This window comes from Schistocerca nitens, chromosome 3, assembly GCF_023898315.1.
Source record: "Schistocerca nitens isolate TAMUIC-IGC-003100 chromosome 3, iqSchNite1.1, whole genome shotgun sequence".
In the NCBI taxonomy this organism is placed as follows: domain Eukaryota; kingdom Metazoa; phylum Arthropoda; class Insecta; order Orthoptera; family Acrididae; genus Schistocerca; species Schistocerca nitens.
Genome location: NC_064616.1, coordinates 426938136 through 427010224, shown reverse-complemented (window position 1 = coordinate 427010224; position 72089 = coordinate 426938136).

Sequence of the window (72089 nt, the reverse complement as noted above, 5' to 3'; positions counted from 1 at the left end):
AATGTTTACAAATGCGGAGTTGGCAGATGCCCATTTGATGTATGGATTAGCACGGGGCAACAGCCGTGGCCCCGTACGTTTGTATCGAGACAGATTTCCAGAACGAAGGTGTCCCGACAGCAATTGATCGGCGTATTAGGGTCCACGGAACATTCCAGCCTATGACTCGCGACTGGGGAAGACCTAGAACGACGAGGACACCTGCAATGGACGAGGCAATTCTTCGTGCAGTTGACGATAACCCTAATGTCAGCGTCAGAGAAGTTGCTGCTGTACAAGGTAACGTTGACCACGTCACTGTATGGAGAGTGCTACGTGAGAACCAGTTGTTTCCGTACCATCTACAGCGTGTGCAGACACTATCAACAGCTGATTGGCCTCCACGGGTACACTTCTGCGAATGGTTCATCCAACAAAGTGTCAATCCTCATTTCAGTGCAAATGTTATCTTTACGGATGAGGCTTCATTCCAACGTGATCAAATTGTAAATTTTCACAATCAACATGTGTGGGCTGACGAGAATCCGCACGCAATTGTGCAATCATGTCTTCAGCACAGATTTTCTGTGAACGTTTGGGCAGGCATTGTTAGTGATGTCTTGATTGGGACCCATGTTCTTCCACCTACGCTCAATGGAGCACGTTATCATGATTTCATACGGGATACTCTACCTGTGCTGCTAGAACATGTGCCTTTACAAGTACGACATTTTGAACATTTCCTGTAACGAAGTGTTTGAAGTCACGCTGGAACGTTATGTTGCTGTGTGTTTCCATTCCATGATTAATGTGATTTGAAGAGAAGTAATAAAATGAGCTCTAACATGGAAATTAAGCGTTTCCGGACACATGTCCACATAACATATTTTCTTTCTTTGTGTGCTAGGAATGTTTCCTGAAAGTTTGGCCGTACCTTTCTGTAACACCCTGTATGATACACGAAAACAGCTATAACTGCACATCATGTGGCGGCACCGGTCGCCCACTCCAAGCTGCAGTTGCACAATAGATCTTAGCGAATAAATTGAATACTAATGAAATTAATACCTTTCCCGAATGAAATGGTTGGTGTGGCATGATTATCAATGCTACACATCAAAGTGACTACCGGACACTCAAACAAAGATAGCTCTTACGCATTTCAAATTAGCATCTAGAGCTACCACTCAGAGCATCCTTGCCGGCCGGATTGGCCGAGTGGTTCTAGGCGCTACAGTCAGGAACCGCGCCACCGCTGCGGTCGCAGGTTCGAATCCTGCCTCGGCCATGGATGTGTGTGATGTCCTTAGGTTAGTGAGGTTTAAGTAGTTCTAAATTCTAGGGGACTGATGACCTCAGAAGTGAAGTCCCATAGTGCTCAGAGCCATTTGAACCATTTCAGAGCATCCTTATCACCAGCGTTCTAGGGAAGAGTAAAAACTAACCTGCCCCGTCGTTGGAGTCTACATCGCCACCCGAAAAGTCCCAGAGAGCGTAAGAGGTTTCTCCTATAGCAACCTCACAATACATGCTGACTAGTGGCCACTAATGTCTCTCTGACCCAACGTAGCAGTATTCAAAGCTCCACACAAATTTTGTCTAAACAGCTCTTAACATTCAAGAAAAAATTCTGGTAACTTAGGAAACCTGAAGTGCCCGCTACAGACAAACCACACAATCATACTAGCAGACGACAGAGGAGATAGGAAAAATATGACATGAATACATGGTACTGGATTACACAGATAAGTGCAGAACATAGCTATGAATTTGAAACTGGAAAGTACATTCTCCTTTGGCGTTGAAATGAGGCTGAGATATAATGCACTCTCGTCCATCATTCTCTCCAGGCGTAGTCATGCCGAAAATGTGAGTTATTAAGAAGTGTAGTAGAATCGAAGGTTGGTTTCCAGTCTCAATGGAAGGGCTCACATGGAGATGTGTCAGCTCCTATGCACAGCTGTATTTATCAGAAATGCTAATACTCCTGCCCTCTAATTACTCTATGACCCTCCCATTGGTATCTGACTCAGGTGAATACGATTTCACTACAAAATTCATATTTCAGAGTATTAATCAAGCTACTTCTATTTCCTCTTTGTCTGTTATTAGGCTTGAATAGTTGTATTGTATAAAATTAGGCAAGACACCAGTACACTGTCAACTCAGTTTTTCAAAGAGATAAAATATATGAGAAGATCAGTTTATTTGTTCCTTATTACAGCCTTCACAAGGCTTTTTAATAAGAGGAGGTCAGTCAGCTTAATAACATGCATTCAAATTATTATATTCATAACAAGATTGATACATAGAAATAAACACATCACTATAAAACACTCAAGGTAGCCATTGTGAAATATCACATAAAATGGTATCAGAGATTTTGGAAACTAATATTAGTCTACTCTGTTCAAACTTTGTTTCTGTAAGTGTCAAGAAGCACCTTACACACGACCCCAGACGTACCTCTTCATGCCAAATCCGTAGTCTTGCATCGATACATATTCAGGGATAATTATGTCCAGAATCCTCAGGATATCTGGACTTAGTAGATTTCTTGAAAACACATGAACCGAGCAGTCTCAAATCTCCTTTACCAGTAATTTAATGGATGTGTTAGGAGTAGGGGATGATGCTTCAGTGATCAGTATTTGCCACATACTCCCACCTAAATTAACAGTTAACCCTACTGTTCTGCATTTATCTATTATCATAACCTCCCACGTGATTGATGGTGAAGAGCCCATTTGTGGTTAAATACTATTTTGTTATACAGCAGGTATAGTAAGCCATCTACAATATTTTCCAAATAAGTGATTCTCATATGCCATAAATTCAGAATGCATGGTGGTGATTCATATGGGTGGAGACTTAGCTACTGAACATAAACATTATCTTATACACAGGTCCAAGTCATTCATATGCACACTCGACTCACACAGATAATGCACAACATCATTGAATGCAGCTTTAATGTACAGCTGCTACCCATCCAGTCCGTCTAACACACCTGATACTGTATGCCATTTTTCGTGTAAGTTCATAATATCTGAATAGCATAGATAAATGAATGAGCCTCCAGATCCCACCTCGAATGTTGCTTTAACAGACATCTCTAAAATGGCTATCTTCATGTCAAGTTGGAGAACGTCTGGAGGTAGAGTATAAGATGCATTATACTGTGTAGTCATACATCTCTAACATGTCTATCTTAATACCAATTAGTAGTACGCTTGGAGGCAGAGAAAAAGATGTATCATACTGTGTAGTCATCTGGACCATCTGGACATCGATGTGTGGCACTGTACAGCATAGTTCATTCCAATTATCTTGCGTAAACTGTGCTTTAACACCATGTTTGGCATTCTCATTTCCTATTACTATTTCACATTCTATGTTTGATGCTATACCCTCATTTACACATTTCGCCCCACTTGCAACCAAATTATATTTTCTGGCAAACAGTAGCACACCTAACTATGAATAGTTGTGTGGCATGATCATATATATCTGGTATCCCGTATGTTAACTACTGTGCTTTGATGAGTGATGGTGGGCCAGAAGAACGTTTGACTATGACTTGATGAACAGTTGTGTGTCCAACTCAGACACATTCCTTGGATTGGTAGCCCTGCACAAGGCCGCACATACGGAGACAGAGCTCCCGTGAAAGATGCGTTATTTAGGTTGTAATTAATTGTAGTTGAACACTTTTAACTAATTAAATATGTTCTTTAGTGTACTCTTCAAGCTCACCATTAAAGGTTTTTCTCTTATTTGCGTAGTGTTCTAGTGATCGCGAAAAGTTCGTTTGTTTACTTACTGCTGCTTAGGCCAAATTTTTCGAGTGTGCATATTTAGCGTTATACCGCAATTGGAAGTGCATTTGCTGTAGTTTAACTGATTAAATACGTTCATTAGGGTGCCTTTCAAGCTCACCATTAAAGGTTTTTCTTTTATTTGAGTATTGTTCCTGTAATCGCGAAAAGTTCGTTTTATTTATATTTCGCGGCTTTGCCTTACTTTCCTAGTGTGCATACTTAGCATTATACCGCAATCTTAAATGCATTTCGTATAGATTAACTAATTAAATACATTCATTAGTGTGCTCTTCAAGCTTGCCATTAAAGGTTTTTCTTTTATTTCCGTATTCTTCCACTTACCGCAAAAAGTTCGTTTTGGTTACATTCGGCTGTTTAGGCATCATTTTTAATTGTACATATTTAGCATCATACCACAAATTTAAGTGCATTTGGTAATAGTTTACTTACATATTAGTTTCCAAAACATATTTAGTATCCTTTTACATCTGTATTTAATATATTATCGTCATCACTTAGTAAATCTCTTAACTAATATCCAATCGACCATGGATACTAAGTGTATGAGATGCAGTAGGAAAGTTAGTTCAGGGGTTTTGTGCAGCTGTTGTGACAGGTGGTTTCATTGGGGAAATTGTAGCGGCATGGGAATTGGGGAAGCAAACGAGACTCTTCCATTCTCTTGCAGGGTTTGCTCAAGAGATAGGATTATAGCTGAACAGGAGGTGAAAATTAGAGCACTTCAGGCTGATTTGGACAGAGAGAGGGAGGAGCTGAAGAGGTTAAGGGGGGAGGAGGACAAAGAGCGGTGGGAAGTGGTAGCTGGGAACAGGAGCCACAGAAAGAGGACAGTGTCCGACAGTTTCCCAATTGGCACAACCAATAGATTTGCCTTGCTACCACGGTTAAGTAAGGAGGAGGCTCCAGTAGAAGTATATGTAGTTAGGTTGCAACAGAATCTCACTAGGAAACCAACCGTTTCAAAAAAAGTAGAAAGTAAGAGAAAAGTTCTGTTGCTAGGTAGCAGCCATGGAAGAGGTGTGGGCCAGATTTTGCAGGAAAAATTAGGTGACAGGTACCAGGTCACAAACTTTTTCAAGCCAAGTGCAAGTCTTAGCCAGGCGGTAGAGGATATAGGTTCCTTGTCCAAAGGATTCACAAAGCAGGATCATGTGATGATGGTGGAGTGGAAAACAGTATTGATAGGGACCAGGGCTGCAGCATTGAGTGTGACCTGGTGAAAATAGCTTCGGTAACGACCCATACCAATGTTGGGCTGGTGCCTGCTTTCGTGCAGCATGATCAGCCTCAGTTGACCCGCTCTGTCAGGAGGGTAAATATGGAGTGGGATCAGTCGCGTAGGGTGGCCACTCTGTCGGACATTGGATTGGTTCCTGTCGAGGCTATTGATAGGGGGGATTTCACAAGGCATGGCCTACATCTCAATAGGAAAGGGAAGGGTAAACTGGCAGGGTTGTTAGCGAAATCCATAAGGGGGACACTAGTACTCATGGATATACCACTTTTTTAGACTGATATCAGTGTCCAGTCTGAAGTTCAGGCAGGCAGGTGCTAAAGAGGTCCAAAACTCACAACAGGAAAGTAAATAATAATGTTACCATATTTAACCAAAATATTGGTGGATTAAAGAAAAATGTAGATTCTCCCAAAAGTAAAGTAAAAAATAATGTTACCATTTTTCACCAAAATATTCCGGGATTGATGAATAAAGTAGATGAGCTCCTGGTATGTTTAGATGACATTGAATCTGATAATGTAGTAGATATACTATGCCTGTCTGAGCATACATTGTATCTGATATGGAAAAGGTAAATATCAGTGGTTATAAACTATACGCACATATGAGTAGAGATAATAAGTAGGGAGGAGGAGCTGCCATATATGTCAAAAGTTATCACTGTGAAGAAAGCTTGGATACAAAAAACTTTTGTCTAGAGCAACATACTGAAGCAGTTGCCTGTCAACTTAAACTGAAGGAGGGCTCTTTTATAATTGTGACAGTATATAGGTCCCCTTCAGCAAACTTTCATTTATTCCTGGAAAACGTGGTTGCCTTGTTGTGCTATCTGTCAGATAGGGGAAAGCAAATTATTATCTGTGGGGACTTCAATGTTGATTCACAGAAAGATAACACTTCTGCAGACCAATATAGGTTTAAAAACATAAATTCTTGTCCTGTTGAGAATGGGCTTTCGCATCATGATGCTCAGATAGTTACAGTATATGACATAGCTCCATTCAGTAATTCAAAACTACCCTCCAAAGTTTTGGGTTCAATTAATGACTCAACAATTAGAAATTTCAGAGAAAATCTTCAGCAGTTAGACTGTGATGATGTCTACAAGGAACCGGATGCTAATTTAAAATATAACTTATTTCGTGATACTCTTGTAAGAGAATTTGAAAACTATTTCCCCAAGAAAGTAGTTAAATCTAATTATAAGATACGATGCAAAAAACCTTGGCTTACTAAAGGAATAAAAATATCTTGTAACCACAAAGGGGAACTGTATCTAACAACAAGAAAGAGTAATGACCCAGAAATAGCCAAATATTATAAAAACTACTGTGCTACATTAAGAAAGGTTATTAAAAAGCCCAGAAGCATGTGCATCATGTCTGAGATTAATACTTCTGATAACAAAGTCAAAACAATTTGGAATATTATTACAAGGGAGATAGGACAAATAAGAGTACAGGGTGACGGTATCACCATCAAAGCGAATGGAAACTTGATAAACAACAAGCTGGAAGTCGAAAACATTTTGAATAATCATTTTTTAAATGTTGTAGAGAAAATAGGATCTAAATGTTCATTAGAAGAAGCAAGGCAGTTAATGGAAGAGGTCTTACCCACACCACTTGATACAATTGAAATTCCACCCAACTCTCCTTCTGAAGTTAGGAAGATAATAAACTCTCTCAAGAATAAAAGCTCACATAGAATTGATGGCATCTCGAGCAGAATAATATAAGCTTGTTCCAGAGAAATAAGTGGGATTCTTAGCCACATATGTAATAGCTCTCTGAAGCAGGGCATTTTCCCAGATAGACTGAAGTATGCCATTGTTGAACCACTGCATAAAAAAGGGGATACGACTGATGTCAACAACTACCGCCCAACCTCTCTTCTGACTGCCTTATCCAAAATTCTTGAAAAAGTATTGTATTGTAGAATAGCTTCACACATTGATAAAAATGAAGTTTTAACGAAATGTCAGTTTGGTTTCCAGAAGGGTTTCTCAACGAAAATGCTATATATACTTTCACTAATGAAAGATTAAATGCTCTGAGTAACCGGAAGTCACCCGTTGGGATTTTTTCTGATCTATCAAAGGCTTCTGATTGTGTAAATCATGGAATACTTCTAGATAAGCTCAAGTACTGTGGTATGAATCGGGCAGTACTCAAATGGTTTAAATCATACCTAACTGGAAGAGTGCAGAAAGTTGAAATAAACAGTTCACATAATATCCAAAAAACTGGTGATTTCAAAAACTGGGGCACAATCAAGAACGGGGTGCCGCAAGGTTCAGTCTTGGGTCCTCTGCTGTTCTTAATATATATTAATGACTTGCCATTCTATATTCACGAAGATGCAAAGCTGGTACTTTTTGCCGATGATACAAGTATAGCTATCACACCTGACAGACAAGAATTAACTAGTGAAGTTGGAAATGAAGTTTTTCAGAAAATCATTTAGTGGTTCTCTGCAAATGGTCTCTCATCAAACTTTGACAAAACACAGTATATACAGTTCCACACAGTAAATGGAATGACCCCATTAATAAATATAGACTTCGATCAGAGATCGGTAGCTAAGGTAGAATATTCAAAATTTCTAAGTGTATGCACTGATGAGGGGTTGAACTGGAAAAAACACACTGAGGATCTGCTGAAACGTTTGAGTTCAGCTACTCATGCTATTAGGGTCACTGCAAATTTTGGCGATATACATCTGAGTAAATTAGCTTACCACGCCTATTTTCGTTCTCTGCTTTCGTATGGCATCATATTCTGGGGTAACTCATCATTGAGTAAAAGAGTGTTCATTGCACAAAAGAGTGTAATCAGAATAATTGCTAGAGCTCATCAACGACCATCCTGCAGACACTTATTTAAAGAGCTAGAAATCTTCATTGTAACCTCACAATATATATATATATATATATATATATATATATATATATATATATATATTCACTTATGAAATTTGTTATTAACAATCCGAACGAATTCAAAGCTAATAGCAGTGAACATGGCTACAACACTAGGAGAAAGGATGATCTTCACTACTCAAGGTTAAATCTAACTTTGGCTCAGAAGGAGGTAAATTATGCTGCCACAAAAGTCTTTGGTCACTTACCTAATAGCATCAAAAGTCTGACAGATAGCCATACAGCATTTAAAAGAAAATTAAAAGAATATCTTAATGGCAACTCCTTCTACTCATTAGATGAATTTTTGGATATAGTAAGAGGGTAATTTCCCAACCCAACAAAAATAAATAAATAAAAAATTAAAAATAAAAATATTGAGTGTCATGTAATATTTTGTCTAATGTAATATCTTGTATAAATACCTTTTATTAAACTGACACCTCCCACATCATTACGAAGTGTCGTATCCATGATCTGTGGAACAAGTATTAATCTAATCTAATCTCTATTTGGTAACCTACCTGTCTGCGCACAGCTGTGGCTCTCCAATTGGCATTGCATATGATGGGAGCCTGATTAGTTGCATGTTCTGATTCATTACCAATTGGGTGTTGCGCTATTGAAATGAAGACAATACATACATATTATATGAGAGAGCAAATCTAAGGGAATATAAATGTATGATGGTAACAACTATTATGAGGCTCAGTACTTACATGCACATATTTTCTTCTTACTTTGTCTGGATGTGTTAGATTCCAGAAACATGGAGCCAGGGAGGGGTTGAACAGATAAATTTGGTAGACTGTCTGTGTGCTGCAGTAGCTGTATGAGTGACGATGCATTTGTTGGAAGCCTGATCATGCGCTGCTCTGATACCTCAGTGGAGTGTTCAACTGTTAAAAAAAAGTAATAAGTATTTGAGACAACTCACTCACACCCACTCACCCACCCACACCCATATATATATATATATATATATATATATATATATATATATATATATATATATATATATATATATGGCAACTAAAGAACCTTAGGGCAAGCGACTGCATAATTAGTAATCCACAATCTTGGTAGCCATCTTGTGACGTCATAGGTAGCCATCGTGCCAGCTATCATGTGAAGTCATGTTTTGACCTCATAGACTGGCACAGCTTCTCACAATTTTCTGATATGGGAGCTGGGATGGGAGAGTGAGGCATTCCGCAACAAATGATTTCTTGTAATATTATTCTGATCTGGAAGGCACCAGTGTACATAAGCTTACATAAAGTATGGCAACCTCATGACAATTTTTATCTATTGCTGATACTGCCATTGGTTTATTTTCTACATACATATTGTATAGATTCTGACACTGTTTGCAATAACACTTTCCATTAACAATAAATTGCTCATGTAGTTTTACAGAGGCTCCCACGGTTCTCAATGTTAATTCTGATATTACCAAGCATATGTTATTCCGAATTCCCATGCTATGCTCCTTCAGACATGCATGCATACAGGGAACAGGCACTGCAGCGGCTACAGTAGTCATGAAATACTTGAAATGTATTCACAGTTGCGAATATGGAAACTGCCTGCTGTATAATGGAATGAAAACAGTGAAAATTTGTGTGGTAAGGGACGCAAACCCAAATTTTCCACTCATAGCGAGTGGTCGCCTTACGATTTCGTTATCCGAGCACGACACGTGGGCAGACCCAAACTTCCACATGTCGTGAACCACATGTCAACAACCTGCACTCGTACATTCATTATGTACATTGCTATAGAGGGGAGACATTTTACTTGAAAGTCGCTCGCCTCATGTCGTGAATAAATACGACATTGCAGTGACTGTGTTATTCCAAATTACGATGCAATGTTCCTTTGGACATCCATGCATGTTCCTGTCCAGAACAAACAGTCATTGTCATCATGCTATGATACAGCTGTTAGTTATCCATATTCGCAACTGCGAATACATTTCATCTACTTAAGGTTAATGATTTTGTAATGTTCTTCTTTATGTCAGAGTTTCTTGCAAATCAGTGTCTAGGAGTTAGATCTCCATCCCATAGAGATTCACATGGTCTGCGTGAAGTAGTGTACTCTACCGCCCATCCTCATCCTACTGACTCAGGGGGAGTGTGATTCTGATGTTCTGTAACACAGCTGAAGGTTTAGAAGTTCTTCTTCTTCGAAACACGTTTCTGAATTTTGAGAGGCATGGTTCAGTCTTTATACACTGTAGAAAAGAAAACTGCCACTACGGTGAACACAATACGAGTGACTTGGATGGAAGTCACTGCTGTGCCACCGTTTATCTGCTGCCCTGTCTGCCACAATCTATCATCTTGTCTGCCACAGTATGTCATGGTCTGCCATCTTGTGTGAGTCATAACGCACCACCATTTCTTTCTTCGGCCATGTTGGGTTTTATGACGGCTCATACTCGCTGGATCTACACCTGTCAGTCTGGTCACAGCTTCCATGGGGTTGCGGGCCAGAGGTACTGATGGGGGGCCTGAGTGTCTGCCGCAGATGGCTAACCAGCATTTGACTTCTCATTGTGGATGTGTGCACACGTGCCCTCACAGCTGCCACCATCCATCGGTTCTACTCGTCAGGGCTTGGGTGTGTGCTGTGTGGCACACAGCAGAAGATGACGTTTCTCATATTTTAAATAAACACTTATTTGCTACACTTCCTAGTGGTACAGCAATGTTTCATATTGATTGCCAGACATTTCTTTTCAGTAGACTGTGTACATGTGTTTTTTAAATGTGTAATATTTCGTAATTATTGAATTTAATGATCAGCTATAATTACTAGCTAAAGTGACTAAGTGCAATAACACCTTACTATTATGCTGTCTGTATCCTGAACCTTTCCACTATGGCATTCTTGTGTTTTTTAAACTGTGGTATACCTATTGGCCTAGTATAATTATATCAGCTCTCATTTTCTTCTCCTTTTGTCTGGTTAGCATGTCAGATCATAGGGAAAAACTTGTGGCAGTGGTTTCAACGTAATACATGTTGCTGACGATTCCTTTAATATGTACTCGTAGGTAATGTCATATGTCATGTGAGGTCATGAGTTGTGCTTTTCTCCCCTAGAATTAGCAAAATTTTGGGTCAATTAGAGTAGAAGATCCTCTCGCTAAGGTGTGCAGAACACAAGTGCTGGGAAAGCATACTGAGTATGGGAGGCCTAGAGCAATAATGGCGTAGATTTGACAATCGATTTTAAGCCGCACAGTTGGACTACAGAAGTGTAGGCGGGGAATGGGTCGAGGTAGAAGTGGAGGTGGGAGCAGATGATACGGAATGAGGGTGGGCTGACTTTGAGCTTGTCCCATGGAGATGGAGCAGGGTAACCTTGACCTTGCCCTAGGGACGGGGGAGAGAAGAAAGACCTGTTAATCAAAATAGCTAAGAATATATTCTATTCCACTATTTACATACATGGACAATGCTGGGTAGTCAGCTAGTTTATTAACATTGGTTTTCACAACTACTTAAAAGACAAAAAGTATAGACAATCATTACAGTCAAAGGTGATGTACGATGAAGAAATAGGGAAAAAAGTAATCACTTGTCACCGTTAATGAAAATGTATTGCACCGATCCGTTAACGCTAAAAGCAGAACGTGGAAAAATCTGAAGTAAATAATGTCCCCTTAGATTTTACAAATCCCTTACTGTGGGGAAACTAGCACACGAGATGTACCTACATGTAAATTTCATGGAACTGTAAATCTGTGATTATCTATTGTATACAAACATCATGATGTAACTTCAACTTAGGACAAACAAGATTAATGAATTCAATTTTATAGAGCGATATAGCAAACTGGTTAAGTCACTTCCCTCCTAGTCGCAGATAGTGGAATTCATATGTTGTTTCTCTTATCTATATTTTGGAATTCTGTAATTTCCCACCATCTTCCTGTGATCTAGAGCAACACTGCGGTAGTTCTCTGAGGAGATATCATAACCATGATAGTGCGCCGAGTACAATGAGCTCGACGCAGAAGAAATATTTGACTCTTCATTTAATTCCCTGAATTCAGTGTTTGGAAAAAAAAAACAGTATAGCCGGTTACGGACATATGATCTCGTAATCTTCCTTTGTAGCTAATTTCTGGCCCTGTGTTTCATCAGTGGTTGCAAATCGTCAGCCTGAGTCAGGTTTTGAGTTCAGACATAACTATTAAGAAGCTAATTCGAAATGTATCTGTTCGAAGCACTTGAGTTGTAGCCCTTTTTATCCTAAAAACTAAAATGACATTTAATTTTCCGCGCGCCTACCCAAATACAAAGTTATTACCGCAAGTTGAGCACACAGTGCAAATATCACAGTCATTTCTTTGATCGACGGAGCTAAAACGTGTAACAGAATACGAGCCTTCGTTTTTCTTCATTTCAATATCAGCAGAAGCAGAACCGCACTCAGACAGCAATCGTTCGATTCCTGGGCACGAGGTCGGGGGCCCCGAAATATTTTGCTGTGAGTCCTTGTTAATTTTGAAGGGTTCATTAACAAAAAGTACGGTGGACTCGGTTTTAAACGATTGTTCTATAAAAGTAAGGGCGGTATTGGTTTCTTCCTAATGATGGCGATTTCGAAAAGACATGAAGCCCTTAAACCAGTCTTATGATGCACGAGACATTAGTAGTTTTATATAGACCTGAAAGTGGAATGAAAAGTAAAGTCTCACATAATCAGTGGTTTTATATAGGCACTGCTACACCAAAAATCCCAAAGAAACACTGCAGCTACATATGATGAAATAACGTGTTGTAACATAAACGTGTGGGCGTTTTTCTGTACTGTGCACCATTACTTGAATCCTTTCACATTGTCATGGTTGCCTGACCACAGTCATTCAACTATATTTCATCTCCTAGATTGCCGTTATAGAGAAACACACTTTTATGTTGAATCATTATGTTCCAGGGTTCATCTGGGGAAATATCCTATTAATACGTACAAGGAACCAATCAATTTGTGGCCGGCCGAGTGACCGAGCGGTTCTAGGCGCTTCAGTCTGGATCCGCGCGACCGCTACTGTCGCAGGTTCGAATCCTGCTTCGGGCATGGATGTGTGATGTCCTTAGGTTAGTTAGGTTTAAGTAGTTGTAAGTTCTAGGGGACTGATGACCTCCGATGTTAAGTCCTATAGTGCTCAGAGCCATTTGAACCAGTCAGTTTGTTCTCTTCAAGTATCCTGAGTTCCTGTTAAGGAAGTGATTTGCTTTCTAGTATGGGAGTGGTTTACCAACTCATTGAAGGATATTTTTGCGCTTGTTTATTGTGGAGAATAATGAAATGCAATATGATAAAAATTTTTAAAAAGGGTCATCAATACGCTAAGAGGAGACGATATTGTTTGGAAATATTAACAGAATGTTAATACTAGAAACTACTGCAAGTTTGGCTGTAGCAGTAGTGGGAAATGTGCATTGGAGAGATGCACACGACCCTTGGCAACTTCAGAAACAAAGCCTCGGAGTGACCAGAACACTACATAATCTTAGAGAGTCAGTACATTTTCCGACCACTAAGATCAGAAGTCTAAGAGAATAAAGTCTTATTTTTGTGGGTCGACCATTTGTTCTATGACATCATCCCAAACAACACGTGGAATATGCCGAACCTGATTCAAGAGAGATCACATTTTGAAGCCCCAAACGTCCTTGTGACAGAATCGAACTCTGCTAAACAAACATTTGACCAGTAAAAAAGATATTAAAAAATGTTTTCTTCCCAGTGAGGGATATGAATCTGTTACTGTCAGATACTTGAGGTGTTCATTGTGAAAGAACTGTTTAGAGCATCACACTTGAAAACAGGGTACTTGTTCCTCTTGGGATTCGAAAGTTCTTAGCGACACAGGTACGTATATGGCTTCGCTGTTGGAAGAACTATGTGACAAGATTTCAGATATAGTTTTCTTGAATGATTATGACGCCAATCTTCACTTGAGAAACATCGTAATCAAGCTGCAGTCACATAATCAGTTCTTCACACAAAAGTTTACCAACGTACTGAAATATGTGAGAGACAAATCAGTATGCTTAGTGGATCACAAATGACAATTTCATACCCAGCTGAGTTTTGTTTTATATTATTTTCTCTGTCGTGTATATCACGTGAAGAAATTTAGTTTATTTAGTGTGTATGGTGTAAAAACAGTTATGATTTTAGCATTTCTTTACAGAATAATGTCTTTTTATCATAATAATAAGTTCTTTATATTTTCAATTTTCAAAATACATGTATGTGAAATGGTAAACTAAAAAATTTAAAATCGTTAATGTAGAATGTAAAATAACAATTTAAAGCACAAAACATATAAAAATAAAATAATAAATTGAGTAGTAATGAATGGTTGGATGATTTAAATAAGTTATGTTGAAAGTACTGTGACAGCACACACTACACAGACTGAAATGGTATTTTCCAAAACCGATATTTCAGAAACCAGCTGTGTTACACATGCATGAATGTGGCTTGAAAGCTTCTTTAATTAATGCTGTAACAAAAGTTTTCCTTTTTCTAAATTAAATAATGGTGGTCGGTTATTTTCCAAAGCTTCAAATTATTACAAAAACGGAATACATAGTTTTCAAGATCATTAATTACATATCATTTTTTAAACGAAAAGCATTTCTTTGTTTTGAAGATATTCCTTCTGAACTTAATACCCCCAAACTACTTTTCAGGCTGTGTTAAATTGTCTATAAACAAAAAGTACATATTACACTACTTTTCCACTCTACACATCTGCCAAGGTTCTTCAAAAATCGTTATTTTGGAAGGCATTGTATGTAGATTCACACAAGGTCATTTGCATTTGTCATTGTAGAAAATAAATTGCAACGCCATCTAATGTTCTTCACATTCGCTATCAAGTCCTGATAGGATTCAGTTTGCATCTTACATCATTGACAGGATTCTATCAGAAAAAAATTATTCGAACGATTTGGAACAACAGTATTGAAACAGTATATCACAAAATGCAGGGAGCGATAAACTGCTTCGATCATTCAGCAAGCTTAACTCCCAAGCTGAAAACTTGTTTCATTTGAATATGAAGAGAGAAAAGTTAACATATGAATACCTGGATTGGTTAGCTTAAGTGCAATGATGTGATGCAGAAGACCCTTCAGTTACATTGGCTGTTCACCAATATAGTCGACAGGCAATGGAAATGGAGGAATTACCGGTGTGACAGACGACACTTTCATTAACACAGTAATCTGCTGCTGATAACGTTCCCCTTGTTGTTCCTGACGCCTTTCCATGTGTTACTGTAGAACTACTGGGTGTTGTGTGATGTCCTTAGGTTAGTTAAGTTTAAGTAGTTCTAAGTTCTAGGGGACTGATGACCATAGATGTTAAGTCCCATAGTGCTCAGAGCCATTTGAACCATTTTGTAGAACTACGATTTACTATTATTGTTGTTCTACACATTTCCCCTCCACATGGTCAAAAATGATGGTGCACAGACTGAGTTTGAATAGCCTCATCACCAGAGTTGCAACATGTGTCATTTATTAACAACACATACTGAAACCACAAGTATGAGGGCAATGGACATGCTGGCACAAACTGCCGACATCAGCATCAGCATTCCTGGAATTCTGAGATGATCACATCCAAACAACTACATGAAGGCCATGAAATAATCATGTTAGTGCACTGTGAAGGCCATCGCACCCTTCAGCTTTGCACCACATGCTGCACAGCAACTAAGGCATCATCACCTTCCCCCCACCGCCATGCCCACCAGTGCATGAAGTACCGTCACTGGAAGGGGCTTATTGCAACCGACAACCGACTGCTACTGCTGTGATACTGTACGCCAGGAATTGGAGAGGAATGGATCATTACTTCCTGATAGTATTTGTGCTTTGATTGTTGGGCAACCCGATTCTGAGAAGACTAATACTATTGTGTTACTCTTAAAAGCACATGAGGAGATAAGGTTCCTCTTGACCCATACAAAATCGAGGAATGCCTACAACCGCTGACAGTATCACGTCGCACATATATATTTTCTAAAACTGGCGTAACCTACCAGACATTTAGTGAAAGTAGTGATATTCGACCGCGTGAGGAAGTAAAACTACAGATGTATTCACATCTGATGATGTTATGATGCAAAACCAGTTACGCAAATATTCTCGTATGGGTCGTTTTATGGATGCCAATATCTTTTAGAGTTAGTAGTTGTAGTCATTCCACGATTTTGTTTGGGTCATCGTATTTAACATACTCCAAAGGTAGATTGTTCAGTATTCTATGCCGAATTTCAATGAAATCGGTAATAACACATGACAGTCACCCCATACATTTAACCTAGAATGCAATACAGGCTGTCAATAAGGTTTCTGAGAAAACATCTGGTTTATTAGAGGTAAGGCTCTTAAAGAATTCAAATGTCAAAAAGTATCTCCCAAAAGAGGTAAAAGCATACAATGTAGTACTGCATATTACATACTCACATAGGAAAGCCAACACCGCAAAAGAATGAGTGAAAAACTTAAGCAGTAATAAATACAATAATATAACTAAACCCTTTATATCAGCTACACTTCGTGCAGGCAATGGCACTGAAATTTAGCATAGAGGAATGAACAATATACCTTTGGACTATGTTAAATACAATGACCTAAACAAAATCGTGGAATGACCACAACTACTGATGCTATCAGTTCCCTCAGGGAATACAGGTGAGATGATCGAATTCATATCAATCATTTTAGAATTTTGAGAAAGGTGTATCATCAGGTAATTATGGAAATGTTTGTTCATGAGCTCCACACGCCAGCACGCAAAACATTCCCATGAAGACATGTCATGATACAAAGGCTGATCTCGTAGACACATGAGAATATTCATGATTGAATAAAGACTTCAGATACTATGTAATGTTCGTAGATACACATTCCAAATTTGTGAGAACTGCGTCTGTGAAGGTAAAGATGGTGAAGGAAGTTGCAGACTGGGAAAAAATGGTATTCGGACAACCTTGAAACCGACCATGGAGTAGAATATTCTATAGATATTTCAAAGTGATAATGCAACAGCATTGACTAAATAACTACTCACTGTTCCTAATTTGAAAGCTAGTATTATTAAGCAGTTGTCCAAGATGAACAAAGTTGATGTGAATGCAATTTAGTCTTTGAAGATCATACAAGTGGCTAGACATTCTAACACAAATTATTGACGAGTGTGTTGGGACTACTCATTATACAATTAAGTTGAGACATTTCGACGTCCATGATAAATGGTTTGTAAATACGGTGTACAATCATATTTAAATGGTGGATCCATGACTGCAAAAGTTCAACATAGGTGATTCGATGCGTAGTTCTAAATACAAAACTAAGTTTAAGACGTCCTACATGCTGAACTGATCAACAGAGATATTTACAGTTTCTAAAGTACAGTTCACAAATCCATGGACTTACATCCTAAAAGACATCCATATTGGCGACACTACTGGAAATTTTTACACAGAAGAATTACATAAGAACTCTTAACCAGACGTGTTCCTAGTACAATGTCTCATAAAGCACTGTGGGGACAGAGTGTTAGTGAAATTAGTGAAAATAGTCCTTTTTCTGTCAAAGCACTACAGTTGGGTGAACGCTCACGGCCTGCTATGCTATAGGACATACAAACTACAAACAATGCAGTATTGTAACGTGTGTTAGGTAATGCAGCAGATGTGAGGGTGGTTTTCTCAAGAACCTACTAGTTGAACTTCATATCCCTGGATGCTACTTCTGTGGACCTGGAGCGAAGCTGAAAAAGTGTATAGCTTGAGAAGATAAGGGAATTAATGTACAAGACGATGCATGCAATGAGTAGGATACTACATACTCTGCGAATCAACTTTTAGCAGAACGTCACATTGTGGATCGAATATTGGGTGATAAAGCAAAGAACGTACATAGAAGAAAGGACATTGGTAGAGGACAACATATTTATGCATTCACTGTTGATAAAGCAACATCTGCAAAACTTAACCTCAAACTTAAAATTGGGTGCTGGAATAAACTTGATGCAAATCATGAATGCAACTCGTCATACACTAAAGAGGAAGAAAATAAGAATGAAATGTTTCGAAAACTGCATCCAGTTACCAGCAGCAGCGGCGAAAAGTGCTTTGGAACAGAAAGGAGGAATATTAAAACACCTAGGGTTCTGTCATTTCCTAAGGAATCTAGTGGAATAGTTCCATTTCTAATACTGGCATCGGCTGATCTTTCAGCCGTTGGTTCTGTAACAGGAGGAGCTGTCACCGTAATTCAAGCAGTAAAGAGCGCCAAAAACACAGAGAAACAGCTGCAGGAGTCTAAACGAGTTAATAAGACAATGGAGGTCATCACTATTGGTAAGGGACTATACTTAAAACCACGGAAGAAAGGGCTTCTACTGTTCATGAAAACAACTCATAGTGATACTACCAGACAGATAGCTTACAAACATATCTGCTTAAATTCCTCAGGAAACTTAAAATCCAAAGATATCGCGATGTTTTAAGGTGTGATACGTTGCCAAACTCGATTTGGAAAGGCAGAGAACGCAGATATCTCAGTTTAGATATTGCAGGAGGATATGGGACCCACTGAGCTGTCTATGCCCAAGGAAAGGACCGATTATCATCTAATACTTTGATTCAATGGCAATGTAAGACCATCTCAAGAATTGTGCCATTACCTTACCGACAAGAACCAGGTGTTCTACAATTTTCGACGCTACCGAGACGTTTCACATCTTTGCAGTCGTATATGTCTAATGTTTCACCTGCCGATTGCATAAATGCAAGTAGTATGAACTGCATTGCATCAATTGAAGTATACATGCGATGCCAAAAACTTGAACTTCAAACGAATGTTCATTTACATTGAAAGCAAACTACTTTCCTCCAGTGAATCTAAGCAGGGGAGGGGGGTGGGGTGCGGAGCACTGCATTGATTGCTCTTGAATCATACAATAGCATAAACTGCATTTAAGAAGTTGTGAAGTTGTAATACCTCCTGGCTCATATGATGTTGGTGATTTTAATGCATATATAAAAATTTTTGTAGAAAGGTTTAAGTTGTGTGCATGCATTAATACATTCAAACCCGAAGCAGAAACAATGGAAAAAACAGTGGACCTTACTATGATGGCAGGCCGTGTTGGCCGAGCGGTTCTAGGCGCTGCAGTCTGGAACCGCGCGACCGTCACGGTCGCAGGTTCGAATTCTGCCTCGGGCATGGGTGTGTGTGATGTCCTTAGGTTAGTTAGGTTTAAGTAGTTCTAAGTTCTAGGGGACTGATGACCTCAGAGGTTAAGTCCCATAGTGCTCAGAGCCATTTGAACCATTTTACTATGCTGCTTGTATAAAATCACTACAACATGTCTGAAGGAGTCAAGAGCTGGCAAATAGCATTTATAACATTTATGAGTCGAATTAGCAAGCGAATATAATGCCAGAAAGTACGACTTTTGTTGAGTTGAACATTGCGACAAATTCGTACCTAAAGGATTCTTTCCTACAATAGGTACAGGCCACAAAATTGTTCAGGTACCTAGCAGTCCAAGACACTTACCAGTGACTGTTCAGACACTGAAGCATCCTGATATGAATAGCATAGATCAGAATAGGAATCTAGTCGATTGTTGCAGAGACAAAATTCTAGCAAACCTTCATCTGAAGAAGCTTGGGTATTAGGTATAAACGTAATGCACGTGCTCATCAGACTACCACTTCACGGCAGAAGGAGAATGTGTTGACAAGCAAGAATTTCAAGTTTCTTAAACTGATAGGAATGAAACCTCGCACTGACTTCACTTGATATAATAACTACAGTTCAGTATGATGAACGTATCATTATTGAGGAATATTTTTTTGGATAAAGCTTTCGTTTTATCAATGTTTAATAATAACGAAAAGAAAGGAATCTTATTCCCCATCCAGATGGTTTAACAGTTCCAAGGAAGAGCTTACTGCATTAGAAGGAATATTTACACTTAAGAAGAAGATACATCGAAGCACTCCTGCAGCAGTGGTGACATCATACTTTACATATAATACATTCACCTTCGTGTTTCAAGAAATAATATTTGAACTTAACGCCATCTAAATCGACAGAAACGTTGAGACCACATCGGCTCTCAAAACACAGGTCCCTGTATCAGCTGAAAGCCTTGTAAACAATGGTTGTTTCATATATGGGTAGATTAATAAAGCCTTTGGTGTGTGCAATCTGCTCAATATATTAATGATGTACTTTGAACACAATAAGTGCATCTTTATGAACACTAAAATGTAGCGAATTTAGTTAAAATTGCTACTGATAATAACTTGTACATTCCATGAGAAGCAGAAGAAGAGTCTTAAATGGTGCTACATAAATTGGGGTAAAACATGCCACATGTTTCTCTGTTAGACGAAGAGAATCTAAAACTTTCACATGTACTGAATTCTGGAGCTCAACAGCATTAGCTTTCCAGTCATGGCAGCTGTTTGAAGATCCAGTCTTCCCAAAGTCATCTCACCATGCATAGATAATTAAGATATCTGTCCAGCTAGAGATGCCTCGTTTATTATTCTAGATCTGCAAAAAGGCAGGCACTGGAGTACGAAAAAGGATTTGAGTTTATTTGACAGCAATAAACTAACGACTGCTAGAGTTTACCTAAATTCCCAGTTTTTTTTCATACTATAACTTGAAGCCTGACTGAGACAAAAACGTATATGGACTATTGTATGATATACTGATCATTATAATCACCAACCTACTATTCAGATAAACCTGTCCTAGGAATTAGCGCTAGTCAGACGGATGCATGGCGCACGTAGTATCACTGAGTGTGCTGTCCGTGTCTAGAATGGGAGAGGTGCACTATCTAACTGATTTTCACCGAGGATAAATTTTGATTGCCAATAGGTTTGGCAAGAGCATTTTAGAAACTGCACGACTTGTCAGGTGTTTCAGGATTTCTATGGTGAGTGTCTTCAACACATAGCAAAACCAAGGAGAAACCACATGCAGACGTCGTGGGGTTGGCCGGCCACCCCTCATTACAGATGTCTGATGTCATATGCTGGGCAGACTGGTAAAACAGGACAGGCAGCGAACTGTGGCGGACTTAATGTCAGGCTTTAATTCTGGGCGGAGCACAAGTGTGTCTGAAGACACAGTGCACTCAGTACTCCTAACGATGGTCCTCCACAGCCGAAGACCCATGAATGTGACAATGTTAACACTACTACATCAGCAACTATGACTGAAATGAACACGTCACCATCGGCACTAGACGTCGGCGCAGTGGCACAACGTTGCATGGTGTGGTGAATCACAATACCTTCTTCATCATGCCAATGGGAAGGCGTAGATCCGTCGTCTTCCAGGAGAACAGCTCCTTGGTACCTGTACTTTGGGATGGAGACAAGCTGGAGGTGGCTACATTATGCTCTGGGGCCTTCACATGGACATCCATGTTTCTGCGGTAATCGTGGAAGGCACATTTATGGCGAAGAAGTATCGTACAATGGTTGCAAACTACCTACACCCCTTCATGACAATGTTTCCCAGTGGGAGTAGCATTTTTCAACAAGGTATCTTATCTTAGTGCTCCTCACACTCAATGTATGTTGGCGGTAGTAGAATCATTTGGCAGTCAGCTTCAAATGCCGGTTCTCTAAATTTTTTCGGTAGTGTTCCTTGAAGAGAACCTCGCCTTCCCTCCAAGGATTCCCATTACAGTTCTCCAAACATCTCCATAACACTAACGACTGTTTGGACTTACTGATAAAATCTCTAGCAGCCTGCCTCATCATTCCTTTGATGTCCTCCTTCAATCTGACCTGGTACAGATCCCAGACACTTGAGCAGGACTCAAGAATAGGTCGCACCAGTGTCCTATATGCCGTCTCCTTTACAGGTGAACCACACGTTCCTAAAATTGTTTCAATGAACTGAAGTCGACGATTCGCCTTCCCTACTACAGTCCTCACATGCTTGTTCCATTTCATATCGCTTTGCAATATTACGTCCAGATACATAAACGATATGACTGTGCCATGAAGGACACTACTAACGCTGCATCCAAACATTGCAGGTTTTTTCCTTACTCATTCCCTTTATCTCACATTTTTCCACATTTACAGCTGGCTGCCTTTTTTCACACCAACTCTAAATTTTGTGTAAGTCAACTTGTATCTTCCCACAGCCACTTAACTTTGACACTTTACTGTACACGACAGCATTAACAACAAACAACCACGGACTGTTGTTGACGCCATCCACGAAATCATTTGTTTATCTAGAGAACAGCAGTCCTATCACAGTTCCCAAGGGCACTGCTGACAATGCTGTCGTCTGATGAACACCTACCATCAAGGACAACATACTGGGTACTATTACTTGAAGCCTTTGAGCCACTCTCGTAACTGTGAACTAATTCCATATGTCGTTAACAGCCTGCGTTGGGGCACTGTGCCAAATGCTTTCCAGCATTCTAGAAATACGGAATCTGCCTGTGACCTTCCATCCACAGTTAGCTATTTGTCATATGAGAAAAAGGCAGGAAGAGTTTGGCATTAGTGATGCTTTCTAAAACTTGCTGATTAGTAGACATAAGCTTCTTAGTGTAAACGTGTCTGAGTATTTATAATGATGCCTCGGAAGTGCAACCTTTATTGCAGACACATTTCAGTTTTGCAATGAATTTGGACAATTTGCGTTTCAAGATGTTGCATTCATTGCATTCTCCCAGTCCACAATCGTCGCTTCACCAAAACCATTTAGCTTAGCACGTACAGCAAAGGTCATGAGAACATGTCAAGGTTTCAATAAATTTATCTCCGCCCCCGGTAGCTGAGTGTTCAGCACGACAGAATGTCGATCCTAAGCGCTCGGGTTTGATTCCCGGTTGGATCGGAAAATTTCTCCGCTCAAGGATTGGGTGTTGTGTTGCCCTAATCATCATCATTTCATCCCCATCGACGCGCAAGTTGCCAAAGTGGCGCCAAATCGAAAGACTTGCACCCGGCGAACGGTCTACCCGACGGGAGACTATAGTCACACAACACAATAAATTTATAAAACTGAGCAATTCAAAATCTCACCACACACGGATATCCAGCCCCCAACGAGCTAAAGAGGAACAGATATAGAGAACATGACTTTTCGAATACTTCAGAAAATCTACAACAATCACTGAATTGGTTTACGAATGTATTGTTGTGTTTTAGAAAACTTAATATTTTTTAATTCACTGCAGTTTTCCAACTCCTCACTTACATGCTTACGATAAGTATTTTTAACAAGCATTTCCTACGCTCATCATGGAGAACTGAAGAGAATTTTGGACATATTCTCAAGGGGATTGGAAAGCAACAGTAGTCAACAGTGGCTTGCATCCGTGGGCTCTTGATGACTTCTCTGTATCTCGTAAAATGCCAATAGTCCGGTATGTCAACTAATGTAAACACATGATCTGAAAAGTCAGCTCTTTCTCTAGCCTTCATGACCTGCACCAGAAGACTCGACTGGGTGCAGTGTAGTTTTTCCTGGAGTGGCCTGGTGACACAGAGCACTCCAGTTCCTGAAGCTATCGTCAATACTGTCTTGCCTCCTGTCAGTGACATATGTAGAGCAGCATTTCACACATCATGTCACTACCAGTGGCTTGCACTACTGTTTTCTGTTGTTCTGCCTTGTCACCTGAAGTCTTGTAACTTGTTTGAAGGAACTGTGTATATTTTGACTTCATAGCCTCCCTCCGCCACCTTGTCAAGCCACTGATAGTATTCTGTAGAAAATAAATTAATAATCACAAACCCATGGGGCACCATTCAGTAGATGCTAAAGGAAGTCACTTCATGGAGAAGTATAGAAATTACGCTGCATGCTCGGCCAGGAGCAGTGGTTTGCTCAGCACTGTACAAGGTCCGCAGCTGGTGCGCCTTATGAATTTCGATATGCGTAGGCACTGACAGCTGAGAAAATGTACGAAATCATAGTTTGAACAGATTCGCTTTATGCACGTGTACACGGGCTCATGGGAATGTATGACAGCCTTCGATCACACCAGAATCAGCACAATTTGTGTGTATCAACAGTTGCAGAAACGCTTGACAGAATCTGCGATATGTGTGCAGTAAAAATCTAACGCAAAGTTTGTCAAAAGCAATGCTCAGATGTTTCTCTAAAAATACGCTGCACGTGTACAGTCACAGAATAAGCATGTAATTCGACCTTTGTCAGAAACAGCACCTCGCCTGATGACTTTTGCCTCTTGAAGTACAGCTGAGAACAGTGATACCAACATAAATACACTGCACATGTCCAGTAAAATTATTTCCATGGAAATGCATCGTTTGCTACAAGTGGCATCTTGCCTGACGATTACTGACGAAATAATTTCTCTCGGTACACTTATATGTGAGAGAAGATGCACGTGTTTCCTGACTGGAAACTATAAATAATCAGTGCTTAACAGCTCCTACCCATTTAAGTCTGGTCATCGTCTAGGCATCAGTCAGGAAGTATCAGTCAGTACAGACTGATGGTGATGGAGCAAGTAAGTACTCTGGCTTCAAGTAGGGTATGATGATGATGGTGATGATGGGAGCCAAGTGTCACACCTTCTAGACAATATATTATAAGCTGAGTTAATGCATGACAAGGATATTGTATGTAAGTATCAGTTATTTTGTGTTGTGTATGTGTGTGTGTGTGTGTGTGTGTGTGTGTGTGTGTGTGTGTGTGTATGTGTGTGTCTAATTTTTGTCGATTCTTATTTACTGTGATATTTTTTTAGGTTTGATTGGCATGAGTCCCACAAATATGAGTCAGAGGTATGATGTAACTGGTTCTGGTATGTAACATATCTCTGTACATGTCTGAGTGTTTTTTCTTACTTGTCAGTGTTTTTTCTCGCTGTTTCAGGATACATTGCTTATGGTCTCACATCACAGATCATGGAATCAGAAGCAAGGCATGTGGATATAAGTACGTGTTTCGAGATGGTAACCACACCATTCTGAATATCTGCCAATGATGGTCACATCATGTATACCTCACATACACACACACACACACACACTATTCACAAGTTATATATATGCACACACACTATTCACAATTTATATGCACACACATGTGTGTGTGTGTGTGTGTGTGTGTGTGTGTGTGTGTGTGTGTGTGTGTGTGTGTGTGTATGCCAAGTGCAGTTGTTTCTTCATACATACTTAATGATGTAGATGGATGCCTGCTGTGGTGGCGATGCAGAGTTTCTACAAAAATATCTCTCTTTCATGACTGCTTAATCAACAGAAGGTGCCACCTCTATAACATCCACCAGTAACACCCTCAATTACGCTCACAGATTAACTAAATGACATGACTATGCATGGAAGTGTGCCTTTAATGCAATCACACAAAGGAGAGTTTTTTGGTAAGTATCTGGCTACATACACTTGTGTGAGTCTGTACATGTGTACAATTTCACATGACACAAATAGACCCTGGTGATGAGTGTGTTTCAGAACCACTTGGAAAACTGGAATTGCCGGCATCTCGAATGGTGTCCCGAGGTGGGCTCGCTGCACCTCGACTTCTGTGGGTCAGACCTTTTCTACTAGCATCGGTGTGAACAACAGTGCTCCTGGACCCGTTATTGATACAGCCACTGATCACCCACCTGTGTCCACCATAGCTATCCTACACCTCATGAGTGGGTGTTCCACATTCCCAGCCAATGCGCCCATCTATCCACTAGATGACTTCCAACGTTCTCAGGTGGACTCATCTAAATCACACACCATGGCTCGTCATCAACTCGTCCAGACCCATTTCCCTACCATCCTGTGCCTAGCAGTACCCATCATCAAGGCCATCCTGTTAAAAAATGCTGGCAAACCATGCAACTGCATTGGACTATTCTGTCGTTGTTAGTGCTTTTGGGGACAGGATCTTGGAGTCTTGCAGTCATAACGCTAATGTAAGATATCTAGATACTACTGCCTTTCTTTACACTTGCTGATTATTTTTGGAAAGTTATCTGCCTGAACTAGACAATTACCTATGGTATCCTGCTATTAGGTGATGGGGGTTCTCTGCCTTGAGCTGACACATCCCCTAAACAAGCTAGTAATGGTGAGTATATAGGCATAGTCAAAATCTTGGGAGAAAATGGCGTGATATCGTGTTGTGAGGCAATCTCAGAGTAATTCGATACCCTTCCCAAGGCATTATACTAATCCATTTTCCCAGTACGCAGGAAAGAGGGTCAGGTAAGGCACTTAGCCATGTGCTCCACTTCATGTTTAGACACATGTTTATGTTCCAGTTAACGGAGGGGTGTCCAGTTCCATCCCTCTCCTAGAAGATGTTGCTGCTAAAAATCATGTGTTAATGTCCAAAATCTAAAAGAAGGTGACGAATATTGCTTTCCAGGATCCCTTCTGGTCTGCAATAGAAATGATCTCAAAGATGCATATCGGATAGATATATATGGAACATTTCATGTCTGTGGGGGTCATAACTTCGAAGGCATGTCATTCTCAACAAAAATCCAGCACCTACAAAAGTTTGAGAGGCAGAACTCGAATTATTCAACTCACATTTATGGTCTTCATAGAGGTAAAGAAGCAAGCCACGAGATGGTGAAGAGTACACTGTGCAGAAAGGAAAAACCATAATGTAGTTGGGTACCTCCACTTTTAAAAATTAGCTGGTCATCATCCCAAGAATGTAGATTGGTTGCTACTCGATGAATGTGAGAACATATGCTATGTTTGATCAAAAGAATGTCCCACTTCCTTTCTTCCCGATTGTCAAAACATAATTGTAGAATACAATTCTGTCATGGATTCCTCAACTCTTTCAGTACGAATGAGATTTTAAAAAGACATCTAATTGATGGCATGAGTCAAGAATAGGTATGTGTGGAATTGCTCACAGAGGATTAAAAGTTCTTAGAGTTCAAGAATACTCACCACCATGATCACTGTCCTTCAGTCATATATGTTATCTTTGTATGCTCACTAGTTAGTGCGCCATATTGTGAAGATAATCCTGCAACCCGCCTCACCTTTTCCGCAGAACGACATGTACCATGTAAGGCAGTATATAAAGTTGTAAGCTTATGTAACTCTAATCTCAATAAATTCGAATCAAGTATAATCTTCTGAGATAGTTGCTCTCTGAGCTCGAACAACACATGCAGGAACTTCATGCTCTTTATAATAACATTCTCATGACCAACTCGGCCGGCCGCGGTGGTCTAGCGGTTCTAGGCGCTCAGTCCGGAACCGCGCGACTGCTACGGTCGCAGGTTCGAATCCTGCCTCGGGCATGGATGTGTGTGATGTCCTTAGGTTAGTTAGGTTTAAGTAGTTCTAAGTTCTAGGGGACTGATGACCACAGATGTTAAGTCCCATAGTGCTCAGACCCATTTGACCAAATCGAAGGAGAATGTTGTGTTACCCATTTCTTATTTTAGGGCTCACACTCGGCAAAGATGGAGAAACTCCAAGAAAATGTCATTGTCATCCAGCAGAGAAGTTCGTGGTGAAGCTAACAGTGCATGCAACTTGAATTATCAACTGCCATGAAACATAGTAGTATTCTTCCTTAACTTGAGAAGGTATAATGCTCACTTCCTTGATGATCTCTTGGATGATTTCAACTTGGAGAATTAGAAGGTCAGTGCAACACCTAACAATGTAGAAATTTTCATTTCATTCTCCAAGTGAACAGCGAATAACGCTTCGCTTTCTAATTCACTGTGCTTCGTGCATGCATCTCTTCATAAACTTGCAGGGAGGATGCGTCAGGAGGATATCCATATCACCAATGCTTCATATTCCGATGACACAAATTTTCAACCTGTCAAAGAAGGGGGTCTCTCCTTAGAAATACCTGGATTCAGTGGACCCACTCCATGGGACACATTTCTGGCCATAGCCACATTCACTAATAAACCCGTAAACATTGCCATATGGGTGTGCAGTATGAGCGAGCAGTGAATATTTGGCAAACGTTCAATCATTCTGATTTAGAGGAGTATGCTCTGTTGTGTACGGACACAGAGGTATGCCTGCATGCAGACCTTTTTGAGAAATTCTGTAGTGTATTCATGAACAAATACACTCTCGATTCCGATTTCTATTACTCCATATCAGTGCTTTCGTGAGACACAACATAAAAGAGACATATAAGAACATCAGACAGTTGACTGATATCGGTAAGTTAAATTGTTTGACTTTGCAGTGCGTACTTAGTTATGCTAAGGCAAATAACTCGCGAATTAGTGAGGATAAGTATAGATCATCTGACGATTTCAGTAGCATCCTTTGCTTGGATGTACAAAATCTCTATTGACATGTTATTCAGCAATCTTTTCCATTTGGACGGTTCCAATGGCTGTCCTGAGAGAAAATTTCCAGAGTGGAAAAATATACCAAAGATGAGGCTGCTGATTAAGGTGAGGGGTGTGTTTTGGAGAAAGTCATGCCATAATCCACTCATTTTCATGACAAGCACAGCAACTTGCCACTGCTATTTTTCCGGTGAAATCATCGAAAATAGTAGAAACCATTGCGAAATTCATTTATTTTACCTTTAGTATGGTCAATATGGAGCAAGAGATTACATCTCAAGGCCAAATTTTAAGCAGATAACTATCTTCACTGAAAGAATAATCGCTGTGAAGTTATGAAGCCTGTCTATATCAGTATGTGTATTCAGGACCTCTCCAACCACCATATGAACTAATTAGGTATTCTGTTTGACTGGAAATGCACCTGATAATACTCATCGCAAGATGTAGCAGAACTAGAAGGTTACTGGCCTGATGAAAGATGAGATGAATGGGTCGTAGACTGTGGAGAGTGTTGGGCTTGAAACAAAAATGTATGCAGGTGTCACCCACAGACAGGTGGAGGTGTTTGTGTAGCCTCGCAGGCCCTTACACTTGGAGCACAAGGAGTGCCTGTGTGGCGGTATTGAGAGGCTTCACATCATTCATTGTGCCAAGCAGTCTTTTGGCCATGAGTGCGTGAGGCGCATTCTGCACTGCATCTGGAAGTTGGCCTGCCATATCATGGTGACAAATGCTTCACTACTGATGGTGGGATCAGAACCTTCCCATTCTAACACTCTTCACTTTAGTGACGGTGTGTTGTTTGTGTGTACTTTTTTCCTGCCAGATGTGTGCTGATAGTTCTCTATAGTCCTGCATAGTCAATCTTTTTGAAACTGATCATACAGATAAAATTATACAATGAACTTTATATAAAATCTAGATCACTTCCCCTATATGCGTGTTGGAGTGACTAAATAAATGTATCTCTGCAATATATATATCCAAGTTTGCTTCCAATGTTTACAGGAACATTTTAGCATTTTTTCTTCTCTTGATTCATGCTACATCCGCTGTAAATATTGGAATCAAGAGAAGAAAAAATGTTAAAATGTTACTGTAAACATTGGAAGTGTATATTTTGTCACACAAACACAATTATAGGGGAAGTAATCTAGATTTTATATGAAATTTATTGTATATACAGGATGTTTCACTAAATGTGTTTGCCTCTGTAGGCTATGACGTAATAGGCGATGGAAATATTTATTGCGGTAGGTCACCATAAGAAACGTAACACTGTCTGCGAAGCTATGAACATAGTTTATTGTGTTATTATCCAAAGAGTTATAGCAAAAAGATACAATTTTTAAATGGAACAATAGTTCTTTCTATCATGCGCTGGAATCAGTAACACCAGCCGTGTATACATCAATTTAAAAAAATGGTTCAAATGGCTCTGAGCACTATGGGACTTAACTTCTGAGGTCATCAGTCCCCTAGAACTTAGAACTACTTAAACATAACTAACCTAAGAACATCACACACATCCATGCTCGAGGCAGGATTCGAACCTGCGACCGTAGCGGTCGCGCGGTTCCAGACTGTAGCGCCTGGAATCGCTCGGCCACCCCGGCCGGTCCATCAATTTAAATTACATTCCTATCACTTTTAGTTTGGGAGCTACAACCCTTGAAAGTTTCAGGGGCAGATACCACACACGCTGCGCATAACGCAATGCGCCTTCTAAATGTGGTGCGGCCGAGTTGTAACGTCGCCGGTATCACAGAGCGAGAAGGTTCCTCGATGCGCTGTTAGACTGCCAACTGCCGCCGCACACTGCCATATACCAGACAGTTCGAGCCACACAAACAAACGGGGCTCAATGTACCACAGTTACTGACATCGGATGAAAATGGCATACCCTAACAACGAGTAGTTGACATATTGCTGATGCTCAGCGAGTGCCAACGCGATGCCACTGCAGCAGCCATGGCGTACGGCGTGAGATATCCTAGGTGAAGAGCTCCGGCAGCCATTACGTTCTTACATGCCAAAAAACGACTTCGGAAAACAGGCAGCTAGGTAATGCGCCACAGTAACAGACGAAGAACTGCAAGAAGTGAGGAGATGGAGGTGTTTGTTTTAGTTGCAGTATAACATGATCCTCATGTCAGCTTACGAGCCGTTGTTGCAGTCGCTGCTGTCAGTATCACATCTGTGTGGCGTATAGAACACGGCCACAGGTTTCACCCATACCACCTGTCACTGACCCAGAAGCTGCTTGGGAACGATTTATGTGCGAGAATTACATTCTGTGAATGGGCCATGCGTAATTTCACGCTGGTGTCTTTACAAGGTGTTATGTTCTGTGATGAGTCCACATTCACAATTTATGGTGCAGTGAATCGCCATAACGTGCATTACTGGGCTGCAGACAATCCTTGGTGGGTACGACCTGTCGACCGTCAATGTAGGTGGTCTATTAATGTATGGTGTGGAATACTTGGGGATGAAATCATCGGTCCACACTACTTCCCAGGTACACTGGCAAGTGAGTTATATCGCGCGTTTATAGTCGACAGTTTGGGTGGTCTCCTTGAACATGTGTGTCTACACACGAGAGTCCATATGTGGATGCTGCACGATCTTTGAAGGGTTGTAGCTCCTAAACTAAAAGTCATAGGCATGTAATTTAAATTGATGTATTCACAGCTGGTGTTACTGATTCCAGTGCATGATAGAAAAAAGTATTGTTTCATTTAAAAAATGTATCTTTTTGCTGTTACTCTTTGGATAATAACACAATAATCTATGTTCATAGCTCCACAGATAGTCTAACGTTGCTTGTGGTGACCTACCGCAATAAATATTTCCGTATCCTATTACTTCGTAAGTTACAGAGGCAAACACTTTTAGTGAAACACCCTGTATACAGGGTTTCTAGAAGAAAGGTTCCGGTATTTATAGATGATGTAGCATGAATCAAGAAAAGCAAAAATGTTCCCGTAAACAATGGAAGTAAACCTGTAAATAGTGTACATACTAGATGATTCTGCAGCACTATGTGTTTGCATTGGCACCAAGCACACACCCAAAACAATAAACGTGTATAATATTTCACAACATACTACAGTAAGTAGTGTATCTGTCAGGTATGTTATTTGCATCTGGTGTACAAGTAAAGTTCACTGGTGCACTGCTTGTTGTGACACAACAGTACATTAAAGCGGTTTGTTTCTTTGTCCATCACTGGACGTACAGCTCCAGATTCAACACTAGATATGGCAGGCATGTTCTTCGTCTATAGGGAAGCAGATGGGTGCAGAGAATACATGTTGTGCGACTGTGATGCAATCCAGCAACAACCTGGAGTGTTCCAACAAATGTGTGATTCCATGAGATGCAGGGTGGAAGGTTGCATTGCAGTGGATGGCAGTCACATCGATCACTTGTTGTGAAGAGTAGTGCTGAGACATAGTGATCACTGACATTAGGTTTATAACCAATGTTTATAGGCACTGTTTTTCTTCCCTTGTTGCATACTACATCATCTATAAGTATTTGCATCTTTTTACAGAACAATGATTAAACACACCAAAAATCCATAGTAGTATTAGTGTAAATAAAAAAAATGCATCTCCGCATAGAAGGTAACTGTTTTGAAGCAAAGAAAAGCTTTTTAACTTTGAGAAGTTAAATGTTTTTTCTATCATAAAATGCGTCTCTACATGTTCGAACATCCTTTTGTTTTGTTTTGTTATATTGTTAAGTGCTGGTAATGAAAATGAACTATAATCTAATTTGTTATATATCAGCGTTGCTGCTATGCATAAAGGATCCTGATTCATTTTCACTATGAGTGTTATTTTTGATAGCGTAAGGTAGAAACAAATACAAATTACTTTTTGTAGAGCTTTTTTTTATTTACATATATACAGGGTGTCTCTCCTGTGCGTTACCAGTACTCCAGCACCGACTGAGCAGTGCTGCTACATGGTGGTAGGAGTTAGTATGGGCCATGGCAGTGCTGTCACTGCTACGGTACTGGTTATTCTTCGTGTTTAGCCATCTCTGTTAATACATACCGATAAAACGAATATCGCACTATACTAATCTGCGACTGCCCTGTGGAATGGGTACATATAATTCCGCCTTAAAACTCATTTTGTTTGTAATGGAAGTCAAACCGACACTTTCTGTCGCACTCAGTTTCGCATGAAAGCCGTTATGACCAGTATTTGTTTGGACTGACTCCAGCTACACATCGCAAAGTCTAAATGGCGTATATCTGCCGAAAAACCAAATAAAGTGTGCCTGACGTCTCTTGGGAGACAAACCAGGTATATGCATCATCAGACATAACCATTCAGTTTTTCTGCAGTGTTGTTCAAATAATTATTGTCTGTATACCTTGAATTCAGTCAGTATCATATTCAGACGTATAGGTGAAATTACAAACATAGGCATTCCTCCAATAAATTCAGCTCCCGTAGATTCTATAGTTATAGAGTTTCCATATTGCTATTTTGGTGCTGGATGATCACAGGCATTTATACACTGTTCTATTTATACTCACACTCTCCTCACACAAATAGTCAACAAAGTCACAATATAAAGCTCTAACATAATGACATCAGCAGATCATTCTGTCTGCCTTGATCTCTGAACTAGTGTCCAGCTTGTTTTAGTTCATCACAATGGAATGTTTGATGTACGAGGGTCACTCCAAAAGAAATGCACGCAATTTTTTATAAATCCATCTTTTGTTCTACACGTTCGAAAGTTTTGCAGTGTGTAGATACATCCTTTAGGAACAATATTTTCATTTCTCCACATAATTTCCATCCCTCTCAACTGCCTTACGCTATCTTGGAACCAGCGCCTGTATACCCGCATGGTAAAACTCTGGGCCAACCGGTTGGAGCCACCGTTTGGCAGCGTGCACAAGGGAGTCATCATCTTCAAACCTTGTTCCAAGAAGAGAGTCTTTCAGTTTCCCAAAGAGATTATAGTCACACGAAGCCAGGTCAGGACTGTAAGGCGAGTGTTTCAGTGTTGTCCATCCGAGTTTTGTGATCGCTTCCATGGTTTTTTGACTGACATGTGGCCGTGCATTGTCGTGCAATAGTAAAACATAATGCTTTTGCCGATGTGGTCGAACACGACTCAGTCGAGCTTGAAGTTTCTTCAGTCTCGTCACATATGCATCAGAATTTATGGTGGTTCCACTTGGCGTAATATCTACAAGCAAGAGTCCTTCGAAATCGAAAAACACCGTAGCCATAACTTTTCCACCAGACGGCGTGGTTTTGAATTTTTGTTCTTGGGTGAATTTGCATGATGCCACTCTATTGATTGCCTCTTCATCTCTGGTGAAAAATGATGGATCCATGTTTCATCACCTATCACAATTCTTCCAAGAAATTCATCTCCACCATTCTCATACTGTTCCAAAAGTTGGCTGCATACTGTTTTTCTTGTTCCTTTGTGAGCCACTGTCAACATCCTGGGAACCCACCTGGCACAAACCTTTTTGAACGCCAACACTTTTAGTATTCTGTAAACACTTCCTTCCCCTATCCCAACGTAGCGTGACAATTCGTTCACTGTGATGCGTCTGTCAGCAGTCACCAATTTGCCACTGCACATTGTCTGGAGTGTGTGCAGTACGAGGCCTGCCGCTGCGAGGACAATCCTGAATATTGCCGTGCTAGCTTTCATAATGTAACCTGCTTGCCCACCGACTAACTGTACTGCGATCGACAGCAACATCATCATACACCTTTTTCAATCTCTTGTGAATGTTTCCCACTCTCTCGATTTCACAGCACAGGAATTCTATGACAGCAAGTTGCTTCTGAGGAACGTACAGTGTAGCAGCGACCTTGAAGACACGCTGTGACGGCGCCACTCACGGGAACAGGTTGAACTAAGTTTGAAGTCAAGCGGAAAGGAGGTATCTACACACTGTAAAACTTTCACACAAGCAGATTGAAAACTGTATTTTTGCAAAAATAGTGTGCATTTCTTTTGGAGTGATCCTCGTATAGGACTGTGCCATCGTATTTTAACTCATGCACTGGCTCATACATATCGACAATTGATGCCCTATCCCATCACATATTGATGCTAATAGGACTATTTGACGCGTTGTGTTCAGTCATTATCTTTCTCTCTATGAACTGTTTCATACTACACAGATGGTCTCTTTAGCAGCACGTATGCTTCAGTGTAGTATGAAGATAATGAACATTACCTATTTCAGCTACCATCTCAAGGTCACTGTGTGGCCTTAGACCTGCATTTGAACATTTATATCCACTTTCAGTCAAATTGTATATACTGAGAATTAGTATTATTCTGCTAGCACTTGCCAAGACTGGAGTTCTGGCTGCAGTTGTGCCACGGAATGGCCAAATAAGATCATTTTCAATAGGTTGGGAAGACATCCTACGGACAGTGACTGCTGTTGCTGATGCTGTGGTGGTTCAGGTAACAGCACATCGCTCTTCACTAGAGTGTCTTCATCCTGCATCACATCATAGTCTGTAACAATAATAAAACCTAGGTATAATGAAACAAAACACACATGGTAATAATTAATGATAGATTGACAAAATACTTGCTGATATCCTTCTTTCTATTCTGCCAACTGCTCGCTCCTGGAGTTTCATACTAGCCATCTCACCACAAATTGCAGATATCGAATGGTTATTATTATTATTATTATTATTCGTATGGTTTGCATGGGTATTTTAAATTCGTATATAAATGGTTAAGTTAACAAAAAATACATAGTATAAAGGCAAACTTAACATAAAAGACAAGCACTCGAAAATGGTATAACTGAACATCTACATAGGTCTCTTGACCACTATATAGATGGTGTCATCAAGTGCAGTTCACTGAGCCCACCAGCAAATTTTTGTAACAGATACTCTTTAGTCAGGTGCTGTGTAGTTTGCACAGTAATCTCACAGTTGCATGTTGGGACTTCCTTTAACCACCAATCAAACAAACAAGCACCGCATTTTCACACACTGTATGGAATTGATTCAGAGTTGTCGATAGTTTCCTGGGAACATCAAATCCGTTTACATGTTTTGTAGAACCACAAATGAGGTGAGAAATAGTGGAAGGAAACTTCCGCCAATCCTCTCTCCATACTTCATATATAAAATATATAAGACATATGTCAAGCATGGTTTTCTCGATTTAAGTCTGCTGGCAGGTATAGTTTGTAGGTGGTTAAACAGTTCTGTGCCCATTTAACTCTTAGTTGTCGTTGTTGCGGTGTTAACATTGGCACATGCACGGGTCATCGGCTGCGGAGGCACATCGTTAGAAGTGTTGAGTGCACTGTATGTCCAGACAGACTTGTACTCTGCCCAGCATTATTAAAGTCTGATGTTAGTTCTGCCTCCAGTTTCCGCCTGTCCTGTTTACCAGTCTGCCCAGCCTACAATGTACGACGACTGTAATGAGGGGTGGCTGCCCTACCCAACGACGATTGGACGTGGTTTCACCTTTGTTTCAACAAGTGATGAAGACACTCACCGCAGCACTCCTCAAATACCTGGCAAGTCATGCAGTTTCTGAAACGCTCGTGACAAATCTCTGGCCATTACAATCTCCCCTTGGTCAAACTCAGATTGGTGGTGCATCTTCCCCATTCCACAAGCGGACACAATGTTTACTGATACTACATGCACCGTGCGTCTGTCTGACTAGTAGTCATTCCTCATCAGGTGACGCTGCTATTTCCTAGATGGGTTTATGTCAATAATAGGTCTGTGTTCATAATGTTCTGGCTGATATGTATGTATTAAGAACTGCGATTCACAGTAAATTTTTAGTAAGTCTGCAAACTAATTAGAAAGCCCCCTTAATGTGCTGGAGTGTGGGGTTCTCTGGCTGCATGGGGGGACGTGGGGCATAGGGAGTGGGAGGTGGGGGGGAGGGGCACAGGTGGCGTGGTCGGCGTGGGTAGCACAGGGTGGGAGTGGAATCCACAGGGCAGTGGCATGATGACGACATAAAACTGGTGCAACTGTCCAGATGTGATGATGACAGAATTCTAGGAAAAATGATGCTGATATCAGCAATTTGGGTCACATTGCTCACGCCTAGAAGAGGACACCAACAGCTGTAATTCTTCCTAAAATTTTATTATTTACGCAGTCAGTTCCGACGATTAATTAGCGTCATCTTTAGGCATCCATGCGATAGAGGCGTCGAAACTGGTTGCTTAAATAATAAGTTTTGGCTAGAATTATGGCTCATGGTAGTCTTTTCTACGAGTTATTGATCATCCGCCTTCCCGCATCCACATCTATATGACGGATCTACAAGAATGCCCACTGTCCTGAAATTAGGACACAGTTACAAATTCAAAATTTCAGAATCCGTGCAGTGCTAAGTGAATGTACATGTGCAGTATCAATACTGCCAGAGACTAATCCAAAAGAACTTCTAGTAACATAAGTAATTGTTGTCCAAATAGCATCTGTGTTGTGTATAGTTACACAAGTGGAAAGATATGAAATAAAATACTGAATCGAATACTCGAATATGACTTAGTCATCTTCTTCATACGCTACGAAAGTATCAAAATTTCAAAATAATTAAATAGTGATACATAACGATAAATATCCATTTAGTCATTACATAACTAAATTATGGTTTCTGAGTACATATGAAAAATTTCCTCTGCACTAAAGAGTAACATACGAACTCTGTGAACTATTTATAACATAATTTGTCTTATTAAAATTACGGAACCCAATTTTCATACATTGCTGTGAAATACCCACCCAAAGACGTTTTAAGTTTATGTTTATTACACAGAAACTAGTATGGATCTAACAGTCATTCTCGGGCAGAAATTTTAAAATTTATTGATTGTTTCTTTAAATTTTTTCTTTCAACTATAGGTAACATATCTTTGTGACTATTTCCTTGTGTATGTTTCTGTTTTTAATGTGAAGTGTACAATGAAAAATTTGAAAGTAGTGTGTAATACGTGTCAGTTCCTGCATCAGAGGACAATAATAAATCCGTAAGTAAAAGTTATTTCCCAATTCACTATTATCTACAGGGAGAAATACATCAGTAATTAAAGAACTAGGTGCCTTTGTATTAGAGAAAATTCATCACACTACTGCTGTAACTCACTTACTGTAACGGCACTCCTATAAAATCATAATTCACGAAATACGCACTTGATACAGGGAATTATTTCCCTAAATGTCGTCCAGAAAACAAATTAAAAATAGTGATGTAGAGCGTCATATTTTATTTTCTAAGACACAAAATCTTTGATTTGTTAGTGTTGCACATAAGCCGCCAAAAACCACCACAATGTCATCCTTCCAGCAGAAATTGCAGTGTCTTTGTAAGCGAACCAATTTTAATGTCGTGGGGTAAGTGGTATGTCCAATTCACCAGCACAGTCGAGCTCTACCGTAGTACTGTACTGCAACGAAGCTGAAATATTGCTACGATAAACAGATAACTATGAGGGGGATAAAGTAGCTATTACACTAATGACTGCCGTAAAACGGGTCTGACAGAACTTGAAATTATTATTATCAGGTGCACCTTACAGGGCTGTACTGCTATACTGTTTCTTGAGATCACATTCACATCTATTCACTGCAATCGACCAAGGCGTCATTCGTGATAATGTGATTAATTCAGTCCTTCCGCTCACACAGTGCGGTAGATCAAGTCGGGCATTAACTCGTATTTCTCGCGATTCTAGTTAACTAAAGAAATTTTGCGAACCACCGCTTCCATTAAGTGATTTGCTCGCGCAAATAAACATTACTGAGTACATTTTTATCACTAAATTAAGATCTTTTCGGGTCCTTATTCTTCACTAGTTCAACCGAGTGAGCTAGCCAACAAGTATGTAACTAGCCTGTGTACTTTTTGAGACAGCTATTACCAAATATGTGCCAAACAAAATCGAAACAATATGCGCTGATGTAAATATTGCTCTCAGCAACGATAGCAGCTTACATCCAGCTACGAAAACTTGTTTCTAAACTCTGAAGTAATTTATAAAAGACAGGTCTTCTCAGGGTACGTTGACGTAGGGAGTCTGGTACATGCGGGTTTACCCATAAGAAAGAGGAAACAAGAAAAAAGTTATGAGTGGTAAGAACGGCAGAAAACATAGTGCACAAACGTCGTTTCGTGTACTATACTACTTTTAGCTAATAATAGTTATTCACTTGAAGTCACAAGTCTGCTTTTGATGAGTTGCACAAAAGCAATAATTGGCAAATATTATACAAAAAATCCATCCATTATTAGACTGGGTTCTACAGTGGAGCCAAAATACAATGAGAATTACAAAAACATACAATAAACTTGAGAATTTAGGAGAGAATTGGGACACAGTAGGATAAGAGAAAGACATTAACTGCACTGAAGTTAAAAGTGCCACAACGCTAGTAAATGTAGTCTATAGAAGATAAGATTTAGAACACCTATGTCTCAGTGTACAGTGCTACCAGACGAATCCCAGGAACAAATATTTACCAAATAAAGGATACAGAAATTTCACAAAACTATAGTACGAAATCTATGTACAAGAAACAAAATAACGACATTCTCCAATATCACAGCGGAACTGAACACAGTTTGTTCAGCACAAATACCTGAAACACATAAACATACCTAAAAAGCAACGCTACCACACGCAATCTGTGTAAACACTGAAACAGAAATGAAATTAAGAGAGCCTGTCTTTCATCAAATATCGGCACACCTAAAGAGACTTCCACGAGAAATATTGACCTCACTCATGCAATCACTGCTGGGGAAAGAGGGAGGTGGTTGTTCCTGGACTGCGGATGGAACGGCTGGCCATGTGTTGACAGCGCAGGTGAGTCACCCGGTGCCATGGAAGTCTTCTTCAGAGCGTAGCCGAGTGAGGCAGCTGGAGGCTCCCACAGTCCATGAAAACTAACAGTTGGCGCTCCATTACAATTTGACATACCAAACAGCTTAATACATAACATTGAATGCTAACGAGCTGTAGTCATACTCACATTTAAAAAATGCACGAAATCTGACAAAATAATTCCTATCTCACTACATAGGAATGTAACAGTAAATTATGCTCATGCTTACGTAATGAAGTCAGCACTGACTTAATATAAAGAAAGTAAATAATACACACTCATGTCATACACAGAATCTTAACCCTTAACGCCTTATAACATCACGTATGACGAAACAGTTCATACAACAGGAGCAGCATCGTCGCCTTGTTGTTCTACAGTTCTCTATTTTAATTTCTTGATAAGCACGTAGTGACGAATTTCAGAGTGATATATGAAAATTTTAATTTTACCGAGGAAACTTGTTCTTTTAGCACAGGGGCCACCTTACATCAATTATTTTTATAAAATAAATCCATACTGCTAAAGACCTATGTTCCAATACATTTGACAGCAACTTTTGAAGGTTCTGTGGGTTGTTTCTCTGTGGTAATTTAATTTTGTTTACTGGTCTGGCCTCTAATACTATTCCGAAATCATCATTTTCTATGATTAACAACGGACTGTTGGTCTTGCTGCAATTCCAATCATGATTTCTTTATCAATTGATTCTCGTTTTGTCTGTGGAATTAGATTTGGTTGTACAAGGAAATATTCATGTTCCATGTCCTGGGTCATCAACTATAACCTAATCTTCCATCTCATTGTTTCTTGTTCAGTGCTGAAGCTTCACCTGTGGTGCAATGTGTTGTTCCATGGTAGAGTACAATCTAGTCACTCCTATCGCTTATTATGCAGTAACATCTTCCTCTTTTTCGTTAATCACCCTCACATATCTGACACAAAATCTGAGCGAGCCTTCTGCATTGCGAACCATTTTTATTAATCATGCTTATATTTCGACTACGCGTTCTCGCTTCCCACGCCTGGGTTCCCGGGTTCGATTCCCGGCGGGGTCAGGGATTTTCTCTGCCTCGTGATGGCTGGGTGTTGTGTGCTGTCCTTAGGTTAGTTAGGTTTAAGTAGTTCTAAGTTCTAGGGGACTGATGACCATAGATGTTAAGTCCCATAATGCTCAGAGCCATTTGAGCCATATTTCGACTACAAAGTTGAGCGAGTTTAACCGTAATATTGCATTGTTACAATCAAATTGCAGCTGCTAACGGAGGTAGTTATCGTATGGCATCCAAACGTGGTAGATATGCTAATGCGTTAATGCGTAATCGAACTACGCTGGAACAATGTTTCTTCAAATGTTGGCTATAGTTTGCATATCTGGTGCTGTACGTCATCTCGTCCATGTCTCCAGTTCCCATATTGAAAAAACTGTGTAAGCGACGGTTAATAATAAAGCTAACATTTATGCCTTTCTCACTTATTTGACCTTTTCTGCCCATGTCCCGCTGCTAAACCACTACAAATCAATACGTTGCTACATGTCTATCTTGGGTAACAGAAGAAATATTGAATTTAATTGATGAAAGGAGAAAATATAAAAATGCAGTAAATGAAGCAGGCAAAAGGGAATACAAACGTCTCAAAAATGAGATCGACAGAAAGTGCAAAATGGCTAAGCAGGGATGGCTAGAGCACAAATGTAAGGATGTAGAGGCTTGTCTCACTAGGGGTAAGATAGATACTGCCTATAGGAAAATTAAAGAGACCTTTGGAGAGAAGAGAGCCACTTGTATGAATATCAAGAGCTCAGATGGCAACCCAGTTCTAAGCAAAGAAGGGAAGGCAGAAAGGTGGAAGGAGTATATAGAGGGTTTATACAAGGGCGATGTACTTGAGGACAGTATTATGGAAATGGAAGAGGATGTAGATGAAGATGAAATGGGAGATAAGATACTGCGTGAAGAGTTTGACAGAGCACTGAAAGACCGGAGTCGAAACAAAGCCCCGGGAGTAGACAACATTCCATTAGAACTATTGATGGCCTTGGGAGAGCCAGTCATGACAAAACTCTACCATCTGGTGAGCAAGATGTATGAGACAGGCGAAATACCCACAGACTTCAAGAAGAATATAATAATTCCAATCCCAAAGAAAGCAGGTGTTGACATATGTGAAAATTACCGAACTATCAGTTTAATAAGTCACAGCTGCAAAATACTAACGCGAATTCTTTACAGACGAATGGAAAAACTGGTAGAAGCGGACCTCGGGGAAGATCAGTTTGGATTCCGTAGAAATGTTGGAACACGTGAGGCAATACTAACCTTACGACTTATCTTAGAAGAAAGATTAAGAAAAGGCAAACCTACGTTTCTAGCATTTGTAGACTTAGAGAAAGCTTTTGACAACGTTAACTGGAATACTCTCTTTCAAATTCTGAAGGTGGCAGGGGTAAAATACAGGGAGCGAAAGGCTATTTACAATTTGTACAGAAACCAGATGGCAGTTATAAGAGTCGAGGGGCATGAAAGGGAAGCAGTGGTTGGAAAAGGAGTGAGACAGGGTTGTAGCCTCTCCCCGATGTTCTTCAATCTGTATATTCAGCAAGCAGTAAAGAAAACAAAAGAAAAATTCGGAGTAGGTATTAAAATTCATGGAGAAGAAGTAAAAACTTTGAGGTTCGCCGATGACATTGTAATTCTGTCAGAGACAGCAAAGGACTTGGAAGAGCAGTTGAACGGAATGGACAGTGTCTTGAAAGGAGGATATAAGATGAACATCAACAAAAGCAAAACGAGGATAATCGAATGTAGTCAAATTAAATCGGGTGATGCTGAGGGGATTAGATTAGGAAATGAGACACTTAAAGTAGTAAAGGAGTTTTGCTATTTAGGGAGTAAAATAACTGATGATGGTCGAAGTAGAGAGGATATAAAATGTAGACTGGCAATGGCAAGGAAATCGTTTCTGAAGAAGAGAAATTTGCTAACATCGAGTATAGATTTAAGTGTCAGGAAGTCGTTTCTGAAAGTATTTCTATGGAGTGTAGCCATGTATGGAAGTGAAACATGGACGATAAATAGTTTGGACAAGAAGGGAATAGAAGCTTTCGAAATGTGGTGCTACGGAAGAATGCTGAAGATAAGGTGGGTAGATCACGTAACTAATGAGGAGGTATTGAATAGGATTGGGGAGAAGAGAAGTTTGTGGCACAACTTGACTAGAAGAAGGGATCGTTTGGTAGGACATGTTTTGAGGCATCAAGGGATCACAAATTTAGCATTGGATGGCAGCGTGGAGGGTAAAAATCGTAGAGGGAGACCAAGAGATCAATACACTAAGCAGATTCAGAAGGATGTAGGTTGCAGTAGGTACTGGGAGATGAAGAAGCTTGCACAGGATGGAGTAGCATGGAGAGCTGCATCAAACCAGTCTCAGGACTGAAGACCACAACAACAACATGTCTATCTCGCTTTCTCAGTGCCAGATTTGCACCTGCAGCCAACATTGGAACTAAATTTTTTCCCCTCATAAACCGGTACTGCAATAAGGCATTAGAATGTCTACCAAGTTTAGATGCCATACAATAATTACAGCATACACTGGACCTTTGTGCGTAGCTGCGCTTTAGTTATAACCACTCGGTACCATACGCAGTCCCAGCCCAATACTTACCCGGTGCTATAACATGATAATCCTTAAGGAGAACAAACTTTGCTCGGTTACAGTCTTGCCTTTTGTCGCATTAGTGGCTATAATCCACATTTTATTCACCAGAAGACTCAGTATTTTCATTTCATGTAGCAGCCGTTTGTTATATAATTCTTTGCAACATCATATTAATTGGATTTCCTGAATTTAAAAGAGCATCATGCTTTCCGTCCACAGATTCTTCAGGCACCTTTCAATCTTATCACAGCAAAACTTCCACTGGTTCGTTCTTCTGCTACGTTGTACAAGCTGTTAGTATCTGTGCTCCTGTTCCTCAAATCCAAATTTTTCCTCAACATGGAACGAGTCAGTTTCCCTCGGAACGATCGCATTGCGGCACGTGAATCTCATTGTTTACACCTGACCCTGGCTCAGGAAGATCATTCACTTTGACTCCTCGCTCTCAGCATTGTAGTGAGTGACGTTACCACTTTCGCCTCTGTCGTCGTCGTATCCGAACTGATACCTTCCGTATTCAAAATAATTTTCTGTTTAGTTGCGGATAGTTTGTTTCTGTCGGCCCAGACAAAGTATTTCTTTTGTGTTTCTGGCAGCTACATCATTCGGTTTTGCTAGGTGACCATCACTCTTCCTTGCATCACCGTTTCTACATCTATATCCACTTGGTAATCACGTATTTCGCATTCAGTCAGTGTGAATAATTCCCGTTCGATCAGTATCCGTATTCTTTGTTACTCTTACATTGGTTCCATGTCGCCACAAGCTGCAGTCATGCCTGCATATGTTTTGTTCAAAACAAGACACAACACGTTTGGTTCAGTTTCTTCACGTATTTGATCTTGGAAATAATATTTCCATTTATGTCGTTCCTTACGATGCTGATTTGTAACTTTATCTTCGTAAATAGCCGCTCACCGCTTTCCGCTTGCAGAGGATCCAAATGTTGCATCCACACCTACTGTTGATAGTAAAGATGTAACATGTTTTTATTCACTTCCTTCGCATGTCCTGGTTGAAAACACACTGGCTCTTCATGTCGTTTCTAATAGTGTCTTGCCTTTTTTAACTTATCTGTTACAGTCTTCCACTGCCTAGCTGATTAAGAAATGGGAATTGGTTGGCTGACCGAGACGTATCATTATCAGTCCTACACCTTCCGTGTCTTCTTCGTTTGCGTCACAAATCTAGTCCTTGGGTTCCTCCGTTATGTGGTTCTGTTTTCAACTAATTCTTGGCATTCTTGAGCAAATTCTTAGACTCTATAGAAAAACTTCACTGATTTTATTGGTATCTCCTGACTTTGGTTGCTTTGTTTAACGTCTTCTGCAGCATGTTTAATAGCTTTGATAGTTAGCTAGACTTCTTATACAAGTTCTTCATTACCAGTTTGAACCTCAATTTCTTCTGTGGCTTGATCAGCTTCTTTCTTGTTTTTGGATCCTTGCACCAACCTTTTGAAGTTTATGGCTAGGTCTTCACGAAGTTCCCGGACCTCTTTCATGAGAACTTCCTCAGCTTTATTATTTTGTTTAGTATCTTCCGTAACCTGTATAATTTCTGAGCCTGATCACTTTCAGTTCTACTTTGTTTCATATCAACCTTAAATTTAACTCTACTCCTTTTATTATTTTCCTAGTTTTTATCAGATAACGTGTGGTTCCTGTAGACAGTTATCATAATCTGTTTGTTAACAGCTTCATTCTATGAAAATAAAGCATGGCAGTCTAAGTCCTAAACTCGTTGTTCTGGTCTGACTGTATCATAATCTTAAAACAAGTCTGCACTATAATTTATATCATCTATCATAGCCACAATAGCCACACTATGATCAACTAATTCGTCATTGTTAGCCATCTTGGTTTCTAAATTAAACAATGCTCGTAAACTGGTGTCATCTAGCATCTCATCGTCGACTAATTTGGTCTTTACCTTTCTTAGCTCTACTTCCTGAGCTTCGTAATGAAATGACGTTGTTTCACTTGCCATATCGACATTGTCATTGATACTTGCCATTATAGGATTAATTACTTCCGTACGTTACACTAACTTCAGTCACAGATCCTAAACCTGAAGTACACACAACAATACAATTGGCTAGCAATTTACACCAACATCGCCGCTACTCAACATCGAAACAGTCACTGAAATCAATAATATACTGATCAGCCTGAACATTATGACCACCGACATACTATCGATACAAGCCCGCCCAGGTGATAGCAGCGTCACCTGGCGAGGAATGACTGCTAGTCAGACACACGCACGGTGTGTATAGTATCAGTGAGCGTGCTGTCAGTCTGTATAATGTGGAAGGGGCGCGATCTATCTGAGTTTGACCGAGGGCAGATTGTGATGGCCTGGAGGCTAGGCACAAGTATTTCAGAAACTACATGAAGTGTCGGGTGTTCAAGGAGTGCTGTAGTGAGTGTCTTCAAAACTCCAAGGTAGAACCAAGCCCAGATGTCGTGGGGTTGGGCGGCCGCCCCTCGTTAAAATCGTCGGACGTCGTAGGCTGAGCACACTGGTGAAACAGGATAGACGGCTAACTGTGGCGGAACTAACATCATCCTTTAATGCTAGGCACAGTAAAAATGAGTCTGAATACACAGTGCACCCAACACTCCTAACAATGGATCACCGCAACCGACGATCCATGATTAACACTACGACATCGGCAACTACGACTGAAATGAGCACGTGACCATCGGCACTGGACGTTGGCGCAGTCTGATGAATCCCGATATCTTCTTCATCATGCTGACTGGAGGGCGCGAACCTGTCGTCTCCCAGAGTAGGAGCTCCTTGATAATTGTTCTGCGGGACGGAGACAATGTGGCGGTGGCTTCATTATGCTCTGGGGAACATTCACGTGGGCATCCATAGAACCAGCGGACCTTGTGCAAGACACAATGATGGCCAATGAATATCACACACTGTTTGCAGATCACGTACAGTCCTTCATGACGATCATGTTTCCCAATGCCTGTGGCGTTTTTCAGCAAGATAATGCGCCATGCCACAAGGCCAAAGGTGTGACGGGATAGTTAGAGGAAGACAGTGGTGAGTTCCAATTTATATGCCGACCCTCAACTCGCCAGATATGACCCCGATCGAACACTTCTTGGATGTGATTGAATGTGGCGTCAGAGCTCATCCCCCTCCAAGGAATTTACGGGAATTACATGGCTTGCCAGCGGAAGTGGTGAAATCTCCCTCCAGCATCCTACCGAGGACTCAATGCTTCCATGCCACGACACGTTGCCGCTGTTATCTGTGACAAAGATGGACATACCGGCTACTAGATAGGTGGCTGTTAAGTGTATATAACAATATGCGCTAGTAGTAATCTTTAATATTCATTTGTTAAACAAACCTAATTACAGCGTTTACATTCATGCCTATTCAGGGGTAGCAACAACTGCTAATTAATTTCGTCATGCAAGACAATACATTGGAATTACTGACTGCGTTCTCAATTTTAAAAAGGTTTCATTATGTATTATCAAGTTCTAGCATGAGAACACCTATCTGCTGGTGGATAATAATTTTGATTTTTAATGCATTTTCATTCGCTGTCAACACTAACGAAATCTGACGGTTTTAACTCCCAGTGGGACACAGAACTATTTGAGAGATCACTGTAAGTTCAAGGATGTGTTTCCGAGCTGCTGGCGGAGAAAAATTCTGTAGCTGACATCTCCTTGTGTGTAGTCAACAACGATATGTGTGGGGTTCGATTCCCAGTCAGCACGGAACTCTTCGTCATATTATTTCTAGTTCAAACATGCTCACATGTCACTGCTGGTGTAACAAACCCATATTTAACGTTCGTTTTCTCTAGAATATAACAGTGATAGGTGCCGGATTGGAAATCTGGGAAGGAAAAAATTAATGTTTCGTCTCGCCATTTCAGTAAAAACATCTAGCTACTGCCGAGAAAATCCGATATGTCCCAGTTGATTGTGCTTCGATAACAATCCGATTAGGTTCTGGGTTCGAATCCCCGTCCAACACAAAGCTTTACCTCACGGCATTTCGAGTAAGTTACTTGTGAATAAGCAATATCTAACATCTCTTGTAGTTCGTTAAGAGGGACAATAGATGCTGGCTAGGAATTCGCGTCCTTTAATAATGTTTACGTTATGTAATTTAAAGTTGACATTTGCTAACTGACACTGTCTAAAATCGAGGTATATCGCTCTCTGTATGTCTAGTCAGGAATGACTGTTAGTTTCCGTCAGTCACGAAATCTTCGCCTGCATGACCTGGGTTTGAATCCATATGCAGAACGAGACGGCTCGTCGTGTCATTAGAAGTTCATAAATATTCTCAACTACCTGCTCGTGAATAACGTAAATTTTTAAAGTCATTTTGTGTTAAATAACAAGTACGATATGTTACTATGAAGAGGAAATTATGAATACGACGAGTTTACTAGGTGCATTACCTATCTGACGTAATAATGAGAGTGGTAACATTTCAGGTATGTCATTTACTGCAATAAATGTGAGCTTACAAGACTTAACGACAGTCTTATCTGTGAGAAGGTGTTCCCTGATATTTCTAGTATCGTGGTATAACTTTACATCTTGAATTATTGCGATACAGAGCAGTGTTTTCTAGCGGTGACTTGTTGGAACCATTTTCAATAGTCAAACGACTGTACCAAGGAGCGAGAGGACCTGCTAGACAGCTGCGTTATGTGGGTTGCATGCGAATCAGGCGAACTGCAATTCAGGTCGTTCGGATACTTTTGAGCATTACTGTACGTGAAACCTATCAGAATCGTATCAAGACGTATCAAGGGTCCGATATCACTCCGACTGGACAGGTTCCACACCATTACAGAGCCTTCACCAAGTTGAACAAATCCCTGCTGACATGCCGGATCCTTGGATTCACGAGGTTGTCTCTATAGCCGTATATATCCACCCGCTCGCTACAGTTTTAAACGAGACACGTCCGACCAGGCCACTGGTTTCCAGTCATCAACAATCCAATGTCGGTATTGAAGGGCCCAGGCGAGGCATAAAGTTTTGTGTTGTACACACATCAAGGGTATACGAGTAGGCCTTCGGCTCCGAAAACCCATATCGATGGTGTTTCGTTGAATGGTTCGCGCGCTGACACTTGTTGACGGCTCAGCATTAAAATCTACAGCAATTTGTGGAAAGGTTGCCCTTCTGTCACGTTCAACAATTCTCTTCAGTCTTCGTTGGTCCCTTTCTTGCAGGATCTTTTTCAGGCCGCAGTGATGTCGGATATTTATTAGTTACTGGGAGCTCCAACGTTAGGCGGGTGATGGTGCCCCTTAGGGAAATAGCGGAAAGGTCGGGGAAGAAGGCCAGTGTTCACTCTGTCTGCTTGCCGGGGGTCTCATCCGAGATGTGGAGGCGGCCCTGCCGGCGGCGATAGAGAGCACTGGGTGCACCCGACTGCAGATTGTTGCTCATGTTGGCACCAATGACTCCTGCCGTCTGGGTTCAGAGGTCATCCTCAGTTCGTACAGGCGGCTGGCGGAATTGGTGAAGGCGGAAAGCCTCGCTCGTGGGGTGGAATCAGAGCTAACTATTTGTAGTATCGTTCCCAGAACCCATCGCGGTCCTCTGGTTTGGAGCCGAGTGGAAGGCTTAAACCAGAGGCTCAGACGATTCTGCGGAGATCTGGGGTGCAAATTTCTCGACCTCCGCTATCGGGTGGAGAAATGTAGGGTCCCCCTGAATAGGTAGGGCGTGCACTACACGCCGGAAGCGGCTACAAGGGTAGCGGAGTACGTGTGGAGTGCACATCGGGTTATTTTAGGTTAGCGAATTCCCTCCCTAGGCCCGAAAAGACGCATCCTCAGACGCGGCAAGGTAGGAGTAGGCAAAATGCAACAGGGAATAACAATATTAATGTGCTAATAGTAAACTGCAGGAGCGTCTATAGAAAGGTCCCAGAACTGCTCTCATTAATAAACGGTCACAACGCCCATATAGTACTAGGGACAGAAAATTGACTGAAACCAGACGTAAACAGTAATGAAATCCTAAACTCAGACTGGAATAATGTATACCGCAGAGACAGGCTGGACAGTGAAGGGGGAGGCGTGTTTATAGCGATAAGAAGTGCAATAGTATCGGAGGAAATTGGCGGAGATCCGAAATATGAAATAACTTGGGTGAAGGTCACGGTTAAAGCAGGCTCAGACATGGTAATTGGATGTCTCTATAGGCCCCCTGGCTCAGCAGCTGTTGTGGCTGACCACCTGAAAGATAATTTGGAAAATATTTCGAGTAGATTTCCCCACCATGTTATAGTTCTGGGTGGAGATTTGAATTTACCAGATATAGACTGGGAGACTCAAACGTTCATAACGGGTGGCAGGGACAAAGAATCCAATGAAATTTTTTTAAGTGCTTTATCTGAAAACTACCTTGTGCAGTTAAACAGAGAACCGACGCGTGGCAATAACATATTAGACATTCTGGTGACAAACAGACCCGAGCTATTTGAAACAGTTAACGCAGAACAGGGAATCAGCGATCATAAAGCGGTTACCGCATCGATGATTTCAGCCGTAAATAGGAATATTAAAAAAGGTAGGAAGATTTTTCTGTTTAGCAAAAGTGACAATAAGCAGATTACAGAGTACCTGACGGCTCAACACAAAAATTTTGTCTCAAGTACAGATAGTGTTAGGATCAGTGGACAAAGTTCAAAACCATCGTACAATATGCGTTAGATGAGTATGTGCCAAGCAAGATCGTAAGAGATGGAAAAGAGCCACCGTGGTATAACAACCGAGTTAGATAACTGCAGCGGAAGCAAAGGGAACTTCACAGCAAACATAAACATCGCCAAAGCCTTGCAGACAAACAAAAATTACGCGAAGCGAAATGTAGTGTGAGGAGGGCTATGCGAGAGGCGTTCAATGAATTCGAAAGTAAAGTTCTGTGTACTGACTTGGCAGAAAATCCTAAGAAATTTTAATTTTATGTCAAAGCGGTAGGTGGATCAAAACAAAGTGTCCAGACACTCTGTGACCAAAATGGTACTGAAACAGAGGATGACAGACTAAAGGCCGAAATACTAAACGTCTTTTTCCAAAGCTGTTTCACAGAGGAAGACTGCACTGTAGTTCCTTCTCTAGATTGGCGCACAGATGACAAAATGGTAGATATCGAAATAGACGACAGAGGGATAGAGAAACAATTAAAATCGTTCAAAAGCGGAAAGGCCGCTAGACCTGATGGCATACCAGTTCGATTTTACACAGAGTACGCGAAGGAACTTGCCCCCCCCCCCCCCCCCTTCTTGCAGCGGTGTACCGTAGGTCTCTAGATGAGCATAGCGTTCCAAATGATTGTAAAAGGGCACAAGTCATCCCCGTTTTCAAGAAGGGACGTCGAACAGACCTATATCTCTAACGTCGATCAGTTGTAGAATTTTGGAACACGTATTATGTTCGAGTATGGTTCAAATGGTTCAAATGGCTCTGAGCACTATGCGACTTAACTTCAGAGGTCATCAGTCGCCCAGAACTTAGAACTAATTAAACCTAACTAATCTAAGGACATCACACACATCCATGCCCGAGGCAGCATTCGAACCTGCCACCGTAGCGGTCGCTCCGTTCCAGACTGTAGCGCCTAGAACCGTATGTTCGAGTATCATTCGAGTATCATTTGTGATAATGTAACGAATATGAATACTTATGAGGAAACTGGATATATTTCTTTTCGTCCGTCTCAGTTGCATTGATATAAAATTCAATCGTAGTGGTTACCGGTTTCGGCCTGATACACCCGTTTTGAAACCACATACCTAAGAATTTTGGAACACGTATTATGTTCGAGTATAATGACTTTCCTGGAGACTAGAAATCTACTCTGTAGGAATCAGCATTTGTTTCGAAAAAGACGGTGGTGTGAAACCCAGCTCGCGCTATTCGTCCACGAGACTCAGAGGGCCATAGACACGGGTTCCCAGGTAGATGCCGTGTTTCTTGACTTCCGCAAGGCGTTCGATACGGTTCCCCACAGTCGTTTAATGAACAAAGTAAGAGCATATGGACTATCAGACCAATTGTGTGATTGGACTGAAGAGTCCCTAGATAACAGAACGTAGCATGCCATTCTCAATGGAGAGAAGTCTTCCGAAGTAAGAGTGATTTCAGGTGTGCCGCAGGGGAGTGTCATAGGACCGTTGCTATTCACAATATACATAAATGACCTGCTGGATGACATCTGAAGTTCACTGAGGCTTTTTGCAGATGATGCTGTGGTGTATCGAGAGGTTGTAACAATGGAAAATTGTACTGAAATGCAGGAGAATCTGCAGCTAATTGACGCATGGTGCAGGGAATGGCAATTTAATCTCAATGTAGACAAGTGTTTTATGCTGCGAATACATAGAAAGATAGATCCCTTATCATTTAGCTACAAAAAAGCAGGTCAACAACTGGAAGCAGTTAATTCCATAAATTATCTGGGAGTACGCATTAGGAGTGATTTAAAATGGAATGATCACATAAAGTTGATCGTCGGTAAAGCAGATGCCAGACAGATTCATTGGAAGAATCCTAAGGAAATGCAATCCGAAAACAAAGGAAGTAGGTTACAGTAAGCTTGTTCGCCCACTGCTTGGATACTGCTCAGCAGTCTGGGATCCGTACCAGATAGGGTTGATAGAAGAGATAGAGAAGATCCAACGGAGAGCAGCGCGCTTCGTTACAGGATCATTTATTAATCGCGAAAGCGTTACGGAGATGATAGATAAACTCCAGTGGAAGACTCTGCAGGAGAGACGCTAAGTAGCTCGGTACGGGCTTTTGTTAAAGTTTCGAGAACATACCTTCACCGAAGAGTCAAGCAGTATATTGCTCCCTCCTACGTATATCTCGCGAAGAGACCATGAGGATAAAATCAGAGAGATTAGAGCCCACACAGAAGCATACCGACAATCCTTCTTTCCATGAACAATACGAGACTGGAATAGAAGGGAGAACCTATAGAGGTACTGAGGGTACCCTCCGCCTCACACCGTCAGGTGGCTTGCGGAGTATGGATGTAGATGTAGATGTAGATTTGATGTTTTACCGGATTCCAGATATTCATGGTACACTCATGAAATGGTCGTACAGAAAAATCCCCACTTCATCGCTACCTCGAAGATGCTGTGTCCCATCGCTCATGCGCCGATTATAACTCCAACTTCAAACTCACTTAAATCTTGATAATCTGCCATTGTAGCAGCAGTAACCGATGTAACAACTGCACCAGACATTTGTTGTCTTATACAGGGTGTAAACGGTATAAGGCGCCAAAATTATACAGATGGTACATCTCGGTGTGCTTGACAAAAAAGTCTAATGACATTTTCTTGTATCATGTACCTTATTTTTGTACTATTAAAACCTAATGTTTGTAGGATAGATAGTTCAAAAAATGGTTCAAATGGCTCTGAGCACTATGGGACTTAACATCTGATGACATCAGTCCCCTAGAACTTACAACTACTTAAACCTAACTAACGTAAGGACACACACATCCATGCCCGAGGCAGGATTCGAACGTGGGACCGTAGCGGTCGCACGGTTCCAGACTGAAGCGCCTAGAACCGCTTGGCCACACCGGACGGCGATAGATAGTATACACATTTCTGTTTACGTAGTCAACCGACAGTACACGGCGTACCGAGCTTATTGCCTACAATGACGGGGCGGCCAGAGAAAGGCAACGAGCTGACCAGAGGATTGAAATCATTAGACGTGTACAACGACGTGGTGTGATAATCAGGTGGTACCGAAAAAAGGAATGTAAACGGTTTTTGGGTTGTCAAGCATGTGTAATTCGCTTTACATGAATTAAATACAACCAGTCTGTTTCTCAACAAGTCGATAACGAAGGTCGTAGTAGTAATGACAAGCTAATATCAAACACAATGTATTTCCATTAGTAGAAATTCAAACAATCATCAGGTGGATAGTTGTGCATTAATTACAATCAACTGTTTTACCTTTTTACAGCAATGCCATAACGAATACTAAATTCACATTATTTTCCTTCTGTACAACAACATCGTAACGAAAAGAAAATGCATTACTTCGTTTCCTCTTACACCAATACTACAATAAATGTTCGTAATGTCCACCATTCGCTTCTACACATGCATCATTACGGCGAACCCAGTTTCGTCGCACTCTTTCACACACATGCACATTGGCCTTTATGGTATTGGCAGCATCCAAAATCTTCTGCGTCAATTCGTCCACATTATTTACTGGCTCAGCATAAAGAAGTTCCTTCATATGGCCCCAAAAGTAAAAATCCAGTGGATTTAAATCAGGGCTGCGTGCTGGCCATCGACGTGGACCCGAACGCCCGATCCATCGTCCTGGAAATCGACTATCTAAAAATCTGCTTACTCTATGACCAATGTGGGGTGGAGCACCATCGTGGAGGAACCACATGTTATGACGTATGCCTAACGGAATGTCTTCTAACAACCTTGGTAACAATGTTTCCGCTAGAAACGTTCGGTAATAGTTACCAGTCAAACGTGCAGGTAAAACATACGGCCCAATAATGTAATTATCGAGCGTACCCGCCCACACATTACGGAAAATCGTCGCTGAAAGTGTGTTTCCACTACGTGGCGAGGATTGTGTACACTCCACGTGTGCATTTTATGGAAATTAGTTATTCCGTCGCGAGTGAAACACGCTTCATCTGTGACGAGTATTTTGTTGACAAAATCATGCTCTTCACTGTGTAACAAAAACCACTCTGAGAATTCACGTCATGGAGGGAAATCTTGTTCTTCCAATGCTTGCACGCGTTAAATGTGGTAAGGCCGCAGACGCTCCTCTTGCAAAGTGCGATGAACGACAGTGTGCGATATACCCACGTGGCGGGCGATGCTTCTAGTACTCTGAGAAGGAGCGTCCTGGATGCGGTCCAGAATTCCTTCCTCAGCTGCCAATGTACGATCGGCGCGTTTTGGGCCTCTGCCTTCTACGCGGGGCAGTAAAGAGCCAGTATCTCTCAATCTAAGGAAATTAAATACGTACTCGTCAGTTGTGTTCTGTCATGGTGTAACAAAAACGGAAAGCATATCAGAACAGAAGATACGTTTCGCATACGGACGAAAATTTACAAAGGTGCAGATAACTACTGTACTTTATTAAGATGTAAATGCATAACAATCGCATACATGTAGAGAATTACAATGACACAAACCTTTGGTGCACAGCAGCAAATGTCTTTCGTGCAGGAAGTCGTCGTTGTGGGAAGCGTTCTCGATAAATTCGTACAGCTGCCCTTGCAACTTCTTTTGCCTTGCCATAAATTAAATGCATATCGCATAGTTCAGCTATAGTAAAACTCCTTTCCATCCTAACAGTTAACAGAGTTGCAATAACATCTGCGCAGGTTACTTGCCTACTGTCGTCGCTCGGTGTATTACAATGATGCAGCCACTCAGACCGCAGTTGCCTATGTGTTTACGATTTACGCTCGCGATGTCAATACACGCAGCTGGCAATAATAGGAACCGATTGCTTACGTACGTGCACGGCCAAGTATCTACTTTTCAGAAGCCATTATCCTGAGACGAATTGTTTTTTTCTAGGACGACCGTATGAAATACGCAAACATGTTACTAGACTTTTATGTCAAGCATTGCGAGATGTGCCATCTGTATAATTTTGGCGCCTTATACCGTTTACACCCTGTATAGGCGTTGCCGACCGCAGCGCCGTATTCTGCCTGTTTACATATCTCTGCATCTGAATACGCATGCCTATACCAGTTTCTTTGGCGCTTCACTGTGTCTTGAGATAACATTGACTTCTATTCACTGCAGTCCACCAAGGCATCGTTCGTAGTAATGTGATTAATTCAGTCTTTCCGTTCTTGTGGCACAGAGATGCACATGAGCATTAACTCATATTTCTCACGATTGTATACTGCTGGAAAAAGTTGGTAAACCGTTTTAGAGGTTTCCAATTCAGTGAAGATTTTTTGTTGCAACAGTGCATACAGAGTACAGGAAATGATTTAAATATCAATAGAAAGGGTGGTTCTGCTGCATGAAGTATCGACCCATGATGAAGTACCCATGGTGTAGCGTCCACAGGCGACAATGCATGCGCTGACTTAGCCACCCAGTCAATGGTGAATAATGACACAGGATACCTTATGCCCACCTGCTCGACCTCTTTACATAGTTCTGTAAGAGTTTTCGGTTGACGAATCGTACGAGTCACTCCACATGCCATCATATTACACACGTGATCGATTGGAGAAGAGTCCGGAGATCGTGCTGGCCAAGGAAGTTGCTGTTCGTCGTGCAGAGGACATTGAGTTTCCCGGGCAATGTGTGGGTGTGCATTTTCCTGTTAGAATAACACATCACTTCCTGTTGCAAGAACGGCCAAAGAACGGGTCCAACAATATTCTGCATGTACCAAGCGCTGGTTACTGTACTTTATAGAAAGATCAAAGGTGAACGAGAGTTGTTCAAAAATGGTTCAAATGGCTCTGAGCACTATGGGACTTAACATCTGTGGTCATCAGTCCCCTAGAACTTAGAACTACTTAAACCTAACTAACCTAAGGACATCACACACATCCATGCCCGAGTCAGGATTTGAACCTGCGACCGTAGCGGCCGCGCGGCTCCGGACTGAGCGCCTAGAACCGCTAGACCACCGCGGCCGGCGAACGAGAGTTGTAGCCTATCACATCCCAGGCCATACGGCTTGGGATTGGGCCGGTATGTCTCGGACGAATGCACTCTACGAGACAGTGCTGACCAAGTCTCAGTCATACGGGCAAAAGATCATCACTTGCATGCAGGAAGAATCTGCGTTCATTGCTGAGGACCACGGCACGCCATTCGATCTTCCTAGTAGTCCTCTGACGACACTAGTCGCCGGCCGGTGTGGCAGAGCGGTTCTAGGCGCTACAGTCTGGAACCGCGAGAGCGCTACGGTAGCAGGTTCGAATCCTGCGTCGGGCATGGATGTTTGTGATGTCCTTAGGTTAGTTAGGTTTAAGTAGTTCTAAGTTCTAGGGGACTGATGACCTCAGAAGTTAAGTCCCATAGTGCTCAGGGCCATTTGAACCATTTTTGACACTAGTCGAGCCCTGCACGTCGATGCTGTGGCGTGAGTGGAAGACAGGCAAGCGGTGTGCGGGCCTGTAGTCCCACTGGCAATAACCGGTTCGCGGTAGTTCATACTGAGCCACTTGGGCTCATAAGTCTCTCATCTGTGCTGTGATAGCTGTACGATCTACCACTGCTCCCCATGCAGTATGATGATCTGGCAGGCGTGTGTGCTGCGCGGACTTCCAGAACCAAATCTACGAGTCTGAGAATGTTCGCGTGACCACTGACACCAGCATCATCGTGTAATGGATACACCATGAACAATTTCGTAAAAATTCCCCAAAATGACCCGCCACTTCGAGGGCCACAGTGTCACCCCTTTCAAACTTGCTCAGGCAGCTGTAGGAATCACAAGTACGTGTCCTTGGCATGGTTGCCTGCTTCCTTCATACGTTTGCACTAAACTGAGTCTTCTGGATTTCAGCATTCCGTATTAAACGATTGACACCGATTTCGCTCTGGTAACTGTGCCACTACGCTATCTACAGGCAGACGACGCTGAAACCATTATCAGTAAATCTAATATACCCCAGGTTGCATATGCCCTCATCGGATCAAAACCGACGTTGTCTTTCCATGCGTACAATTTTTTTTCGACATCGTATTTAACTTACCATGTTTCGCGAACCGCTGTTACCATTACGGCATGTACACGTGCGAATACATATCACTGAGTACACTTTATCAAGAAATTAACGTTCTCTCACGACCCGATTCTTAAGCTGTTCCTTCGCGTGAGCCAGCCATCTAACTAGTCTTCGTTCTTCTTAGCGCCAGCTGGTACCAAATGCGCGCCAAACAAAAGGGAAGCAAGGTGCACTGGTATAACTATTGATCTCAGCGATGATAGCAGCTTACACGCTTACAACTTAAGCCCCAGTACAAGCACTTTATGGTAATGAGGTATACGAATATAGGCTCCTGAGAGACAATGGTCCACAAAAAACTTCAGAAAAGTTTTTACTTGAAGCACATGAGAAATATCCATTACAACAAACACACTACATGGCGGACAGTCACATTCTAAAATATATAGCCGAAACTAAAGAATATATCGAAGTAAGAGATGACAAACTGCCTCTTGGCATCTTTGAAACTTTTTCTTCTGTCGGAAGCAGACCGACAATGCGATTCCCGACATGTCACACACAGTGGTCAACCTCACTGAACGACAATTGACCGAAGAGGAGGTGTCTGTTCTTCAAAAAAGAGGGAACTATACCTATGGAGGACATCATTGCCAACACCGAAGCAGCCATTCGGACCTTTCCTTGCGAAAGGGCAGAGGAAATACGCACTGAAACAGCCAGGATACTGCGCCGAGCAAAACCACCAGCTTGCAACCTGAAGAAAGAAGAGGTACAAGCCATTAAGAATCTCAACGCCGACAAGAGTATATTGGTACTGCCTGCCGATAAGGGGAATGCGACCGTCGTAATGAAGACCGCAGATTATGAGCAAAACATCCGAGACCTATTAGATCCGACGACGTACCGTAAACTAAGCGCAGATCCGACGCAGCGTATCACACGGAATACGAATCGATTAATCAAGGCGTCTTCTCTGCCGGCGGACATACAGAGAAACCTGCGCAACACAGAAGCCCTACCACCTCGGCTGTATGGATTACCCAAGATCCATAAGAACAACGTTCCACTGAGACCGATCGTTAGCGCTCCTGGATCACCGACATATAAACTGGCAAAACACTTGGCCTCTCTGCTCCAGCCACACGTGGGGAAGACCCACACATACATTAAGGACTCAGGACATTTCATTGAGAAGCTGAAGAAACTGAAACTTGCACCAAACGACATCCTGGTCAGCTTTGATGTTGTTTCGTTATTTACAAAAGTGGCACTCAGTGACGCTCTGGAGCACATCGGTTCCATTTTCCCGCAAGACATCAGAAAGCTCTTCGATGCATGTCTCACCACGAGCTATTTCACGTGGAATGGCTATTTCTACGAACAGCTGGAAGGCGTCGCCATGGGTAGTCCTCTCAGTCCAGTGGTGGCCAACTTCTTCATGGAACAATTCGAAGCACAGGCACTGGACTCGGCCACTTGCAAACCTAAGGTGTGGTACAGGTACGTCGATGATACTTTCGTCGTGTGGAGCCATGGTGAAGAACAGCTCGGCGACTTCCCAAGACACTTGAACAGCCTCCATGCCAACATAACATTTACCATGGAAGTAGAAAAGGACAAGAAGCTGCCATTTCTAGATGTGCTGGTCACAAGGGACGGCGAAAACCTGGGACACAGCGTGTATCGAAAACCGACACACACGGACCGATACTTGCATAAACTGTCAGACCACCACCCGAGCCAGAAAAGAGGCATGATTAGTACGCTCGTAACGAGAGCAGGACGAATATGTGAGCCGCAACACCTCAAACGAGAAATGCAACACCTGGAAACTGTCCTGAGGAGCAATGGGTACTCCACAAATTATATTAGAAGTGTAACAGAGCCAAACACTCGGCGAAGTAAGGAACCAGAAAAAGAAATGTCGGGTACGGCCTTTCTGCCATACATTCCCAGAGTGACGGACAGAATCGGCCGTATATTGCGCAGACATGGCGTAAAGACGATTTTCAAACCGACAAGGAAGATCAAAGAGTGTCTTAGATCGGCGAAGGAGAAAAGAGACCCACTAGCAACGTCGGGAATATACCGTATACCATGCACATGCGGAAAAGTTTATGTCGGGATGACTGGACGATCCATTAACACCAGGATCAAGGAGCATAAGCGACATTGCAGGTTGGGGCAGGTGGAGAAATCGGCCGTGGCAGAGCACGCACTGAATGAGACCGACCACGTAAAAAATTCGCCGACACGGACGTTCTGGCTGTAGAGAAGCACTATCACACGCGCTTGTTCAGAGAAGCTGGACAAATACAAAAACACGCGAACAGTTTGAACAAGAAAGAGGAAAGCCTTAAGGTAAACGGATCCTGGCTTCCCGTACTGCAGCGAACGACCGTCGCAGGTAGCAAGAGGAGAACCGCACCGGAAATGACCGCGGAGAAGCCCTCGGACGTTGGCGCGCCAGGTACATATAGTCTGCGGCCGCGAGCTCGGCTCCAGTTCACCACCGGCAATGGAGGGTGAAGCTTTGACAATTCCAGCCACTCGTGCTGGCGAAACGTCAGAAAAATCATTAGATGAACGTCGGCCGAAGAACTCGAGACAGAAGCCAATAGGTAGTTTGTTAATAAGTGGCCACGAAAGCCTTAACAATTTTGAAGTAAGAGATACTGACCACTTTTGGCTCCAGGCTGCTCAGTACATACCGTAATTTTCGAAGTCCGCTCTTCACAGCTCTCATAAATCATTCTGCAGTCCTATAACGTACAGGAATATTAAACACACTATATGATCAAAAGAATTAGAACACCTATTAGTTGACTTTAATACGGGTTGTGTCCACCCTATGCCTTTAATGCAGTTTGTAATCTGTTGGCGACACTGAAATAAGGTGTCTGAATCTCAGTGAATGAATAGTAGCCCATTCCTCCTCAAGAACAGAAACAAGAGATGGTTATGATGTTGGACGCTGGGGTCTGGTGAGAACCAAGACTGTTCCATTGGTTTCAGTTCGAAATCCTGGCCAGCCTAGTCCATTTCATAAATGATATTGCCTACAAATTACGCTGTTCTACAAAAAAATTTTTTTTTCTATTTCTAATAAAAATATTGTGATCCTAGCTGTATTTTGAGTGCTGAACTGAAAACTGTTTTTGTTTTTTTTCTGTCAGGGATAGTTTATGAGTAATCGCAATTTTATTTCTCTTTTCAGTTTCTGATATACTGCAGCAAACGTAGGGTGAAATTCGACAAACAAATGCCCATCTTTATGGTGTTATAAGTTCATCACATTAATGGAGGGTGTGATCTAACATATAACACAGTAACCTATGTGTATACACTTTGAAGCATTTATTTGACATGAGAAATTACAGAAAATTGACAAACAATGAGCCACTGCCTTGTAATGCACATCACTTTTTTCTCTCGTATTGTGAATCTTTCTTCTCTCGAATGATATTCCAGCAATAATCTGCTAACATAGAAGGTACCCACTTCCCCTCATAGCGCCTTTCTATGGTAGAAATGTCTTTATGGAATCTTTCCCCATGTTCATCCGATACGTCACTACAACTCTCTGTGAAGTAGTCCAGATGAGAGTCCATCATATGTACCTTCAAAGACATATTGCACCCCAAATCCTGATATGCTTTGATCATATCCTTCACCATTGCTTTGTAGTTAGTAGCTCTTCTTCTTCCGAGGAAGTTTTCCGACACCATCTTGAAACAGTCCCACGCGGTTTTTTCTTTATCAGTTAAACATGCTTCAAAATTTGCATCTTTCTGCAGATCCCTGATTTGTGAGCCCACAAATACACCTTCCTTTATTTTTGCAGCTGAAAGACGGGGGAATTTGGTAGCTAGATATGCAAACCCACAGCCTGTTGGATCCATAGCCTTCACGAATTGTTTCATCAGGCCAAGTTTGATGTGAAGCGGTGGAAGTAGTATATATTCAGGAGCTACGAGACTTTCACGTTGTACATTCTTTTCGCCAACTTTCCATCTTCGCCTAGGCCATTTCTTTTTCACGAAGTGAGAATTTCGGTCTCGACTATCCCACTCGCAAAGAAAACGGGCATACTTTGTGTAGCCTTGTTGCATTTCCAGTACCATAGCAATTACCTTGAAATCTGCACATATTTTCCATTTGTGTTCATTGTATTTTAATGAATTTAGCATCCTTTGTACGAATTCGTAATTCTCTTCTGTCAAACTAGCGTAAGCTACTGGAACAGAGGGTATTTTATTTCCGTTATGGAGCAAAACACCCTTCAGACTTGTTTTCGATGCATCTATGAAAAGTCTTCACTCCTGTGAAATATAAGTGAAGTTCAGCACTTTCATCATGCCAGCAACATCATTGCAAAATGTCAGTGCTTCGTCAGTTGAAAAATAAGAAATAAAGGCATGTCCTCTGTGCCTGAACACACTGATTTTATTACTTTGGTGCAGTAGATTATACTCTTGTAATCTTGAACCAAGCAGCTGCGCCTTTTGTTTACTTAGTCCTAGATCACATACTAAATCATTTAAATCTGCCTGTGTTAACAAATGTGGCGATGACTCACTTGTGCAGTGATATAAAGAATCATCATCAGTGATGTCTTCAGTACTACTTATTTCACTGTCACTCGGAATCTGACCTCGAGCTCTTGAAGGTACTGGAAGGTTGTCCGAATGCCGCACTGGCATTCTCGCTGAAGGCAGATCTGGGTAAACAATGTGCCTCTTCGACTTTTTGTTTGTAAAACCTTGAATTTTTGTTAGACAGAAATAACAATCAGTAACATGGTCCTTAGGCTCCCTCCACATCATGGGAACAGCAAACATCGCCACATTCTCTTTCCTTTCCACCACTGAATTAGTTTGCAGTAACATGTAGCACAACAGAAATGTGGTGCCCATTCTTTATCTTGATCTCCTACCTCTACTCCAAAGTAATGTTTGTATGCTTTCTTTATGACTGAAGAAATTTTCTTCCTATTTCTGGCAAAAGTGAACTTCCCACAGATGTAGCAGAAGTTGTCCGGCTTATATAGACATCCACGACGACGTGGCATTTCTGCAAATTTAAAAATACCGATTTGGTAATACACCTGTATTAACTTAATAGTAGGGAACTAGAGGAACGCTGATGTGTAAAAACAAGCAGTCATTTTACCTTCAGCACCAGGCTCAATCAGTTTACACACTGGAACTAAAAAATTCAACCGTGCTCGGAAATACGACAAACAGTTACTTGTCAGCCAAAACACCCACTCGTTAAGACTGACACAAACTGCGGCTAACACCACTGTTGTAAACACGATGCACCTGCCCCTAGGAGGCGTGAAGCTTTACTGCCGAGGCAGCGACCGGCTGTCGCCGTTCGACTTAATGAGATGTTTCAGGTGGTCTTAGTGACATAGGTGTGGCGGGGGATAACCTAATGATGCCTGATTCTTCCCACCTGCTGTTGCACAAGAAATTATCACGTTCTATCACTACTGGATGCGGCAACATACCCGTATTTCTCTATAACGTCTCTGTGTTTGCCATGAATTGTGAATATACATATATATACATATTACATAAAAAGTATCCCTGACATCGATATTTTGTTTACATATTTGATTTTCCCACGGTAAAATGGTCTAGAAGCATATACTTTAATATCAGAAATAGAACCCATGTCGAACAGTGTTATTACTTCACACATACTTCTTTATGAGAAGATGCACTGTCATTCTGAAACAGTCATTGTCTTAGAACTGTTCCTCTACTCTGCGTCGTATGCAACGCTACAACATGTGCGGTTTAGTAAGTGGAATAAGGGGACCTTACCAGAGCCACGAGAAACATCCCCATATTGTAACACCATTTTCTCCGTACTTCACTTTTGGCGCTATACATTATGGCAGGTAACGTTCTTCAGGCATTCGCCAAACTCAGAACCTTCCATCGGATTTCCGCATGCGATAGCTTGATTCACTACTCCAATTTCCATCTTATTAATTACATAATAAAACAAGGAAAACAGGACCATAAAATGAAATTAACAGCGTAACAATACTTCTGAACGGAACCACAATGAGAATTCCAGAAGGACCGATATCTTGACGACGAAATACAAGTGTCAGTACACTGGCGAATTATTCGTGATACTTTCTATATCTAGTGGTCATATACTGGTAAAAGATTAGTGGGTTCCTATCGACCCCTCCGTCTACAACGTAATGAATGTAGTGGCTTAATAACTGTGCAATAGTATTTGACTTAGCTGTCGGAAGGTAGGAGGAGCCTGGACGTAATAGGATATCAGCCGAAAAGGCAGTCTCAAAGGATCAAGTTAGAAATGCTATTTCTTTTAAGGCAGTGCCAGTTTTCTTCGTGACCTTGACAGATAAATGTATGATGTAGCGTATCCACCGTTGGTGGATAATAGATTCTGTACTATGTGTTACCAAGAGGAGCCCACCGCCGTTGGTAAAACTTCAAGGACCAGATTAAACCACGTCATCTTCCAAGAAGTTTGCGGTGATGTCCATCCAACCGGCACCGTACAGTCAATCCCTCCCCAAATAACTGACAGCAATATAAAATACACGGACACGTTCTAACTGGAAATTCACTCGACCAGCATCAACAGGCGGATCACGACAGCCCGGCCGCAGGCAGCGAAAAAACCGGGTGTGTGGATTACGTGAGAGATGGTCAGCACGGTGGGCCGAACAAATAACACAGACGGTTTCCTTTGAATATCGGGAAGTCCCATATCCGGTACCAGCAGTAAAAGGCAGGCCTGGTGGTGACTCGAGGGATACGTCAGAGATTCCTTGTTATTAACGAAGACTCCAAAGAAACCCACGAAGACTTCTTCCGTGCAGTAAAGAACATAATAGATAATAATGGCTTTCATCTAAATCAAGTGAATGCATACATTGCTAGATTTTTATTCAGACTCCATAGACACCTACAAACACATTTTCCATTCAATAAAGAACATTCAGAATGTAATGCCTTTCATCTGAATCAAGTGAGTGATTGTGGTGGTTACAATGTTCCAGTCGGTTGTGGCAAAAACAATTCGGCTTTTCTCTTACCGAAAAACGAAAATCCATTCATTTTCATCGCCAGCTGCAACAGCCCTGTCATAAATAATACTGTTTTACATGGTTTCAAAACATTTCATTGTGATGTATAGATGTTAGTTCTCTAAATGTACAGTGAATCAAATGTTCAGTCACTGAGAGAGTTTTCAGAGCTTATGGAGATAAAGTTCAAGGAAATATTACTACAGGTCCGTACAATATGTCTCTTGCTGTTTCCTACAACTGACAGAATTACACACTGTTGGTCTGTCATCAAGTCATATTTTATTTCAGAGGGCAAGAAAGGTTATTCGGTACTGATTTGACGCTTTGTGACATCAAATGGGGAGCATGACACTGAAGAAACTGAACATTCACTTACATAAAATCCTGGAAGAAATGCGTAGATCACACAGGCTGAGTTTTGAAAATGATGCACAGTCTTTCTTGTCACGTTGCATGATTATTTGTCCCAAGAGTATGGCTTTTCTGAGAATAATGTGTTCAATCTGCTCACAAGCTTTTCGCTTAAGGAAAGAAAAGATTTTCTAATATTTACTACTAAACAAGTCTTGATCACGATTTCTTCTTTATAATCCAGAAATAACAAATAAAATTATATACTAAAAAAGATATGTTGACGACACATTGCTATTATATAACGGTTCTAAGCAAGAAATTGATGCTTTCGCTAACAGCTTAAAAATTTACACTCAAAACTTGTATTTACAGTAGAACACGGAAGTAACAATAGTATTAATTTCCTGGACCTCACAATTGCAAACAAGAATGGAAAACATAATATTTCTGACAAACTGCCTATTGGCTTCTGTCTCAGGTTCTTCAGCCGACGTTCATCTAATGATTTTTCTGACGTTTCGCCAGCACGAGTGGCTGGCATTGTCAAAGCTTCACCCTCCATTGCCGGTGGTGAACTGGAGCCGAGCTCGCGGGCGCAGACTATATGTACCTGGCGCGCCAACGTCCGAGGGCTTCTCCGCGGTCATTTCCGGTGCGGTTCTCCTCTTGCTACCTGCGACGGTCGTTCGCTGCAGTACGGGAAGCCAGGATCCGTTGACCTTAAGGCTTTCCTCTTTCTTGTTCAAACTGTTCCCGTGTTTTTGTATTTCTACAGCTTCTCTGAACAAGCGCGTGTGATAGTGGTTCTCTACAGCCAGAACTTCCGTGCCGGCGAATTTTATTACGTGGTCGGTCTCATTCAGTGCGTGTTCTGCCACGGCCGATTTCTCCACCTGCCCCAACCTGCAATGTCGCTTATGCTCCTTGATCCTGGTGTTAATGGATCGTCCAGTCATCCCGACATAAACTTTTCCACATGTGCATGGTATGCGGTATATTCCCGACATTGAAAGTGGGTCTCTTTTCTCCTTCGCCGATCTAAGACACTCTTTGATCTTCCTTGTCGGTTTGAAGATCGTCTTTACGCCATGTTTGCGCAATATACGGCCGATTCTGTCCGTCACTCTGGGAATGTATGGCAGAAAGGCCGTACCCGACATTTCTTTTTCTGGTTCCTTACTTCGCCGAGTGTTTGGCTCAGTTACACTTCTAATATAATTTGTGGAGTACCCATTGCTCCTCAGGACTATTTCCAGGTGTTGCATTTCTCGTTTGAGGTGTTGCGGCTCACATATTCGTCCTGCTCTCGTTACGAGCGTACTAATCATGCCCCTTTTCTGGCTCGGGTGGTGGTTTGACAGTTTGTGCAGGTATCGGTCCGTGTGAGTCGGTTTTCGATACACGCTGTGTCCCAGGTTTTCGCTGTCCCTTGTGACCAGCACATCTAGAAATGGCAGTTTCTTGTCCTTTTCTACTTCCATGGTAAATGTTATGTTGGCATGGAGGCTGTTCAAGTGTCTTAGGAAGTCACCGAGCTGTTCTTCACCATGGCTCCACACCACGAAAGTATCATCGACGTGCCTGTACCACACCTTAGGTTTGCAAGTGGCCGAGTCCAGTGCCTGTGCTTCGAATTGTTCCATGAAGAAGTTGGCCACCACTGGGCTGAGAGGACTACCCATGGCGACGCCTTCCAGCTGTTCGTAGAAGTCGCCATTCCACGTGAAATAGCTCGTGGTGAGAGATGCATGGAAGAGCTTTCTGATGTCTAGCGGGAAAATGGAACCGATGCGCTCCAGAGCGTCACTGAGTGGCACTTTCGTAAATAACGAAACAACATCAAAGCTGACCAGGATGTCGTTTGGTGCAAGTTTCAGTTTCTTCAGCTTCTCAATGAAATGTCCTGAGTCCTTAATGTATGTGTCGGTCTTCCCTACGTGTGGTTGGAGCAGAGAGGCCAAGTGTTTTGCCAGCTTATATGTCGGTGATCCAGGAGCGCTAACGATCGGTCTCAGTGGAACGTTGTTCTTATGGATCTTGGGTAATCCATACAGCCGAGGTGGTAGGGCTTCTGTGTTGCGCAGGTTTCTCTGTATGTCCGTCGGCAGAGAAGACGCCTTGATCAATCGATTCGTATTCCGTGTGATACGTTGCGTCGGATCTGCGCTTAGTTTTCGGTACGTCGTCGGATCTAATAGGTCTCGGATCTTTTGCTCATAATCTTCGGTCTTCATTACGACGGTCGCATTCCCCTTATCGGCAGGCTGTACCAATATACTCTTGTCGGCGTTGAGATTCTTAATGGCTTGTACCTCTTCTTTCTTCAGGTTGCAAGCTGCGCCGAGGAAAACCGCCAGGTACATATAGTCTGCGCCCGCGAGCTCGGCTCCAGTTCACCACCGGCAATGGAGGGTGAAGCTTTGACAATGCCAGCCACTCGTGCTGGCGAAACGTCAGAAAAATCATTAGATGAACGTCGGCCGAAGAACCCGAGACAGAAGCCAATAGGCAGTTTGTTAACAAGTGGCCACGAAAGCCTCAACAATTTTGCATAATATTTCTGTTTATAGAAAACCCACATCAACAGACGTAATAATAAATGCTACATCATGCCATCCATTAAGATTCAAAATGGCATTTTTTAAAACTATGATACATAGGATACTGAAATTACCTCTTCAACCTGATGCAATCCAGAAGGAAACTGATACATTAAAACAGATAGCAGTTGCTAACAATTATAATTCCCATCAGGTTGATCTGTTATATCATTAAGCAAAACAAATGATGCTGTTATAAATTCCAAGAAGAGATTCACAAAAGTGACATACATGGGACCTATTTCAGATAAAATAAATAAATTATTTAAGAATACAAGCGTGACAATAGCATTTAAAACCAATAACCCCCTACAAATGAAAGTGAAACACACAATAGGGGACTCAAATATATTCCAAAGGTCAAGCGTTTACAAAATAATGTGTAATGACTGTGAGAAACAGTATATTGGCCAAACTGGCCGAAACTTTCTAACACGTTTTAAGGAACATACTACTGGTACTGCACGTACCAAATCAATATTTGGTCAACAACTTGATGGATACAATCATTCTGAGGGTTGCATTTCTAACAGTATGAAAATGTTACATACTGTGCCAAAGGGACTACTGCTATATACTTTAGAAGAAATTGAAATATTTTCACTTCACACGAGTAATCCATTATCTGTTTTAAACGAACAACTTGAATTTAAAGACAAACATTTCTTTGAGCTTTTTGATGATCTGCTTTAGAATGTTCACTCTTCTGTCCTTTGTTTTTTTTTAATTATTAAGACATTTAGGAAATATTTTATCTTTACATTGTAATTTTATTTCACCAAACATTATTCTATGACTGACTATCTGTTTAAGAATTTTTGCTTATATGCTTTTAGACTGCATCTTATCACTATGGCTCATAGTATTATAATATAAATTCCTTCCATTTTTATTATTTTTCTTTGTTTATAAGGTTGGCATACAACTTAAGGTATAGCAATGCCTTTTAAAAATTGTCACATGTAATTTACATACGAACTTCATAGACAATATTTCATAAATATGGACAACTACTTCGTATCGTATTTCTGCAGCATGTAGTATACATGTCAACTAAAGATTATTGCAGCCTACTCATTGAAAATCGTTTCAATAAAGACATGTTGCTGCTCAATACATCGTCTGACGTGACGGTCTTCGCCATTCCACTTTCGCAACAACTTCGTTAGAAACAAGCCTGCTGCCACATCTTAGCAATGGCGTTTGTCCTCACCATGGCAACCACTAGTACGCCTGTCGACTATACTACAATTTCAGTGGAAAGAAGCGTGCTGCCTCATCTTTGGAACGGCGTCCAACTTCACCATGGCAACCAGTGGTTCCAAATGGTTCACTAACAGGCCTTGAGAGGGCAACCCATGTACTGCCAAAACGAAGTTCATTTATCCTACATATTTAAATATTTTAACGCTTCTTAATTGACAATAGCTGTTTAATAAGCTAAGTTTAGTGTGTATTTATTTTTAATTCTTGACAATGTTCTCTTAACTAAGAAATTTCACATTGTTATTCGACTTATAACTCATTGGTTAGTAATGACATCATGCAGTCAGAAGTGGGCGGAGCCTCTTTTATAAATAGTAAGACGTGCACTGGTTTCTGCAGTAGTGATTCTCCAACAGGAAGAGGTTCTTATTCAATAGTAATTCATCATTTTATTGCTTTATAACTTTATGTATTTTCTTTAATGTATGTAGCCCTCTAATTATAGCTTTGTATACAACTTGTAGGTCTGAAGATGACCACAGCAATGGTCGAAATCGGTCACCTTGATAAACAAATCATGATCAAAACTGTTTTTAATAGTAAATATTTATAACACATTGATCACTGCCACTCCCATAATGTATTCAAAATTAAGAAAAGATTTTCGTCTGCAATGTCAGATGCTTCAAAGATTAGTAACAAAATGAATCTCAGCTCGAATGCAATTCAGCTGTACAATGGATTTTGTGGTTTCAGGAGTGCGTATGTTGAACGTTATGAAATTGAATCAGAAGGCCATATTTGTGTAGATTTCATTAAGCAGCAGACCGCAACTGCTATCTGCTAGTACCAATTGCTTAGGCTTGTATCATGCATATATTCAGTTCCTACTGGTAACTCATCTGCTGAATCAATCTTCAGGACGATGAAGATGTAGTGGTCAGAGGAAATAAATCCGGTGTCCATGGCGTTAGTGAAAACAAAACTTCAACCAAAAGTGAACTTCTCTGAAATTTCTGGTGAATTCTTGAATTTTGTGAGAGAGGGGAGACAGTGAAGAACTACTGAAAGCAGCAAAGAGCAACACAAAATATATTTTAAAAAATACAAGACTATGCTCATGCTACTGTTGGGTATTTTCTTAAAGATTTTTTATCTCTCATTTTTATCTGAACTTTGAGTTGAACTTATTAAATAACTTTTAAATGTTCATTTTAAAACTTCATCTCACTATCAAATGGTAAATTCACACTATACAGACAACAATTAAAAGGAGATGACATTGTTATTTTATTTCTGTTACATTATTAAAACTAAATTTCGATATATTTAGAAATTATAGGTACAAGTATGTTATTTTACTTATTGTATTTGTAGTAAACTTCTTTTGTATGATCGAGAAGTCGTCCAGCCCAACGTTTCTTGGAAGGTGGAATGAATAATATTAACTAACACTGTATCAAATATAAAATGCAAATGTTTTGGTTAGTTATAGCACTAAGTTGATATCCTTACTTGTGCTGGAGACTGGATAAGCCTGGCAGGTCAGGTTTTGCAGCACTTCTCATCACAAAGTTGGCAGTGGCTGCTGCCCCCAGGCTCGAGCGCCACCCTCCCGCAGAGCTGACGACCTAATTGATAGGTCTGTAATGCACTTAGGGAAAGCATATTAAGCCATCAGCCGCGGGTGTTGGCTGCGGAGAGCAGAGACGAGCTCCTTGCCGCAGCCTCTGACCTCAACAGTGCTATAATTCTCTTCATCGCCTCAGTAAAGCGATGCCGGCGCACCGAACAGCCATCAAACAAAATGACAATACCGCGCAGTCATTTCCTTCCATTACGATAATGCAATATTTCTTCTCATGCGCAGCATTTGAAAATTAAATGGGGTCCGGGAATGTTGTTACCAAAATGAAACAGGTATTTCCAGGCGAACGATTGCCCGCATCGTCCCATCTCTTTTGCACATTCACAAACATTCACTTTACAATGAAAATACAACGAACCGATATGGCGATCCGAGATAAACAGTGTGAATTATTTTGCTGTAAATGCTGTAGCTTTCTAAAAGAGTGTTATGGCCCTGTAGTTTTTGCGGCAGTTTTCAACAACTTTATCTTACAAGGATATTGTCCAATTCGACATGCAGAAACCTAACATGAAATTTTTCATACAGGAAGAATACACTGAAAGAAATGGAGTATCTCTATTTTATCTGCTAAGGCGCATTGTGAGTATTTTTAAAATGTTAAAGTTACTTACTTTTGCAGCTCAAAGAACCGCTTATAGCAGCGGTTAGTACAGCCCTTCCTGCCTCGAGCTCGAATCTGCGAACAAGCATGCGCACCTATGATAAGAGTAGGTAGTGCCACGTAGCTCGAAGTTGAATGTTCGCACACGCCAATTTTAAGCACTTACATCATACCCAAAATGTCGCAAATCATGATTTTTTTTAATAACTTGAAGTTCATTTCGTCAGCTAAAGCGTTGCACACTAGCGAGGGTAGAAAATCTGGGTAGTATATAACGTTCCATTACTGAAGTTTTCCATCAAGAGGGACTTTAATAGGTTGATGTTAAATATTGTGCAATAATTTCTGTAGCACAGCTCTTATGGCAATTTTTGAATAAGGTATATTATACTAACAATGAAACAGTTCCTTGATTATCTCCAGTAGTCGTGTCTTTGCACACTGTTTAAGTATAAGCATTTTTTCCCTCCATCGTTAACCAGAAAATTTACAGTCTTTTCTTTGACAATGAAAGCTATTACCGTTTTCTGCGGGCTAAGAAGGTTCTGTGGTTTTTCTCTGGACTTTAAGTAGCACACCAATCATCGTTCGAATCCCAGTTCAAGCAATCGTCAGTTACTTTCTGTTCCTTCTAATGTTTTCATAATTTCTAACAAAATATCGACATTATTCGATTGTCCGAAAAATTATTTAATAAATAACGCATATGTAGGACTTCAAGATAAGTTGGTGATTTCGATTGTATAACACGTTTCTGATGCTTCATCTTTGCAAAGTTTAAAACAGTAATTGCATTCCGCACTATTCTGAATTTCTAGAACCCGCTCAAAGCACATATGAAGAAAAAGCAAAGAATATTAATTCAGCTTTATGTCCTCTGTTAACAGTTAGGGATACAGCAAAGTCAATTGCTAATTACTATAAATATTAAATTAGTTGCAGATTCAAGTCAATTGAAACTGCAAACAGCTGTGCAGAGAAACTATCCAGCGAAACGCAAAATCCCATTAGAAATTACGATCGCGTTGTACCTTGTTATCTGTTTACCGTTGTGCCGCCAACAAAGGCTATGCACCCGCCGTGTTGCGTATATGCTGTCTGCCGCAGCTACGGCAAGGGTGTACATCCCTTCAGCCACACGGTAAGCTATGAATTTGATCATTTTCAATATTTTCTTAAAATATTTGCAGTGAGTTTTAGCAGCTAAAATTTTGACATTGTGTTTCTTTCTGTGCATTCTTCCGGCATAGAAGTATTTTGGGATAAGTTTCGACATTTCAGATTGGACAGTTCCGTTATTAGTACTAAGCCTGTGTCATCCTTAACTAGAAATAAAAGCAGTTTAGAGTACATAGCACCCAAATGCAAGCGCAGTACAGTAACCCATGTCACTCCCCGTATATTTGTGTACGACCTCGAAGTTTAGAGGATGAGCAACATCTATATAGTCACACGATAACTGGCAATGAGGATGTTGCTGCTCTTTATAATTTCGAATATCTGCTCAGATGTGACGTGGCTTCAGAACGGAGAATTTTATAGAAGTGTATTATAGAGCTCTAACAATCACCAAACTTCAATCCTCTAGAATCGGAAACCTATCAAGATCAAAGAGAAAAATAATAGGGTTGCAACATAGCTCAGTTATGGACAATATTACCTAATGGCCTTTTAATGTTAATGAAGACACTGTGAAAGATATGACAGCCAAGAACAAGTTCAAATGGTTCAAATGGCTCTGAGCACTATAGGACTTAACTTCTGAGGTCATCAGTCCCCTAGAACTTAGAACTACTTAAGCCTAACTAACCTAAGTACATCACACATCGTGGCTGTGCTTAAAAGCCATCTTGACTCCCCAGTTCATTTGTCCATACTTTTCATTAGTATGTGGGACTGT